The 72089-nt window shown below is 39.6% G+C and overlaps 2 protein-coding genes across 3 annotated transcripts in view; both read left to right on the top strand.

Annotated features, from left to right (window-relative positions):
- Positions 1–2583: 2583 nt before the first annotated feature.
- On the top strand, positions 2584–31395 carry zgc:110329 (uncharacterized protein LOC550500 homolog). The gene is made up of 8 exons (XM_054773670.1): positions 2584–2889; positions 11881–12066; positions 13798–13872; positions 17465–17560; positions 18259–18375; positions 24532–24588; positions 28329–28445; positions 29528–31395. Exons 1-8 carry the CDS (start codon positions 2803–2805, stop codon positions 29861–29863), a joined length of 1071 nt encoding a protein of 356 aa, XP_054629645.1. The 5' UTR covers positions 2584–2802; the 3' UTR covers positions 29864–31395.
- Positions 31396–40776: 9381 nt separating this feature from the next.
- Positions 40777–72089, top strand: part of slc4a5a (solute carrier family 4 member 5a) — a 73310-nt gene continuing 41997 nt past the window's right edge. For both annotated transcript variants that reach the window (XM_054773504.1, XM_054773505.1), the window contains exons 1-10: positions 40777–40932; positions 49342–49400; positions 51165–51377; positions 59546–59675; positions 60714–60874; positions 61444–61596; positions 61978–62088; positions 64204–64259; positions 71511–71668; positions 71758–71845. In XM_054773504.1, coding sequence (XP_054629479.1) covers positions 49343–49400; positions 51165–51377; positions 59546–59675; positions 60714–60874; positions 61444–61596; positions 61978–62088; positions 64204–64259; positions 71511–71668; positions 71758–71845 — 1128 coding nt within the window. In that variant the 5' untranslated portion in view covers positions 40777–40932; position 49342. The remainder of the gene's footprint in view (positions 40933–49341; positions 49401–51164; positions 51378–59545; positions 59676–60713; positions 60875–61443; positions 61597–61977; positions 62089–64203; positions 64260–71510; positions 71669–71757; positions 71846–72089) is intronic.

Genomic DNA, 72089 nt, shown 5'->3' on the forward strand with positions numbered 1-72089 from the left:
TAAAAATGTCTCTTTTTCACACACTTGACTAAAAACCCTCTTGCTATATCGACGTTGACAATGACATTTGCAATAAAAGTGACTGTTGTCATTATTAGGTTAGATTGAGCTCGAGAACCCTCCCCTTCTCTTTTCAATATGCCCCACACACTTATTAAACACAAAAGTATGAAATGTATAGGTACTCACCACTAATGAACGATAATGTAAGATGATCCACGAACAGATGGAAACGGAGTCACGGTGTAGACGTTATACAGTAACCCCTCGCCACTTCGCACTTCAAATTTCATGGCTTCACGCGACTCTAAATTGCCCATAGGTATGAATGTGAGTGTGAATGGTTGTTTGTCTATATGTGCCCTGCGATTGGCTGGCGACCAGTCCAGGGTGTACCCCGCCTGTCGCCCGAAGTCAGCTGGGATAGGCTCCAGCATGCCCCCGCGACGCTAATGAGGATGAAGCGGTATATAAAATGGATGGATGGATATTAATCAAATATTTTTGGGGTTGAATATGGCCTATTATTAGTCAGAAATATGCATTTAAGTAAACGGTCCATATTTGTTGCTTAAATTAAGCACGTTCAAGCATAAAAATGGCTAAATGAACTAAAACATAAATATAAGGCATTCAAAAGACACATTCAAAGACATTGATGATATGTAGTATCCTACGCTAGTCATTAGGGGTCAGTAATGTTACTGTAATGTTGGTACCAGACTTGATCGCCAGAACAACAGGCTTTTATTGCAGGTTTGAATTATCTCATAATAGGCACAATACAGTAATCCCTAACGTGGGCTACTGTTGTGGCCGTTCAAGGACTGCCGAACAAAGTGCAAAATCTTACAGTTTGATGAAAAAACATTATGAGTGAAGAATCGAGACAAAAACATGTAAAAAAAATTATGGCCTTTTGTAAAAGAAATACATATATGCTGTACATTTTACCTATATTTTCACGTATTTATAAATGATTAGCAAATTATGATGGATGAGATGTTTTCTGCAGAAAAAGATGGCCTATTTTTGGAGACATTTTTTTTTAGCAAAGATCTGCAAATATGCTGGGCCGTGAATGCTGAATTGCAAATGTGCGTTTCCACTGTATGACAGTATGATATACTGTGCAGAAAGGTGACAGATGTAGCCAGTTCTGTGAGATCAATAACTATGCTAACAGTGCAGGGTTAGATCTTAATGGAACAAAGACTGATTATTCACTTTTTGCCCTCCTTTCCAATAATTGACAATGTCTCTTGTTTGTGTGTGGACATAGAGGTGAGAGTCTACAGCAGGACAAAGGCTTCATGGAGACTTAATAATTGATAATAGATGATGTTCTCACAAGGATGGAAAACACGGACTTGGGTGAAGGACTCGTGCAATTGATTCAGTATAACCTAATCAGTGACATACAGCCAGCTCCACCACATGCTCGTTTGTCACACACCTGGACACCACACATCACTTGAAGTGTGAAATAATACCACAAATGTAAATATACCTCTAACCCGCACGGCTTGAAAAGGATGAAAAATGAGAAAAGCACAGACCTCAAGATTAAATAAATCTAAAAAGAAAAACAACCAGGTGCTGTTAATCACTTGGGGGTAAACTCGACACATGGCCAGCTTAGTGACAGTGTAAACCCATTTGTAAACATGTCAACCATGAGCATGCCAAATATATCCAACAAGTGGTGGCAACAACTGATGCAACCTGAAGCAAGCGCGAGGGATTAGTTCTGCACAGTGGGAGGTAGTGCATTGCCTTTACAATGAGGGAAGATAACTTTATACATTGAAACATTTTTGAATGTATGCATACTTTCCTTAATGGGCCATTCCACCAAATCGGTGCCATTTGCACCCCCAGGAAATAAAATGTAGAATGCATTATTGTGCCTCTTGTCAGATAATTCAAACCTGTAATAAAAACCTGTTGTTCCGCCAATCAAGTCTGGTGTTTGTGTGTCAGTAACAGTAACTGACACTTAGTAACCAGTGTAGAATACTACTTATCATTCACATTGTATTTGTATTTTACTTCATTTAGCCATTTCTATGCTTGAAAATGATTAATTTAGAAAAAAAAAATGCAACATTTGCTTCAATATACATTTACTAATTTACTAATATGACAATAACATAACATGGTTTAATAATTAATATACTTTTGAAAAACTGTGATAGAGTGAAGGGACCAATGTATTTGTTTATTTTTAAAATGCAGCATTTGTTGTCATGCTATTATCATAAATGCCATGTGGCTATGTATTTGCAAATTCTTTGCTTAAAAACTCACAAAACAAAAATAAAGTTGCCTGAGAAACATTTTGGGTAGTTCAGTATGTGGATTATTTAAAAAAAAAAACAGTATAGTGTAAGTTTATTTTAATACAGTGAGCTATCATATTCTAGTATGTCCTATAATATCACGGCGTTTTTTAATTTCGAAAAGAAATGCTAAAAATGTATCTTGCAAATAAACTTCGACTACAAATACTGTACCACAAAAGTTTAGTCGAATCCAAAGTGATTTTTTTGTGTGCACTGTCTCTTTAAGAATGTAGTCAAAACAAAGCGTAGCCGAGCCGGCTGCACGGAAGTGGTGTTGTTACCACGGTGTGAAATGAGCCGCTATAGTCTGAAAAAAATATATATATCCCCCGCTCGAAAATGCGGTTAATCTTGTAATTATTACTTCATTGTTTTTTCTTATCAGTATCTTGCAATTGCTTGAACTCATCGAAGGGATAAGCGGGCTACCTTGCTAGCTTCACCAACACAGGCGGCCATGCCTCCCTACTCTGAATTGAGGAAAAGCAATCACTTCTACTACTTCATCAAATTTACCCTAAATGTCTATTCGATGCTTTTTTCGGTAAGTGTTCTCTATTTTATTTTGGATTGACATGCAATTGGTGAAATAATGACTTGCGATATAGATCTTCATTGTCAACGCCAACCACCCAAAGACAACACCAGACTACAATTGGGAATACGGTTTTTAAACCATGGTCTTCTACAGGCATACATATGAGTTTTACAAGACGCACTTGTGCATAATAAGAATCATGATTGGTCATCATATTATTCGGCATAACCCAACAAGTCCTAATACCTCACATTTTAACCCACGTTTAAATTGTATGTCCTATTCTTATGAAATCACAGAGCCCACGATTAGGCAGCACTGCTGTGTGATATGATCTATATCAGATTCTATATTGATATTAAATACTTGGTCCTGGATAACGCAGATGACCATGTTTATTATCGTATGTATCCCAATGCTTTAACCCATTTCATCCTCATGTGTCTTGACGCTTTGTTAGTATCAACTTAAATCGCCATGTTTGCTAACGGGATTTTGTATGAACATCTCCGGCGGTCTAGCTAGCTACTGAATGATCAGCGCTCTATGTAAATGTGGACTCTACAAATCTCATGGTGGTCTAAACTTTCAACATGTTATATTTGTTGATGGATAATGTGCAGTATAAAGATCAGACTAAGCTATTGTTCGTAGCATCACACAGCGCCCACTGGCTAATCAACAGCACGGTGGTGCAGGGCGTTGGACCTCTTAAAGGGAAGACGACACTCTTTTTGTGGTGCCGACACAAAATAAAAGCTGCCAGAAAGATGCCTTTTTTTTGTTTCTACCAATATAAACTGTCATAGATCATATAAATAATCTTCTTTTGTGTCTTTAGTTAGATGACCATAAATTCCCGCAATTAAACATGAATATTTTCAGAATTCTAATTTCAGCTATGGTTTATTTGCAACAAGGTGCATTTAAGGAACATCATGTTTAGACTTGCCCAATTCAACATGTTCGAAAAGGAGTACGAAGAAAAATAACTTATTAAATCTACCCCCTCTCCAAGTATTTTACTGTTACTTCATTCACACCATATCTTTTACGTGCTGACGCTTATAATAATTCATGTCTTTAATATTTTGAGATGGATGTTTGTGGACGTTCTGTGTTTACGTATCAAAATTTACTAATAAGATTGTGTAGCAATAGATTGATATCTTATGCAGCAATGAAGGAAAGGAAAGAAAGAAGGGTACGGTATTGAATACTTTTAAAATAAAACCGAAAATAATCAAATCGGAGCAGAAAAACAAGACAGGTTATAGCTTGTGTGTTGATAAAGGAAAAGAAAAGAAGAATAAAAGGTAGTAAAAATAAAGGTATAAAATAAAACTTATGTAAATAATAAGGTTAAATAAAAAGTTTGTATTGATAATAGGGCTGTAAAAAATAACAGTAGTAATAATAATAATGGTAACTAATTTATTTAATTAACTAGATGATTGCAACGTCTGGAGACATTGCGTGTGAATGCCCAAGCCTGATGAGGTGGGGGGGAAAAACAAAAAATGGGTGAATAAAAGGAATAAAAATTCTATAAGCGATAAATCGATTAATCGAATGATTTAAAAAAAAAAAACAACAACAAAAAAAACAGGTTGATAATTATGGTGCACTTCATCTGCTCGTCTCTCTGTGCCACACAGGCTGGATGACAAGAGGGTTCACTCTGCATCTGTCTGTGCGCATTGGTTCTTTCGTAGAATGAACACAGAGAGTGGGCTCGCATCTCATTTAGCCTCTTTATGGAGGCGGGGCTACTAGTGAGTAGATACAGAGGGTTTAGCAGTGAGCTTTGTGAGGCAGCAAACGCTAACATAAAGAAGGCGCAGCCGACAGCCACAACGTGCGGACATTTCTGTTTTAAACAGAATGAACACGGTGAGCGCATGAACACAGACGGCCAACACGGACAGTTTTCTCAACTGGGGAAGAAACTACCAATGTAGGTGCCTGGGGCAGCGAAGCCTTCGTCCCGGCAGTAACGCTTACTGAGGTGTTTGGTCGGCAAATATAAACAAAATAGTGCAAAACGGTGCGCTCTAACAACCAGTGTCGCTGGCTACAATGCAAAAACATAAGTACAGGCAACTTCTGTGTCAAGATAATGTCTCACACAGGTACACCGTACACTACACTTGAGTACCATCTAGTGGTTCAAATGTGTAGTACACCTCTCATGACAATTATTGAAAAAAATGATCTAAAAAAATGTTTTCAATAACATCGATTATCAAGGATAATTTGTAGCACAATTATCAACCAGCAAAATGTGTTATCGTGACAGGCCTAGTGATGTATAGTACAAAAATGCAGAAACTTTAAATTACATAACACTTTTCTGCGTAATTAATGCCTGCGCATCGTTGCACCTCTTTGCTGTGATGGCAGACGGAGGCACACAGTGTGGCGTCCCCACAGATTTAGAGTCTAACACTCTTTTATAACTTTATTCTGACCTGAACACATCAACAGCAGTGCAATTCCAACACCATATACTGTATGTACTGTGGTGTGAAAAAGCGTTTGCACCCTTCCTGATTTCTTAGTTTTTTTGCATGTTTGCCACACTTAAATGTTTCAGCTCATCAAACTAATTTAAATATGAGTCAATGACAACACAACTGAACACAAAAAAAAAAAATCACATGATCGGCATATGCCAATAAATGCCTTTCAGTGTCGATCACAAAAGCCTAGTGGCTAGTACTCTTGCAGCTCACGGCGATCCCTGCAGTGTCTTACCCTAACTAGTCTTCGGTAGCAGCCTCCTCCCACTTTCCTTCACAGTGCGCAGGCGTGCCAGAACAAAAACAGTCACGTCTGCCGTGTGGAACTTAACTGCCAACACATGCCACAAAAACGATCGTGCGGGGGTGGCACGTTAAAAAAACTTTAATTTAATACGGCATTTGAAGAATAAACACTTGACGGAGTATGGTGAGTTTTCGAGGCTCAGGATGTGATCATCCAACAGCAGGCTAAGCAAATAACCCGAAAAATTATTGAGTTCATCGGACGAGATGGCCGACCTTTCTCAGCGGCGGAGGACATCCGGTTCGCCGAGTGCTCTCTCATTTGCTTGGAAGTCCTGCTAGAGCGCCACCAATGTACTCTCGCATCCAAAGTCTCCTTAAAAAAGGCGTCACATCCTCTGTAAGTTTCACAAGTGATATATGTTCTCTTTGATAAAGTAAGAAAATGTTTTTGTCTAAATGAAGGTACTTTTATGGTTCCTTTTTTCATATCATGTAGCCAGTAGCAGGGGTGCAGCCAGAAATTCAGGGCCCATGGAAAAAAAAATCACGTTGACCCCCCTTCCCAATTTTTTGGGCCCCCTGGCAGTCAAGGGACCTTGAAATTCCCCTTTATATGGCACCCCTGGCCAATAGCACTTATCATAAATACATTGAAAAATGTATAATTAATCCATGTGATTGGTATCGGACGATTTCAGTCCTGGATGATGGGTATCGGAATCGGCAGCATAAAACCCTGTTCGGGGCATCCCTGTATATTACATATTTGTATGTATTAAAAGCTTCAAATTGACTGAAAATTAAAGTCAAGCTAAACACGTCTGAAAATCTGTTTCTAGTGTTTCTTTCATAGTAGCTGAACTTTTGAATCCCATTTAAACCGTGTTATTATGAGCAATGAGCTGTTGCGTTCAAACACACCACGTCATTTCAGTTGAATTCACAGGTGTTTAGTTTATTTTCTGGGATTTCCGAGCATACCTAAATGCAGCAAATTGTACTTCTGCATTAAGCGTTACAAAGTGAGTGATAAGAAATATCAACTTATTGTTTTGCTTTGTATTTTTGTTTATATAGACCACACATACGCGCACAATAAAGAAAGTTGGAGTGAGTTGGAGATTCCAACATCATATACTGTATGTATTACACTGCTGTTGATGTGTTCAGGTCAGAATAAAGTTATAAAGGGGAGCCAGACTCGGACTCTGTGGGGACGCCACACTGTGCCTCCGTCTGTTGTCATAACAGAGAGGTGCGCATGCGTTAATTACGCTAAAAACATTTACGTACTTAATGAAATAAATTAGTTACCGCTGTTAATGTGCTATTTTTGACAGCCCTACTTATTTCTCAACAGAACATGACATTATTGATTTACTAGTGTTTGTTTTTTTTCATGCAGTGGTAGACCTTATAACACACACAGGCGATGAGGGAAAATAAACATTCATGATGTTTTCTGGGCTGATTTTTAAATATAAAGCACACTGGGGCTGCAACTAACAATTATCTTCCAAGTCGATTAACCTGAGGCTTGTTTTGATGTATTCGTAATCTGTTAGGCCCTGGATGGACCAAATCAATAAGAACCAAACACAAACAGGTAGTGGTTTGATCCGTAACATATCAGAAACAAGACAAAAATGATGATGACTGTTTTCCAAAGTTAAAGCTGATGTGTGTGAATAGCTTGTTTTACCTAAAACACAATATTAGGTCTGCTTCTATCGATGACTAAGGAAATAAAAAAATATTCACATTTGAGAGGCTGAAATCAGAGGAGATTTACATTTTTAAATCAAACAACGATTAATCAAACACCAAAATAGTTGTCAATTAATTGGATTATCGATTGGTCAATAAATTGTTGCAGCTCTAATGTGCAGGTCATTTTACATCTAATATATCACGATACTGATGGAACAGATGCGTAATTGCGTGACCGAGTCAGCTGTGGTCGCTGTAGGCTTCTAATAAGAAGCAGAGTTACAATACCATCTACTGTACAAAATTGTAACAGCAAGCTACACAAACAGTCCCATTACAATTTGTTTATGAGTGAGGGCAAACCAAATCTTAAAAAAAAATAAAATAAAAAGTAGAACCAAATCTATTGGTGGCCACAGCTTTCACAATAATCAGCAGAATACAAGGGATGGGGCAAACAAAACTGTCCGAATCACGAATGCTCATTGTGAATAGGGTACAAATGGCCTAGTGTGCGTATGTGCTTATTACAACATAAGAGACACCCATCTCTGGCTTTTTGAGTTTAATGTTTTGTTGTTCAATTTGAGATTTAACAGTGTGTTGGAACAGACTATTTTGGACTGGGATATTGCCCATGAATACTACAAATCCGGATTTTTTTGGTGCAGTTTCAGTAGAAGAAACATTTCCAAATCCTTCATTTCAATCAGTCTTGTGATGAGACGTTGGCCTGTGCCTTCCATTTCATTATTAACCGGCACAGTGTGCTGTTTTTAGGAATCCATGCTGTCAGTCAGTTTAACCCACAAGGCAATCTTCTACAACTCAACCTTGATGATTGATGCTTTGTTCGAAGGTCCCACTTGAGTTGTGCCCCGTTCTGGAATCGATTGGATCAATCGCCGTGGAGTCTGTTAGTCTTTTTTAATGTACAGTACTGCAGTGTCTGTAAGAGTTTATGGAGGAATGTGAGCAGTAAATGAAGGTGAAGTAGATGAAGTGAAGTCGAAAGGCATTTTGCTTGTGCGCTCAATTGAAAATCAATAACAGGAGAGAAAACTGTTTGTTGCTTTTCTTTTTGCTGCACTTTCATGTGGGTTATTCAAGGTCTTTTTAAAATTCATATTTAATAAATACTGCAGGGGACTAGCGTAAAGTTTGGCCATTGTGTAATTTGCACAGTTGGCCATGATGACATCTCATGTTTTTAAACCTTATCTAACAATCAAACATAAAGTTATTGGTGTCTGGTATTGTGTTCATGTCACGCATGGGTAGACACACATGCATGCACCTCATAACAAGCACAGGCGATTTAAAAAAAAACAAAAAAAACCCTTCATGATGTTTCCTGTGCATGTAAGTAAGTGTAGCTGATTTTAAAGATAAATATGATGAACAGAGGCATTAGGTCCGTCCAGGGCCGAACTGATTACTCGATTAACGGAAACAACAAGCTTCACATTAATTGACAACGAAAATAATCATTAGTTACAGCCCTCGTCTCACTATATTGATGAACAGATGCATTATAATGCAGGACCAAGTCAGTTGTGTTGTGCTAGATTTGCCACTAGTTGCTTTTTGAGTCACAAAGCCGGTAACACTGAATTATTTCCTGCTACATCTTCTTCTCTGGCAGACCAGGTAAGTATACACCTCATACGTTAAGAAGCAGTGCTATGATGCCATCTACTATATGAAGTTGTAACTTCAAGAAACACAGACAGTACCATTATAATGCGGTTATTTATGAATGAGGGTGAACAGGTAACGCCAAATGTAAAAAATATATCGATTTTTGGAAGAAATTAACTAATTTAATACATCTCTGACAGCTTCATCCTGAAAAGATACTCGAATATGCTCTAGAAAAGGGGTGTCCAAAGTGCGCCATTTGTGTGCCATTTTTACATTTTTTTTAATTGGCCTGCAGCACATTCTAAAAATAGAATTTAACAAGAAAACTAAAAAACAACAAATTGGAAAAATCTGCAGTAATTTTGCAGGATTAAACTCAAACTATTGAGAGAAAAAGTGAAATTAAAAAAAAGTAGCAATTTTACAAGAATACGTTTGTAATATTAATAGGAAAAATAATGTCATTTTAGTAGCATAAAGTAGAAATGTTAAAGAAAAAATACATTATTTTTTAAAGTTGTAATATGAGAAGATATGGGGAAAAAAACAGCTGTAATTTTACGAGAATAAATGTGTGTGTAAAATGTGAAGAGAAAAAAGTCGTATTCTAACAATAAAAAAAGTCACAATTTTACAAGAATAAACTTGAAATATTCTGGGGAAAAATATAATTTTAGTAGCATGTAGTTGAAGTATTAAAGAAAAAAAAATTTTAGAAGTCGGAATATTATGAGAAACAAACAACAAAAAGTTTGCAAACTTTGGCAAATTAGGTTGGTGGAAAACAGTTATATGAATAAAGCCAAAATATTGGGGAATAATGGTATAATATTACGGGAAGAAAAATTACAAAGATTATTTTGGGAGAAAAATGGGGAAAAAGAGCAAGGTCATACTAATATGTCTTTTCACCTATACTGTATCACAAAGATGAGATTCTTTTTTTAGATTCTTTTTTTTATATAACTTCTGAGCATATCTACATGCATTGGTTTACAAAATATAAAAGTTGCTCTTGCATCCTTTCATTTTTCAGTATGTGGCCCTAGATGGAAAAACTTTGGACACCCCTGCTCTAGAATGAACCTATAATCTCCACACACACACACACACGCGTTTTGTTTAATTCAAGTAAGAAGATATCGTAACAGATCATTCAGAATAAGCAACACTCCTACTTAAAAGTACCACCGATACATTGGATTTGTATTTGTTTTGGGTTTTTTTTAGCGCAGAACACAAGCCGCAGCTTAATTTGGAACATGTTTACGTTAAGTGCCTTGAGATGTCAACATGGTATCTCATTCTCTTTTCAATAATTTATGACATGATTACGCCTGAAGGGTAAACTATAATTTATCCACCCCCTTCCTTGTTAGCGGGGGGTCTCTTGTGTTTCAACATTTGCATATTGCATATTGCAATGCATAAGAAGATGGAAAATATCATGGTCTTCAGCAGCCATGCATATCCATGTCTTTGTGTTTATTTAGTCTGGAATATATTTTGGTCTTTTTCAACCAGTTCTATTTATGATTTAGTCTGGATTCCCTCGTAAGTATAAAATTATGTATTGTCCATTAGTCACATTTCACAGAAAACATAGATAGTTCTGACTTTTTTTTCTTTTAATGTCTAAATATGCTAAATGCATGAATGTACCTTTTTATAGAGGTGGTGCGTCATTTCAGACTTGCACGTTTTTACACAATTTTACTATGAAAATACATGTACAAAACAAAATGCAAAAGCATTGAATGAATCAGGAATATTTTATGTATGAAACCCTAGCTTTCACATAGTATTTCTTGAAATATTTAATTGGCTCTCATTAAATACAGCAATTCCTCGTTTATCATGGTCAATTGGGACCAGACCCTATGGTGATAAGTGAATTTCAAAGTAGGATTGCTTATTTATAAATGGAATATTTTTGTAGTTGGAGCATAGAAAACCTGTTTATGACCTTCAAAATACAGTTTTCAACATTATTTGAGCCCTCTAGACATGAAATAACACCCCTATAGTCACCACTACACTCATATTACCCAGTGTAGTAGACATAATAAAAAAAAATAAATAAACGATTTCAGACATAAATGAAACTTGTGCTCTTGTGTGGTGCTGTAAATGTGTTCTGGTACTAAGAGAGCTGATGGGGGGCAGACAGGAAGTGACATTGGGGTTCAGAGTTGAGTTTCAACTTGGCGTGGCTTACAGCCGCAATAGTAGCCCATATTAGGGATTATTGTGCCTGATCATTCACGCCTGCAATAAAAGCCTGTTGTGGCAATCAAGTCTGGTGCTTGTGTTGTCTCACCGAACATTACAGTAACATTACTGACACCTTGTGACCAGTGTAGAATACTACATATCATCACAACATCTTTGAATGCTTCTCCTGAGTGCCTTATATTTGTATTTTTTTATGCTTGAAAATGCTTAGTTTAGACAAAAAAGAAAACGTACAATTTGCTTAAATATGCATTTTTTTAAAACTAATAATAGGATGTATTTAACCACGAAACAGCATGATTTATTTCTTAATATATTTTTGAAAAGCCGTGATAGAGTCAAGCTGTGATGAGGGATTACTGTATAGAGCAACAAAAGTCATTCTTATTTATTTTTTTAAAACATGTTTTAAAATGCGTTTTGCACAGTCAACACTGGTGACCTAAATTATATTATTATTATTATTAAACTATAATTATTATATTATTTATGTTGTACTGTATTGCAATTAATTTTATATATAATGCAATTAATTTGATATAATATAATATAAAATACTGGTAATATAATATAATTATATATATAAATACTTATTATAGTAAAAAAAACAAAAACTTTTTGTTGTGTTTTTATCCAGCTGGTGGGTCTGTGTGTGCTCTGCGTGGGGGTGTATGCCGAGGTGGAAAGGCAGAAAAATCGAACTCTGGAGGGTCTCTTCCTGGCTCCTGCTGTGGTGCTAATCCTGCTGGGCCTGGTAATGTTCACAGTCTCACTTGTGGGCATGGTCGGCTCCCTCAGGGACAACAAAACACTGCTGCACATGGTAAGGATGGTCAAGAGAGTGCGTGTGTCTTTATGCAATCGTAGTCAGCCATGAATGTCATATTAAACTTGCAGCAATCATCATTTTTTTAAATGCCAAAATGTAGTGTGCGTAACATTGTATTTGTTGTTGTAACATGTTATATTACAACTACCCAATAGTGTGCAATCTATGTAATCTACACCACTGCAGACTCTAACCACAACATATTGTTAATTTAATGCCTCTCTGATAGCGTCATTCAAAACGGAGCATGATTATTTGTTGCTCTTGTAGTGGCTCTCATGAGATTCAGGGCTCCAGACTAACTTTTTTTACGAGGAGCACAGTGACCCATAAGTTCAAATTTTAGGAGCACAAGCCGAAAATGTATAGGTGCACACTGAAATCGACTTGCAAAGTAAATATTCACATTTCCTGTCATTTTCACTGTATTACGGTTAAATACTTGAACAATAAATAGCAACTGTCTTCTCTCACCACCCAGTTTCTGGAAGGCCTCTTTGGTAGCATCATATACGCCTTAAAATGAAATCACATCCTGTGATTTCAACATTCATATCATGTCACGTTATGACTGTTATTTATTTATTATTATTTATTACTCCTTCAATATTTACTGTAGACCAGAAACAATTATGTAATTATTATTATTATTATTATTATTATCATCATATGTTGACTTCAAACATAATTTGATTTAAAACAGGGGTCCCCAACCACTGGGCCACGGCCCAGTACTGGTCCATGGGCGAGGCTGAATCAGGCCGTAGAGAACTTTCAGAAGTAATGATAAAAAAAAAGAGCTGTCCTGCTTAAATAGTACAAAATAAATTGAGTGTCCCGGTTTATGAGCACAGGTGTATCCAACCTCCAGCACTATTTAGGCTGCTTTGACACAAAGAAAGCAGAGGTAAGCTATTTGTGTTTTATGCGACTGGCAACATTTAAATTGTACTTTTACTTACAAAGCAAATCTCCACTAAAACAGTGTGCTCATATGTCATTAAATACTTTAAATTACTGCTAGCTCACAAGCGACCTGTTGGAGACCCCTGTGATAGCGTCACTATCTCAAGGTTGGGTTATAAAAATATATAAAGACAAGACATAATTGTTATAATAATAATGAGAGCAAGAGTGTCAAGCGGCACTTTAAAAAGTTAGCTCGTACCCCAACATGATAGCCACTTGTAGCTTCCCCCAGGACAAAAACAGGCTCTGAACTAACCGTATTGATCGTATGTTTTAAAGACAAAATTTCACTGTGGTAAAGTCACATTTGCAATCCAAAGGCCAGAGGCTAAGCGGAAAACTAGCTTTGCTAGCTAGCTGCCGCCAGTGAGGCAGAGTGATTGCCAGGCCAAGTGTGTAAACAAAGATGGCTGAAAAGTCGAACAGCAATGAGATTGAAAGGTGAGCGATCACGCATGCTGGCATCTATAGGTGTAGCCTGTGACAAGCTGTCGTTTTCATTCTCACGGTCGTAAGGGTCAAAGTGCGTCTCTTGTCAACTCAATGCGTACTTTCATGATGTTGCACATACGCAAGTAGATGAAAACTCGCAATGTGTCAAATTTTAGTCACAAAATGCAACCATTTTGTCGCAGTCAGGAGCCCTGAACAGGTGTATCTAAATTTGTGGTTAATCTGTTCGGAAGTGTGTATAAAAATGCAAAGTGGTGTTCCATAAAATAATATTCCGTTCTTTTTTTTTCTGTCCCTATACAGTTCCTTTGCGTTCTCTGTGTTTTGCTACTTCTTCAAGCTATCGCCCTCATCATAGCTCTCATCTTTGAGAAGAAGGTAAGCAGGTTTTCTTATGGAGGAAGTATGCTCACGCAGGGCGCACATGTACATACTGTACATACGTATTGGAATAGCGAAGTCAATTCCTTTATCTTTGCTGTAGACTGAAAACGTGCGTTTGACATCAAAAAACGAATGAGACCAGAGAGCAACATTTCAGCATTTATTTCCAGGTATTTACGTCTGGATTGGATGCACAACTTGGAAGATAGCACCTTTTTGTTTGAACTCACTCATTTTTCATGTGAGCAAAATGATGTGACTGACAGGTGTCTTTTGTTGCCCAGGTGTGTCCGATTACATTGCTTATTCTACCAATAAATAGTACTGAATGTCTATGCTCGCTTTCAGATTGGGTAGGTTAGGTTATGCCTGTGTAGACTGCATTTACTGAAACTGAAAACAACATGAAAACAAGCAATTGTGAAACTGAGAGATTATGGAAAACTAATCAGAACCATTGCACAAACATTGGTCATAGTCAGAAACATGAGAGCTGTAAAGAAAGACCCTGAAACAACTGTTAGTGACATCAGTAACAACCTGCAGAGTGCAGGAGTCTATCACTGTCTATTGTTCATAGCAGATTTCATGAACAAAAGTACAGTGGCTACACCACAAGGGGCAAGAATTGGAAGGTCAGAGATGACCCTCAAAATGTCTGAGACAAAAGATGTATGGACTGATGAGTTTTTGGGTCTTACTTTAGAGCCCTCACTGTCGAGTTGTTTTGGACTTAGGTCAGCCTGTACTTAAAAAAGGCAGAGAAGATAGGAGAGGACGCTTATCAACTCAACTCCAGTAGATTTTCTTGAGTTTTATTTCACACTTCAGCTATTTACAGGAGCTAAGGTTAGGTTGGTAACCTTTGAATCAAAGAGGAATCGCATCAAATTACAACTCAAGACTAAACACCATTGTAACTTGGGAACAATAATGGTTGTTACATACCAGTGGTCTCTCCGATGCCATCTTGTTAAAATCATATGAAAAGTTGTGACAATGACATTTGAATAGTGTTTGCAATGATCTCCAAGTTGTATTTTCCGGACTATAAGTCGCTCCAGAGTTGCACCAGCCAAAAATGAACAATGCAGAGGAAAAAAACATAAAAGTTGTTATAGTAATAACAATAAAATGGAGAACAACAGGTTAAATAGGGGTCTGTTAACGTAACGTGAAACGGTGGTATGTTAGCATAACCTATGAAAACAACCCGCAAATTCATGTATATCCATCGCCTTGGCACCTACCTGGGCATGGAGACATAACTGCACTGTTGACAAGCGTCTCGGTAGCATGTTGTCCAAGCACCCATTTGTGAACTTGTTCCTCTAGCTGTGGCCATCTAGCTTTTTGCCCACGATTAGCTTTGTTTCCTTCATTGGAGTTATAGTATCCTCCACTTTTTTGCTAGACAAGTTTCTCATTCACAACAAACTTTCTTTCTGCTGGTGAATTACCGTTTTCGGCTGCATATTTTACTACTTGCATCTTGTAATCTGCAGAATGATTTTGTTTTGGGGGGGAATTTGTGGTCCTTCTTTCTCACTTGTCTTTATAAGCGCCATGTGGCGCTGTGAACAAGCACGCAGAGGAGAACCACGTGACACTCCAAACCATAGAAGAGGAAAGAAGGGATGGGGTGGCTTCATTTCAGAGCGGTTGGCAACATCTTGTCTCAAGCATAGCGACAGGACAACTGGCAGCTCCTCCATACAACAGACATACTCCACAGATGCCACATTACTGCCATCTAGGGGCATTGAAGTGTAACAACATGACACATACACTATATAACAGTAGCACACAAGCCTAGAGTGTTCTCTCGTGACTCTGAGTGTGAAATAAACATATATAATTTGCTCCAGAATGCAAGTCGCAGGGCCAGCCCAACCATGAATAAAGTGCAACATATAGTCCGTAAAATACAGTATTTACTTTGTACAACCACCTATAATGCATGCTATAGTTATGTCACATACACTAGGCGTCAAAGCAAGTCAATTTGCCATCATAATTTCTATCAAGGATTTGAAACACATGCACTTTTAGCATCATACTCGTCATAAGAATTGTCATACTCTTTGATGAATACACGTACAGTCACGTGATGCTTATTTTTAACATCATATTCTCAAATAAGCCAAATTCAACAGAAACAATTTATCTCTTGTCACTTGCTGATGTTTTCCTTGGTTGATGTCTGTTACTTAGTACACCAGTGGTTTCTTTCTCTTCAGGACATTCCAAATGGTTGTACTGGCTATGACCAATGTTTGTGCAATGGTTCTGATGGATTTTTGATTCACAATTGCTTGTTTTTCACCCATAGACAGCTCTCTGGTTTTCATGTTGTTTGCACCTCTAAATGCCGTTTACACAGGCAGAACCTATCCTACCTAATCTGAAACTGAGTGTAGATATTCAGTGCTGTTTATTGATTGAATACGTAATGTAATAGAACACACCTGGGTAAAAAACATACATGTATGATGTAGCGACGTAGCGTCAGTGTAAGATGGTGGCACCGTGTGTGAATGGAGGCAGCCCCACAACATACAGAAGCATGGTTTTAGCTCTAGCCTGACAATAACCGACTCCAATTCCCTCTGTTCATTATCATTCATTAGTGGTGAGTACAGAGACATTTTATACTTTAAAATACATTTAAGTATATGAGGCATATTATAGGGCTGGATTATGCTTGTACGCATTGAGCTTGTTGGCTTCCTTCACCCCGTTATTGGAGTTGAATCCATACCTGTCAACCCTCCTGTTTTTAATTGGGGAAACTGCTGGATTTTGCCTTACTTTCCCAGCGTCCTTCTGTTTTAAATAGTATTTTTCCTGTATTTTAACTTTCTTGAAAAAAACATTCTTTCCGGTTGTGCTGGAGCTGCACAGCTTCCGGTCCGCTCCGCGACATCAGCGTAACACATCCAGTAGCACAGGGGTGTCCAAACTTTTTCCATCGAGGGCGGCATACTGAAAAATCAAAGGATGCAGCGGTCACTTTTACAGTTTTTAAACCAATCCATGTAGATATGCAAAGGAAAACACAGCCTGCATCTCAGCTTTGTGTTATCAGTGACAAAGCTTATTATTAGTATGAACTTTTTTTTTTACATTACACTTTTTTGCTCATTCTTTTTTTTTTTTTTTTTTTTTAGCAAATAACTCAAAATTCGACTTTCTTCTCATACCTTTTACCTTGTAATGTTATGTTACTTATTCGGAAATATTCTGACTTTATTATTGTTTTTCTAGAATTAAAACTTATTCTTTGTTTTTTTTGTATGTCATAACATTGCGAAATTACATATTTTAGTCTTTATGCTATTTTTGTTTTTGTCTTTATTGTTGTGAAATTGTTGTGTTTTCCATTTTTGCTGTTGTTTTTTTTTAGACTTGTTTAATTGATTTGTAGAATGTGCCAAAAGCCAATAAAAAAACAAAAAACAAACAGTCCCCCGCCAACAGCGGGGATCTACTCTATCATATCATTGTCACCTTTCCTCACTGTGAACTCCCTCCATGTTTGTTGCAAGTAACACCATTGTCCACCAACTTTTTCCACTCGTTCCAGACGTCTGCCTTGTTTCAAAGCAGTATACGAGAGGGAATCAAACACTATTACGATGATCTGGACTTCAAAAACATCTTGGATTACGTGCAACAGAAGGTATTTGTTTTTTAATATGTATTCAGTGTTTTTTTATAGAAATGTATAACGCTGTAAAAATGATGCAGGTTTTCTGGCTCAGAGTAATTAATGTCTGTTATACTGTATTGTAATTAGCAAATAAACCCTATAAAATACAGTTTATAAATATAAATTATGCTGTAAATATTAGGATATTACTACATGAAAAGACGGGTTTTTTTGTTAAATTTGTGTCAGTGAAGCACAGTTGTTTTTGTAAAGGCTATTTTTTATAACTCTGGATTGTGTTGAAGGTCATTAAATTCACACAGGAATATTTTCACTGCGTATGGCATGTGTGTGACTTTAGCCACAATGATGATGTGTTATAATTCAGTAACCTGGTTATGGTCTGTAGCAGATGCAGAAGAAAATTTGATCAGTCATGGCTGACCCCATAGCTGCTCAATTAATAGATGTGGGGCACTGCCTGGCTACGGTGCATTTTCTATTAAAGCAATACAAATTGCAACGGCACGGATGCCATTAATATGTGGCCAGCTAGTGACGCCTGACAGCGCAAGTTAGAAAGAAAGTGAGTTGTCCTTCAATATTTCGGAAAGGTCTTACCACATCGGCTGTACCATTGAAATATAATTTGTTATCAAATGTCGACTGTTTATAAGTGATCACAGAACGGTCATTTTTCATGTCTACTTTTTTTTTTTTTGCTCCAGTTTTCATGTTGTGGAGGGGATGAGTATAAGGATTGGGCAGTCAATCAATACCATTTCTGCAACGGTACCGGTCCACTTGCATGTGGTGTTCCATATACCTGCTGCGTCCGCCGTAAGGTGAGTGCTACCAGCGAACACGGCGCCACTGACAACCACACCAGCCACATATTAAAGTGGAACCACCAAATCAGATGCCCTAAAGATAATGCAATGTGGAAGTCAAACAATATCTTGAGTGTAAATGTGGCTGTAAAGTCACACTAAAATTCTCTCTTAAGCTTCCACTTAGACTGATGTATGTACTACATTAGATTATTTATTATTATAAGTATTTTCCCCCAAAATAGACAGTTTTCCACAGAAAAACACATTCACCATAAGTCGGTAAAAATGTATAAATACGTGATAATACAGGTAAAATATATGAAATATACAGCATATGCATACATGTTCCACTGTTGGAAAACCCACAATTTGTATGTCTTTATGCTTCACTGCTAATATTTATTCTTCATGTGTTTTTGCACTTTGTTTGACCGTTTGGCTACAGAAGCATCAGCTAGCGCTAGCCTGATTACTAGATTGATTCCGATTCTATGTAGCCCGATGACCAGATTGATTCCGATTCTATCTGTTCATAGATCATCTTATATGATATACATTTTAAACATGCGCTTAATAAGTGTGTGAGGCATATTCAGCCCGTAAAATTTGATTGGGTCACGAGGTAGCAATAGCAATTGAAGAGAGAAGGGGAGGGTGAATCTAATCTAATAATTACGGCAGTCGTTCTTATTGCAAATGTTGATTCAAAATCGGAGAACGGCAAGCTAGCAGGAAGGTTTGAAGGGGGTGTTACAGTACATGAATATATCAATTACTTGTGGATTTGGTGAACTTTGGTAAGTGTCATTAATCTGTTTCAGAAGGGCCAACTTTAACTAAGTCAGTGACTTTCATAAGAAATCATGTAAATCCAATGACCCCGGGGGTTGGGGATCACTGACTTAAATGACCCAGCAACTAAGCGGAACTAGGTTCCTCGTCACGGATCTCCGACCAGAACTGGAGTCAGGGGACCAACTGGGGGCGGAAGTCACTATTGCTGTAGTACACTGCTGATGGGGATGTCATAGAAGTTCATGTCAAAAAATCCGAACTACCCCTTTAAAGTAAACTTAAATGTTCATTTATCCCTTATATAAAAATGTTGGGTTAACATTTTTGAGACTTGTGGCGTAAATGTGTTAATAAGCAAAGAACTACAAGTCAACCTCTGATGACATCATAGACAGGTGACGGAGCTGAATTTTGTGTATTAGCAAGCTGCTATTAAGGACATATTGTGATTTAAAAAAAAAAAAAAAAATTAAGAACACAGTTGGACTCACACAGTGTATTAATAACACGACAAGACGTATGCCATATTGTACACTAACAGAAAAATGTACGCAAACTGAGGCAAAATTTAGGTGGAAATGTTTGACATTAACTGAAAAACACGCTAACCGGGGTGTGCTCTAACCAAGGTTCTACTGTATATGAAATATAAGCACGTGTCCGATCTTAGTAGAATGTGCTGTGGTCGCGTGTGGGGTTGCACAAATGGACGTTGCTTGAGTGAATGCAATTACAGGCTCACATGCGGGAGATTCGAGCTTCTCTCTGCATCATAAAAGTGTCATCAATATGTGTTAGTGAATGTATACCAGTGCCATGTTAGTAATGAAAGATGAGTTTGCTTTGTTTATATAGTATAAGCATGAATAAACAACACATTACAAGCTAAGCAATCGATCACAGTAATAATTGGTAGCAAATCAACACATAAACACACATTAGGAAACTAAACAGTTCTTAATGTCTTAAAGGGGCCGTATCCTATATTTCCAACTTTTCAGACTTACATTTAAAATGTTGTACTCTTGTTCTACATGATGTGGAAGTGTCGTGTCATGAGGTTGGTATGTTGTGAAGGACGGGTACGAGAACTCCAAAAGATTTCCACAGGATTTTGTGGAAATCACAGCTTTAGGAAGTTCATGTGTAACAACTTGCCAGGTGTCCAGCGGTAACCGCTGCTTAGTATTGCACTTTTTCGCTTTTTTTAAAATGGCAGCCAGAAAGTGTATTTTGGTATGTAAGAATTGTGTATCTTTCCAAAGCAGCAACACGAAATTTGGGGTTTCCGGGAAGCTAAAGACCTACCTCACAGTTACTGCTCCTAGGCAGAATTTGGCTATAAATACAGGAAGAAATGGACCAGGAGCCCATTTGGAATAGCCATTGAGTGCAGACCTCAGTTATATCAAATTTGCTCAAAGTTACAGTAACACTGTACTACCATAGATGCTGAGAGACTTGCTATGATTGGTGCACTAGTCCAGCAGCAGAATCAGAACCTCCTCAGATTGCAACAAGCTGTTGACAGAAGGAGAAGAGAGAGAAGAAGGAGAGACAGAGTTGTGTGGGTCAGACAGTGAATACTGAGAAGGCGTGAACGTGGACTGTATGACAAGCTGATGGTGGAGCTGATGAATGAGGATCCACGAGCCTTCCAGCACTTCATGAGGATGCCACCAGCCCGCATGCGCAGAACGCCGCTCTATCAACGCTCGCGTCACCACCAAACCAACGTTCGCTACTGTTAAACCAACACTAAAGCAACGCCGGCTTCAGCGGTGCACCGCAAGGACCACGCCCGTGTTTTTGATTTTTTTTTTTCCCATTTTATGCACGGTTACGAGCGGTGATGAATTTTTTTCACCGCTCCAGGAACGCTACAGCAAAGTTCGGGCGGTGTGACCGGGCCTTTACCAACAGCATCATATTATTAGGATTGTCAAATCAAGTAGTTACAGTGACAAGAAATCTTACTAAATTTGAAACTTGAGGACTATTTTTTTCTACTATTTATCACATTGTTACATTATCTCGTTAATTTCCGATGTATTCAACTAGAAGAGAGTGTATTTGGAATACAGGAAATGAACAAAAGTATTGCAATTCATGTAAAACACATGGGGGTTAGGATGAAATAAGCTTTGCTTCTTCCTACTTCTTTTGGACATGTGAAACTATGAATTGTAATATGTGATGCATTCCAATGTAACTTGTATGCATGTTCAAATAAATGAAAGCATTGCCATTACCATGATTCTTGACGTGACTGAAAACAGGAAAGTGGTGGTGGTTGATCTTGCTGTATCTGTGGGAACAGTTAGGTCTTCAATGAAGGTAAAAATAACCTTTAAAAAGTTTATTTATTCCTTTCATTCATCATTTATACGCATTTAAAATTGTTCTCGCATGTAAAACTATAATCGTAAAACTATAAAAATGTGTTTTTTGCTTACTGGAACAAATTAATTGGATTTACATTATTTCTTATAAGATTGATTTTGTTCGAGTCGACCGTCTGGAACAGATTAATAATGGTTGACAAACGATTGTCTGGAAGAATCTGTTAGGAAAAGCAAGGGTGATCTTTGTTTCTTAAGCCGAGTTTAGCAATTTGCAATTTTAAACAAAAGTAGGATGTTTTGTTTGAGAAATTAATGGGCTATTTCCACATCAGGCATTTGTTTTGCTGTAAAGACACTTCAGCTTAATGATGGGCCTATTGCATTTCAGGGCACTTGTGGATAAAAAGCCTCTAGGCCTAAATAGAATGCTGGCATGATAATCATTTGCAGATTTACCATCCATTACTTTATTAATACTTTGTCGTTTTGGAAAATATGTGTTTAACATTCAATTGTGTCCATCTGTGATGGTTTAGTGGTTGAATCGTCCCACTCAATGACTGTGTGAATGGTGGTCTCTGTATTTGCCCCGTGGTTGATTGTCGATGAGTTCAAGGGCTTTTGCCCAAAGTTAGCTGGGTTAGGCACCAGCTCCCTGTGAACCTGAACAAGATAAGGGATAGAAGATGGATGGATGGATGGATGGATTCTGCCATGTGCTAAATGAACTTCAGTCGCTGTCTATCCATCTATCCATAGTCATTGGCACGCCTTAAATAAAACTTGTGAAGTATAAGGGCCAAGTAATCTGTCAGGTTCCATTTTTTTCAACTGTAGCAGGTGTGAACATGCAAGTGGAAGCTTCCATTTAGAGAGGTGTAGCAATTTGTGTGCACAGTAATTATCAAGGTTATCAAGTCCAGGGGCATAATTTACAGTATTGGCACCGGGCTTCTGTGGGGGAAATAAGTAAAGGGTTCCCTGCTGATTTTGTAAGTTTACGCCGTTACAAAGACATGAACATTCCAGAGAGAGAATGTATAAAAAAAAAAAAAAGATCCAGAAGGTTATGAATCGCTGATTGGGGGGAAGTAAGTATTTGATCCCCAAGCAAAACGTGACTTAGTGGTGAAAGCCTTGCTGCTAAGTAAAGAGGTCAGATGTGTTTTGTAACTGATCACTAGAGGTGCACACATCTCAGGAGGGATTTTGGTCTACCCCTCTTTCCAAATACGCTCCAAATCCTGAAAGTCACTGCAACTCCAAGTTTCAGCTCCCTCCACAGATTTTCCGTGGTATTAAATCCAGAGACTGGCTTGGCCACTCTAGGGTCTTAGGCTACGTTTACACTGCAGGTCAGTTACAATTATTTTTGCTCATATGTGACTTGTGTCTGACTTTTTTTCACGTCAGTGTGAACAGTACAATTCTGCTTTTTCAAATGCCACTCAGGTCTCGTTCGTATGTAGATATAAATCCGATATGTATCCGATCCACCGCAGTCTGAACAATCAGGTCGCATATATTCGACCTATACATCACTGAAAGGTGTGGTTTACCTTGCGAGATATAGGCAAAAGTTCTTCTTGTCAGTTGAAAATGATTTTTAAAATGTGTCAGTGAAGCGGCTCCCGCCACCCACACGCTCCTTGGAACAGACAAGGCAGCAAGTTCTACACAAACTGCCATAGCCCAAATTCTTCTTAAGAAAAGAATGACTCCCGTTGCACCAAATCCTTGAAATTGCCAAAAACACATTACGGAGAGCACACGCAGCAATCTTTACTTCCATAAAGACACGGAAATGCGAGTGACATTGGGGTTTTGCGCTTTGCTTTCACATTAACAAGTCGCATTGTTTTGGTAGTGTGAACGACTACATTATATCCTGCAGAGTGAACATAGCCTTAACGCGCTTCTTTTTGAGTCACTCCTTTGTTGCCTTGGCTTGGCTGGCAGGCTGGTAGACCAGCCACGATCCATCTTTAGGGTTCTCATCCAAGATTTCTATAGTAGATGGCCCCGTTCTTTAGCCCCTTAATGCAGTGAAGTCTTCCTGTATTCTTAGCAGAGAAACAGCCCCAAATCCACCTCCATGTGTGACAGGGATGGTGTTTTTGGGGTCATACAGTACTATTTTATGCCAATACGTAGTCCGTGAGGCATGCTGGGAAGCCCACACTCATTCTTTCCCAACAAGTTACCCAGCAGGCCAACCCTGCAGCTTATTAATTAGTATAAAAGAGTATTGTTTTGCATGTATATTAGTGTGTCAGCATTTATTTTGATATTTGCATAGTCGGTGTGGCACAGTTATATCGTGTTCCACATGTTACTTGTGTTTTTTCACACTATACTATAAATGTAATGATCCAAAAAAGTGTAATGACCTACAGTCACTTTTTACGCATTATGTATTTGCAAAATCAATACCTTGTATTGTCTTAACATGTGCAGATATCATTATTTTGATTGGATTTATATTGGTTAGGAGATGTTTTTTTGGTGTTTTTAACGCCTTTCCCTTTGGTGTCCACAGTAACAAATGTCTTCTATTTTATCGTTGCAGAAAGAGACTGTTATTATGTCTTAGTGGCTATCCTGCAGACAGAGATGTTCTGGTATATAGACTTCATTTCTCTCTAAATGAAATGGCGGTCCCAGGGGACAGCTCTGTGCTCTCAATGTCATCCTTGTTCCTCAAAGCACTGATACGGTCTCTGGAAGCGGTGTACAACTGCTGGAGAAATAAGGAACATTTGCCCATTGCTGACACACACACACACACACACACACACACACACACACACACACACACACATATAGTGATAGAAGAGTGTATTAGATTATGTTGCCGCTATTATTGGTTCCTGTTTCTCACAGTTGCTGCCGTTTTCTAGCATGCTGGTTCACACTCTGGCTGGCGGGGCACACATACACCCTTTCCTTTGAAGGAATGTCACTTTTACACGATGTTCCCATGGTTTTGTGTCTGGTCTCATTCTCTCATTGTGCGTTCTTTCCACAGGTAGGAGAGGTCATTAACACCCTGTGTGGGTCCAAGGCTCTGGCTCTCGATAAACAGGTACGTGGAATAACTGGTAATTGAAGCTATTTGTTTGTGTTCTTCATGTGTGCAAGAGCACTATTAGATCACGTGTGGCTTCCATAAATGGATGGGTGTGTGAAACAGATAATGAAGGACATTAAATCACAATAGTAGAAGGAACTAGTAATGTGCAATTTCGGGCGAAATTGCATGTGAATGCTGGCGATGCTGACGCCGAACTGCAGTGCTGCACTCGCTGTCAAATCCACCGGACTGAAATGCTGTAGCTGGCATGCTAACACATAGCTCTGACGAGCTGGTGCCAGCTGCCAATTTTAACATGTTAGTAATGCTAACATGCTTGCTTCTAACATGCTAACACCGAACATGAAAACACTGTCTATATAAACCTTATAACTTTGAAAACAACAAAAAAGCTAACATGTTCATTTTAACATGCTAGCTGTTAAAATTAGCTGTTAGCATGCTAGCTGTTAGCAGCATGCTAACACCAGGCATAATAACATTAAGTTTATACATCAGAAAATGGCTTAAATGGTAACATGCTACCATGAGCATACTAGCAATGCTAACAATGAACATGAAAACACTGTTTATGTCAGCTTATACTATTCAATATAGTAACAATGCTAACATGTTACGAGTTAGCATGATAACACCCAACATGAGAACACTATATAGAAGTTTATATCTTTTGAAAAAACAAAAAAGCTAACATGCTAACACCTAGCATGCTAGTGCTTAGTCTTTATATAGGTTTACACCTATAAAAAGGCTTATATGCTAATTTTTTTTTTGGTAGCACTTCTTTCCCGAATGAGCCGGATGTTTTGATGTGTGATTCACACATTGGATACACATACTTGATCATATTTAGGGCTGAACAGGGGGAAAAATATTAATTTTAATAAATGATTAAAATTTGTCAAAAACTCAATTTGCATAGTATTCTTTCAGCTTTGTCTCGAGATGGCCCCCACATTGTATATGGGTTGATAGTGATACCAATACCAAACATATTTTCTCCTTTCTTATGTACAATAATCCCTCGTTTACGTAGTTAATTGGTTCCAGACCTGACTGTGATAAGTGAATTTCCACTGAGTATGAGTCTTTATTTATAAATGGAATATTTTCATAGAGCATAAAAAACCTGTTTACAACCTTCCAAAGACATTTTTTTTGCTATTATCAGAGCCATCTAGACATGAAATAACTGAAGCTAGCTCTTGGGACATGGAATGTCACCACTCTGGTAGGGAAAGAGCCTGAGCTGGTGCACAAGGTTGAGAAGTTCTGGCTAGATATAGTCGGACTCACCTCAACGCACAGCAATGGCTCTGGAACCAGTCCTCTCGAGAGGGGATGGACTTTGTTCCACGCTGGCGTTGCCAGCAATGAGAGACGACGGGCAGGGGTGGCAATTCTTGTCAACCGATCACCACCTGGTGGTTCCCTGTCAGAAGGAGTTTCAACTCCTCCGAGATAGGTTCGACCATGTCCCGAGGGAGGTGGCGGACATTGAGTCTGAATGGGCCATGTTCTGTGCCTCCATTGTTGTGGCAGCTGATCAAAGCTGTCACCGTAAGGTGGTTGGTGCCTGTCGTGGCACCAGAACCCGTTGGTGGACACCAGTGGTGAGGGATGCCATCAAGCTGACAAAGCAGCTGACAGGTATCAGGAGGCCAGAGGTCGATGAGGCAAAAACTCGGACATGGGAGGAATTTGGAGAAGCCATGGAGAACGCCTTCCGGGCGGCTTCAAAGAGATTCTGGACCATCATTCAGCGTCTCAGGAGGGGAGTTCCTTAAGGTCCTGGATGTTGTCGGCGTGTCTTAGTTGACACAACTCTGCAGCATTGTGTGGACATCGGGGGCAGTACCTCTGGATTGGCAGACCGGGGTGGTGGTCCCCCTTTTCAAGAAGGGGGACTGGAAGGTGTCTTCCGACTATCGTGGAATCACACTTCTCAGCCTCCCTGGTAATGTCTATTCAGGGGTTCTGGAGAGGAGATAGTTGAATCTCGGATTCAGGAGGAGCGGTGTGGTTTTCGTCCTGGTCGTGGAACTGTGGACCAGCTCTACACTCTCAGCAGAGTCCTTGAGGGTGCATGGGAGTTTGCCCCAGCAGTCTACATGTGTTTTGTGGACTTGGAGAAGGCATTCGACCGTGTTTCTTGAGGAATTCTGTGGGAAGTACTCCAAGAGTATGAGGTGTTGGACCAGCTAATTCAGGCTTTTCATTCCCCGTATGACCTGTGTCAGAGTTTGGTTCGCATTGCCAGCAATAAGTCGGACCCGTTTCCAGTGAGGCTTGGACTCCGCCAGGGCTGTCCTTTGTCACTGATTCAGTTCATTAGTTTTATGGACAGAATTTCTAGGCGCAACCAGAGCGTTGAGGGGTTCCGGTTTGGTGGCTGCAGGATTGAATCTCTGCTTTTTGCAGATGATGTCGTCCTGCTGGCTTCATCGAGCCGTGAACTTCAACTTTCACTGGATCGGTTTGCAGCCAAGTGTGAAGCGGCCGGGATGACAATCAGCACCTCCAAGTCCGAGTCCATGGTTCTCCCCCGGAAAAGGGTGGAGTGCCATCTCCGGGTCGGGGATGAGATCCTGCCACATGTGGAGGCGTTTAGATACCTCGGGGTCTTGTTCACGAGTGAGGGAAGGATGGAACGCGAGATCGACAAGCGAATTGGTGCGGCGTCCGCAGTGATGCTGACTCTACATCGATCTTTTGTGGTGAAGAGAAAGGCAAAGCTCTTAATTTACCGGTCAACGTTCCTACCCTCACCTATGGTCTTCACCTTTGTAGTGACAGAACGGACAAGATCGCGGGTACAAGCAGCCAAAATGAGTTTTCTCCGTAGGGTGGCTGGGCTCTCTCTTAGAGATAAGATAAGATGAGAAGCACTGTCATCTGGGAGAGACTCAGAGTAGAACCGCTACTCCTCCGCATTGACAGCAGCCAGATGAGGTGGCTTGGGCCTCTGGTCAGGATGCCTCCCGGACGCCTCCCTGGGGAGGTGTTCAGGGCAAGTCCGACCGTTAGAAGGCCTCGGGGAAGACCCAGGACACGTTGGTGAGACTTTGTCTCCCAACTGGCCTGGGAACGCCTCAGGATCCGCCGGGAGGAGCTTGATGAAGTGGTCGGGGAGAGGAAAATCTGGGCCTCCCTGCTTAGGCTGCTGCCCCTGTGACCCGATCTCAAATAAGCAGTAGAAGATGGATGGATGGATGGATGGAAGTCAAAATATTATGGGAATAAAGTCATAACATTATGAGAAGAAAATTAACAAAGATTATTTAAGAAGAAAAATTATTTATAAAAAAAATGGGGGCGAAAGGGCAAAGATCAAAGTTGATACTAAAACTGAGATGCAGTTTTTTCTTGAAATATATATAACTTAGCATATCGACATGTTTTGGTTTACAAAATATCAAAGTGGCCCTGTCATGCTTTCATTTTTCAGTATGTAGCCCTCGCTGGAAAAAGCTTCGACATCCATGATTTGCGTGGTAGTTTGGGCTTCGGATTGGATATTTTTCCCCCGATATCTGGTCCAACAAATTTGGCCAGTATCAGACCGATACCAATATTAAGTATCACCTCGGCCCCTAGTTTTGTCGCAAAGCAATCTGAAAATGAATGCGAGTGGATGTGCATGCAATACTTTCACAAATGCTTTTTTCCTTTTTGGCATCCATAGTTTGAAATTCAAAGTGTGCTCTTGCTGTCTTTTCCTCGTGCATCAGCGTGAAACCCTGCAGGAGGTGATCCACGTGCGAGGCTGCATCCATGCAGTCAACCTTTGGATGAGTGACAACATTGGGATAACTATTGCACTGTGCTGTGCCATCGGGCTGCCGCAGGTAATTTTAAAGTCAAGGGACACACTCACCGTAGCCGTACAGTTTGAAGCCCTCTTTCTCATGAGGCCTTCATTGTTCCAGGGAGTCTTTTCTTTTGATATTATTCCAGCTGCTTGAGAGGCAGCATAGAATAATACACTAGTGATACACTTCAGTGCAGTGCAGTGCAGACTTAGCTACAATGGGAGGTTGCTTTTCATCATTGGATCTGTTGCAAAAGGACAGACGAAAACTGAAATACACGAACACTAAGTACATTTTTTCCATAACAAATAATGTACAGTACAGGCCAAAAGTTTGGACACACACAATACAACCCCATGGTCCCAACCCCATTAATAAGGCAAGAAATTCCACCAAGTAACCCTGACAAGGCACACCTGTCAAGTGAAAACCATTTCAAGTGACTACCTCATGAAGCCCATTGAGAGAACACCAAGGGTTTGCAGCGCTATCAAATAAAATATATAAGACGTAAAATATATGTCTAAAGTACGTATAAGATTCAAGATTCAAGAGGGTGAAACACAGACATCTGCCACAGAGGGCGCCATCTTGGTTATAAGATATATTAAGAGTTATTTCACACATTTTTGTCGGGATGTCTGATATTGTCTCTCAATTTCCTATTCCGATATCAACCGACCCAAATGTGTAGCATCACATATCTTTTTCTTGAGTTAATTTGTTGTAAAGTAACAATACTCCTAAATTGCCTATTATGTTATTTTTGGAAATATTTAATTTCTTGTTAGCTAAAGGGGTATCGTTTTAAAATACATTTATTTGCTGATTATTGTTTTGATTGATCACTTCCATGTTCTTCTTTTATATTCTTATTATATGGCATTAAAACTACATATATATATATATATATATATATATATATATATATATATATATATATGCACTGTGAACGCACCGCAACCTATGTGCAAACAACACATCTGGCGCGCCCCACTATTAGAGAAGGACTGATTGGATGTGCTACATGTCCTCCGCTGCACGAACATGACTGGCTCTCTGTACGTTTGTGTGAAGAGCACAACAAAAAACATCAAATGCAACATTTGTCCTTGCAGCTGTTGGGCATCATCCTGAGCTGCGTCTTCTGGAACCTGCTGGTGGAAATGAGCCAGTCTACCGACATGGTGGACTTCAAGCTCAAGAAGCTGGAGTTCAAGTACAGCGAGCTGGACCTGGCCGGTGCCGGATGGTGTATGTGCCTGCCGAGGGACGGCGGCTACTTGCCCATTCCAGCCTCCGAGCCCGAACTGGACCCCATTGACATTCACCTGGAGAAGCTGAAGAAGCAGCCGCCTCGCACTCATTCTCAGCTCCGAGAACTTCAACAGTCCCGATCGACCACCGGGCTGGACGAGGTAGACGTGGGCCGTAAGCTGAAAAGGGAACACTGATTGGTCTCGTTGCCCTTTCATTGTAAACTTTTTATTTGTTTGATTTGTGTTGCACTACTTATGGGTTAAATTTCTGATGTTGGATTTAGGGAATTTGGTCCGCCAAACGGATCCAAAATACTTTGTCACTTTGCTGATGATTGTGTTTACTAAGAATTCCAGGAACAAACAAAATAGAGCAGGGGTGTCCAAAGTGCGGCCAGGGAATTTTCGAGACATAAAATTATAGCTGCAACAATTAATCAATGATTAATCGCTTATGCAGTTAATCGACAACACTTTTGGTATACGATTTTATGTTTTTCGATTTAAAAATGTAAATATCCTTTGATTTCAGCCTCTTAAATATTTTTTGATTTCCTTAGTCAGCCACGAAAGAAGACCTACTACAACATGTTTCCAAGTTTAGCGTCACGTGCACCTCCCAAATAATCCTCGAGCTGCAGCTGTGATTGGTCGGCCTGTAGTACATTAATTCCTGTATGTTTTGGATTCGTTCAGTGGGTGGACAGCCCACCTTCGCAAACGCCTTCTCCTCTGATTTTGGATCAACATTCGCAATAAAAATGACTTGCAACGCATTGATGCTGCAATAACACTCCCTATGTGTTTTTAATTGCCATTGTTCACTCATGATGAAGGAAGCTAACGGGCTAAATAGTCAACGAGAATTGTGGTTGCTCACAGAGCTGACGTCACATCACACGCTCAACTATGACGAAGATCTGCAAAATAATAGCATGGCAGTATTAACCGGGATGCCCCTATTTTTTTCTCTCGATTGTTATCCACCAGACCTACGTTGGAGTAGTTTTAGAGCGTTTATTTAAAAAATAAATCAAATAAAGTAAATGTCAAAGTGGCCCCACGCATCCTTCGTGCCCCGCTGCAGAAAAAGTTTGGACACCCCTGACATGAGGCATCGACTTCATTATTTATTAATTTCTTTTCTTGTTTTTGGCATTTTAGCACATTTAATTTCATTTGAGCCTTCGAAACTCATCCGCTAAAGCTTACCTCAGGCTGTTTCCAAAATAGCCCGATAGTCAAGAGGACGAAAACTACTGTATCTTGTGTACAAATTAATTGTAGAGTCATGGAAGTTTTTCAGTGTGTGACAAATAGGACTAGCCACGTATGTCATGCTTGTAACATCTGTGATGGATGTGTACAGGTTGTGTGTTTTTTTTAATTAGGAGTTTGATTTGTGCAGTCTGTGTTTTGTAAAACTGATAGTTGTGGAATAACACGAATGCATGTTTTGTACTGTGTATGACCATAAGCGGGTTTATGATACTTGGTTTACATTTGGAGCTCTCGAAGGAGGCTTGATTTTTACAGTTTGTTTGTTTTTTTAACCATATGGGTTTTTATTATTTCCTTCTTTCAAAGGGGCAACTAAAAGGGATAATGCAGGCTACAACTCAGTTCTTTGACTGTGTTTTCACACACCGCTGTTTTGAGCTTCCCTCCAGCTCTTGCCTTGTACCAACACTACTGCTCCTCTTAATAAACCTGAATTTGTCTCCTGAGTAGTGTGACAGACGCCGTGTGTGCATGCGTATGCAATGCATCCCCACACATTCACAATTCGGAATCCCCGGCCCTGCAAATTTGAAGATTTTTGGTCGATTTATTTATTTATTTATTTTATTTAAGAGTTGTTTATTTAAGAATGACATGCGGTGAGGTTCATGGCTGATGAGGCGCAGACTCCTTTGGAATTTTTTTATGTTCATGGTACATGTTGCTCATTAGGAGGATAACAAGAAAAAGAAGAGAATGATTGCCTTTCGTTAAAAAAATGTTGGTTTTAAATACTTCAAATTTCACGGCTTCACTCTTTTGCGTTTTTTTTCAAAATATATTAGTAAATCATGCTGTTTCGTGGTATTTTTATTTTTTTTTAAAGCATATATCAGTAAGTTTGACTTTTTTTGGCCTAAATTAAGCATTTTCAAGCATAAAAAGGACTAAATGAACAAAAATAATATAAGTCATTAAAAAGACACATTCAAAGACACGTGATATGTAGTATTCCACATGGGTCGCTAGGTGTCAGTAATGTTACATTGATGAGACAATAGCCACCACAAGAAGTATGAAACCGGAAGTAAAGGAAGAACAAGAACAAACTCTCCCAACGTGTAAGCCTATATTATGTCTTATTTTCTCTTATGTATACTACTGTATATTGGGTAATGAGTGTAAAGGTGACTGTAGGGGTGTTATTTAATGTCTAGAGGGCTCCAAAAAAACACAGAAGGTCATAAACAGGTTTTCTAGGCTCTACCTACGAAAATATTCCATTTATAAATAAGGAATCCTACTTTGTGGAAGTTCACCTGTCAAGGTTCGGTCTGGAACCACTTAACTGTGATAAACGAGGGATTACTGTTACTAGGGTGTCACGGGACACTTGTTCGTGAGACGGGACAATAAATGAGATTGGGTCGACGACAACGAGACAAGATTTTAACACAAGTACAATGAAAAAATATATGACCATAAACAGACCCTTTCCAAAAAATTTGAATGTCATGGAAAAGTTGTTTGATTTCCATAATTCCATTCAAAAAGTTAAACTTTCATAAATTATAGATTCAGGGCCCACAATTTAAACGATTTCAAGTGTTTATTTCTTTATTTTTACGTAATTTGGGCTTCCAGCTCATTAAACCCACGAAAACAGGAATTCAAAAAATTAGAATACTGTGAAGAAATCACCATTTACTTCTCAGTTTTTGCAGGACAAAAAAGAAATTAGGATCACATCAAATCAATCAAAATATGGTACTTTCAAAACGATATGTCAATCTTCAATACTTGGTTGGGAATCCCTTTGCCTTAATCACTGCCTCGATGCCACGTGGCATTGAAGCAAGCAGCCTGTGGCATTGCTTGGGAGTTATGGAAGCCCAGATTTCCTTGATGCTTGCTGTCAGCTCTTCTTTGTTGTTGGGTCTGGTGCCCCTCATTTTCCTCTTGAGAATACCCCATAGATTCTCAATGGGGTTTAGGTCCGGTGAGTTGGCTGGCCAGTCAAGCACTGTGATGGCATGGGCATCAAACCAGGTTTTGGTGCTTCTGGTGGTATGGGCAGGGGCCAGGTCCTGCTGGAAGATGAAATCTGCATCTCCATACAGATCCTCAGCAGAAGGAATCATGAAGTCCTCTAAAACATTCTGGTAGACTGTTGCAGTGACCTTGGATTTAAGAAAGCAGAGTTTACCAACACCTGCACCGGACATTGCACCCCAAATCATGACGGACTGTGGCTATTTCACACTGGACCTCAGGCAGCTTGGGTTCTGTTCCTCACCCGTCTTCCTCCAAACCCTTGGACCTTGATTCCCAGATGAAAGGCACGCTTTACTTTCATCGGAAAAGAGGACCTTGGAACACTGGCCAACAGTCCAGTCCTTCTCCTTGGCCCAGTGGAGACGCTTCCTACGTTGGCTCAAGTTCAGAAGTGGCTTGACCCGAGGAACCCGACAGTGGTAGCCCATCTCCCGGATGCGTCTGAATGTGGTGGTTTTTGAAGCTGTGACTCCCGCCTCATTCCACTCTTTCTGGATCTCTGCCAGATTCTTGAATCTTCCCTGTTTGATAATCCGCTGAAGCCCACGGTCATCTCTTTTGCTGGTGCATCTTCTCCTGCCACATTTTGCCCTTCCTCTAGACTTTCCATTGATATGCTTGGACACAGCACTCTGTGAACAACCAGCCTCCTTAGCTATGAACTTTTGTGGCTTACCCATCCTATGGAGGGTATCAATGATGGTCTTCTGGCCAGTTGTCATGTCTGCAGTCTTCCCCATATTGAACCCAACTGAGACAATTGAACCAAACTGAAGCAATTTAAAGACACCTGGGGAAGCCTGTGCAGGTGATTTGACTTTAGTAGATGATTAGTGTGTGACACTCAGTTTAAAACATTCATGCCCTGCAAAATTTGGGCTGATTTCTTCACAGTATTCTAATTTTTTGAATTCCTGTTTTCGTGGGTTTAATAAGCTGGAGGCCCAAATTATGTAAAAATAAACAAATAAACACTTGAAATTGTTTAAATTGTGGGCCCTGAATCTATAATCTATGAAAGTTTAACCTTTTGAATGGAATTATGGAAATTAAACAACTTTTCCATGACATTCAAATTTTTTGGAACCGGTCTGTATTGCAATCGACTAATTAAAATTCTACTATGTTACATGCTTCTGCACTCTGTGTGTATGCTAGCGGCCCCACCTCCACTCACCAAGACAAAGAGACTGTATGACTGACAAAAAGGCTCACTCCTTTCATGCCGTTGTTTTATCGAACAAGTGTGCCAAAGTTCTGAAACCAATGCACAGAGTGAACTCTCTTCCTGCCTGTTTGGAGATGAAGAAAACAGATACGCATGCACAAAGCAATATATTAAGGCTGGTCAAATTATCAAGTCAATTTTCATTGATTGTGTGATTAATTGATGAATTAATTATTGTCCCAGACCTGGTGCCCATGAGCCTTTTTTTTTCTGAATGAGAAACCTTGTCCCATTTTAATTTTGCAAGATCTTGTGACACGAGATCTTGTAACACCCCAACTTTATACTGTGTGTTTTTTAACTGAAAAACATTTGTGTTCATAGCTACATGAAGTGCACCCTACGCACCCTATCATTCCCCAGGAAAAGTTTCGATACTTTGTTGTAAAAGTCCGGTCATTTTCTGTTGAGCTTGGCTATATAATCCTCCACATTCATTCATTCATTCAGCTGAGCTTAAAAATACCTTTAATGGGTTTCATTTGTTGCTCAACAGCTGCTCTAGCTGGTGATGCTGTCAAAAAAGACGCTGGCTTTTTCTCTCTATGGAAACAAACGGCAGCAACAAGCACCATCCAACTCACGCACACCCCTGACCCTTCTGAGGGAGGTAGTATTGCCGCGCCTCAGGGTATGACATTTTTATCACTGTATTAGCAAGAATAATGCTGTCACACTTACATTAAAGGGCATTACACAGGCTGTAGAAAGTCATGGTGTATAATAAATCGATGATTCATATTTATTTATATGCTCAGCCATCTACAGGCGGGATACCGGCACCCCCAGATAAACCTCACCGAGTCTCAAACATACAGCAAGAGTCCCTGACATATTGTGGTGAGCTTGAGTCACACAGGAAATGGTCAGAGGCAAACTGACAATTTGTCTTTGGGCAATTGTATGCCTCCGACTTTATGGAACTGTTTGATGATGGCCCTTTTCTGTTCCAGCATGAGCGTGTAAAAAGCAGGTTCCATAAATGCCCAACGTCAGCAACCAAATCTTGTCGTGATTCTTATTTCTTACCAGAAGAGTGGAAGCTGTTTCACAGCATTTTCTTGCCTTTTACCTTCCTGTTCTTAGATATTATTATTATTACACCTTTAGATTCAGTGCATTGTCAGTTTAATAGCTTCTCATAGAAGGCCTTCTTGACACACACACACTCGCATAGCACAATCAGAGTTGCACAACACTTAGATATGACTCATTGGAAAAAATACTGGAGCAAGAGGCAAGCACATAACAGGTGCATTGTTCTATCTCTCTCACACACATAAGCTTAACTTTCACTTTCTAGAGGAGTTGTTGGCATTTTTTCCATCTTCCTTGACGACGTTGAGTCCAGCGTTGTAATCAAAACCTTTAAAATTGTCTGTTCATTCTGCACTTCTCCGATAGCAACGCGGTCCAAAGAACCAAGAATAAAAGCCGAAGCAGCACGGGGGCGATTTGCGGCCGGTGGCTGGTTTGGACTGTGGCACATTCTTAAAATATAATTGAGTAAGGAAATAATAACAATAATAATTGAATAATTTAAGAAAACTAAATAAAAACTGCAACGCCAAAAAAAATCAGCAGTAATTTTACAAGAATAAAGTCAAAATTTTAAGAAAAAAACATTGTAATCTAACCAAAAAAAAGTCATAATTCTATGAGAATACACACAATAAAGTTTTAATTGTTGGAAAATTAGGTTGCGGAAAAAGTTAATAATAATATGCATGATGGGAAAAAATTATAAAATAATAACATTATGGGAATAAATGGGAATAAAGTCATAATCACAAGAAAAAAATTGCAAGAATACAGTTGAAATGGTTGGACAATAAAAAAAAAAAACCCAGCAGGAATGAAAAAAACAAATGAGATGAGAAAAAAAGGCGCAATTTTATGAGAAAAATATTATAGGGAAAAGTAATGTCATTAATGCAATGTAACTGCACGGAAGTCATGTTGTCAAGTTACCAATACTACAAGGCAAGACGATAAACGTTTTCTTTGTTTTGTATGTTCGTCTAGTCTAGACTGCAGCTGTGTATCAGCAAAACATCAGGAGGAAACCCAGTAGTGGCTGACTCTCCACCTGCAGGTCATCCATCCTCATTCGCTTCTCACATCTCTTTCTCCCTCATGATGACGTTCCAGGGAGAGCGGGCTGAATAATTACGGGAAATAGATGATTTACGACAACGGCAGTTAAGTCTGTGTGTGTGTGTCCAGACAAGCTGTGTGCATCAACACACAGCGCCAGACCCACCCTGTGAAGATGACAGCCACTAGTTTCAAGCCATAAGAACCCCTAAAATTATACACCTTTGTGCTTGACTCATGAAGTCCCTGGTTGTCATGTGACAGGATATGAACAGTTCGGACTCACTGATCTAAAAAAAAGACTGGATCGAGCAACCTATTGTTTTCACGCGCCAAAATTTGAAGCCAGATTTTTTCGATCGCCGCCATCTTGGTGAGACCACCTTACGCGCAATATAATGGTTTACCGTAGGAAAATAATTAGACAAAGATAGACTTTAAATTCCGTACGTAAACAATGTTTGCAGGCTGCCACACAGCCAATTTTTCGTCCGTCTCGAAGCTAAAATACATCTTACTAGCTTGATAAATGACACAAAAGCGTATAAATCTGAGTAGTTATAACCTTTAGCAGGTGATTTTGGTGGCTATACGATCAATCGAAGTTTTACCAGTGCGTTGCCATACTGTTGTCTCACAGCAAAGTGGTCTCACCAAGATGGCCGCCGCAAATTTCCATTGGCTTCAAAAATAAAACAATAGAAGCTCGATCCAGTCTTTTTTTTAGATCAGTGTTCGGACTCTTGGTTTGGCTTTTCTCCATTATTTCCTGCTTTGTTTGCATAACTTTTATTCTTGTCAGAGGTAGCTGGGAGCGCACCTGGTTCTGATTTCTAATTAGAGTGCTATTTAGTGCAGCGAGGACTAAATGGGTGCCCTGTGTCAATGTCCTGGTGGCTGTGGTCTGATGCTGTCCTGGTGCAGGCTGCTCCTGTGATGGTGTTTCCTCACATGGATCCTCTGTGCTTAGCCATATTTTAATTCTATGGGTAAATGTGCTTGTGTATTTGTCTGCGTGTGGTGGGAGGGGGTTACCGGGACATTGTTTTTAACTTTCAGTTGCATTTTATAGGACTGAAAAGTGCTTTATAAATAAATTTGGATTCGATTTGCGAGATCGTGTCAGACAGCAAACTCACTCAACAGCAAATCAGTGCTCGGCGTACTCACGAAATGAAGCGCATTCCGGTGCCCTTTTAATGCCGTTTTAAGTCTCCACGTTTACGTTTATCAATGCATATTTGACCAATTATTTTATTAAATATAAAGGGGAAGTTCAGCTTCCCTTGAAGTCAATGAGCAATTACCACTTCTGTGTTGGATGCATTTTGTCGTATTTTCACTGTTTTCTTGTTCCTCGGCAGTATTCTACTGCTCAGGCGCATTCCCGTTTCCACCTCCCATGGTGAGTTTTTGTTAGCCTGAGCTGTGCCTCGCAACCTTGTTATTTTGGTACTTTGCCCTTTTTGTGTGCCAGTTCACTCTGTGTGAGCTGGACTTTTGTTGATAAAAGACTTTATTGATTACACCAGCCACCATGTCTCCGCATCGTGGGGTAACGCTACATGCAAGCTCAGCACAACATGACGCACTGTTTCAATTGTTTTCATTGAATATACCGTGGAACCTTGGTTAGTGTCATTAATTCGTATAAGGACTATTTTAGTCTTTTAGCCAGCATGGCCTCTTTATTGGTGCCAAGGCAACAGACATCTTGCGCACAAAAGTTACACACATCATTTGCATCTCCGGCTCCTCATACCTCATATATTCTCGTGCATCCATGGTCCTTCATGGCTGCACAGTCGTGCTGTCATAGTCTTGCTCCATTAGCTCTTAATAGATAACTCTCGCTGTATGACGTTCTACCGTTTTATGCTGAGCTAGCATCATGTTTTATAACAATATTGGCCTGCTGAGCATTCATGAAATGTGTCATTTTGAAACTGTATTATGAATCACCTATCATCCATGTACTTCTGTCTTGATGTGGCGTACGTAACCTGCTTTTCGGGGGGCGTGCAAGTCCACCCACCCTGGACTCTTTACAACTGTGGATCTTTCTGGCATCCGTTCCGTGGGGGGGGGATACTGTCATGTTCCGCAGGACAGGAGTGAGTACTTCCTGTCCTGCGCTCTTATTTTGGTGCGCTGCACTTCCTGCTGGGGGGAAGCTGCAGCCGCTTCATCCCAGTGGTATGTTGCACAGCTGGCCACAATTACAGTTAGTAGGGTTTAAAAGCCCGGCGTCGTCTCATGTACGGCGCTGGTTCATTGTTCCTCTGCTCTTCACCCGTGCTGTCACATAGACATTCCTCCGCCCTGCCTATACTACCTTTGACTTCAAGTATATGTTTTGTCACAGAGCCTTTTTCACCTCTGTCGCTTCCTGTTGCTTAATGAAAAGACTTTTATTTTTTCCACCGCTGCCTGTCTCTGCGTACTGGGGGTCAAGCACTCGACAGCTCCACAGCCAGATCATGACAGATTAAACGCTAACAACAAACATGTAACTTTAATTGTCCGCAGAGCATGCTGGGTACTCCAGCGGCAACTCCCTCGACGGTACAATATACAGTAATCTCTCATTTATCGTGGTGAATTGGTTCCAGATCCGACCTTGATAAGTGAATTTTCGCAAAGTAGGATTCCTTATTTATATCGCGGTTTGAATTTTGCGACTTCACTCTATCATAGTTTTTCAAAAATATTGTGGTACCTTGGTTAACGTCCACCAAAATTTGTGCTAAAATCTTGTTTTGTGATTGAATACGCCCTATTTTTAAATGAAATTATTAAATTAAGCATTTTCAAGCACAGAAATGGCTAAATTAACTGAAATACAAATATAATCCCTTCAGAAGATGCATGGAAATACGTAATGCGATATGTAGTATTCACTCGTTGTCAGTAATGTTACTGAACAAGCACCAGACTTGATTGCCAGAACAACAGGCTTTTATTGCGGGTTTGAATTTACTCACAACAGGCACAATTATAATAATATATAATTGATAACATTTTTTAATAAAATAATAACATTGGCTACTGTTGGGACTGTAATCCACTTCAAGCTAAAACTCAACTCTGAACCTCTGACGTCACTTCCAGTCCTCCACACGTTCAGAACAATTTTTTTGACACACATGAGCACGAGTCTTATTAATGTCTTAAATGGCTTATTTTCTCTTATTAGGTCTACAATATTGGGTAATGTGAGTGTAAAGGTGAATATAGGGGTGTTAGTTCATGTATAGAGGTCTCTAAAAAATGTTACAAAATTGTATTTAGAAAGTCGTACACAGGTTTTCTATGCTCTGACTACAAAAATATTTTATTTATAAATAAGGAATTCTACTTCACAGAAATGAACTTATCACGGTCAGGTCTGGAATCAGCTAACTGCGATAAAAAAACGTATTCCTGGTAAAGACTCAAAATAATCCAAAAGTCTAAACCATCGGTGTGGACTCGAGTCACGCGACTTGGACTCAGATCAGATTTTTGATGACTTTGGACTCGACTTGTCAATGTCATCAAAGACTTGCAACTCCACTTGGACTTTAACATGAATGACTCAGGACTTGACTTTAATCTGATGACTTAAAAATACTTGAGATTTTCAGTGAGTGTTTTGAGTCAAATGTGTCCCCATTCAAAGTATTCATCCAACGTGCTGTTATTATGTCATTTCTAGCAAGACGCCCAATTTTTCCACAGAATGTACCTCACTGAATGCATCTATTCATGTCCAATCAAGTTTAAGAGCAATTGTGTGGCTTACATTTCTGTGAGCACCAGACTACTGGAGAGTGGCAGTGATTAACATCGGGATGTGTCAAGGAGAGTTTAATTTGCATTCGCAAATGACAAGGTCATGGAATTTTATTTAACGGCGCGTATCTCTTGTAAGTGCTCAAAAATGTCAAGCACATGACTTCGGACTTCACTCGACCTGTCTTGTCTTGACTTGAGACTTGCAAAACTGACTTTCTCCCACCTCTGGCCAAAAAAACCCACAGAACGCTTGTTCACCTGCAACAAAGACGTGTCATTTGATGAATGTCAATCTCTCCTCTGGCAAGTAAGTAATGACAGCCGCCACTTTGCACAACAAGTGATGAAAAGGAGCATGTAACTGATGATTTAACCTCCATCTGACCTACACTACCTCTTGCGTCACTGAAGTCCTGTATCTGGCCTTAACTAGAGAAATACACGTTGCTAAATGAATTATATGTCATTGTTGTTTTTGTAAGGGCAGAAATAACTACATCACCATCACTGGAGATTGGATCATTACCTAATCATTGATGTATATGGTACACTATTGATAGCTTATTGAGCTGCTGGTGCAGTATACAGTACGGAGAGATTTCCAAGCTGGTGTCAAGCATATTTGTTTGACATAACTTCCTGCCTGAAGGCCTTTGCCAGTTCTAGTTTTCCTATTATCGAACCAATGATGAGACAGAGAGAGAGAGACAGAAAGTTAGGCAGTTTGACAGACACAAACAATTACGATGGAGCGTTTTCCTCTTTGCTGTGTTTGTTTTATTTGCAAGTTTGGTGGCGCTTCATCGGCATGTTTTTACTGATGTGACCAAACAAGCTACAAATCGTCGTTTCTTTCCTTGTTTCATCTGGCTTACAATTGAACCAGGTAGGTGGATTTTTAGAAGTGGTCTGGAGCTTTTTGGTATTGTTGCTTTGTTTTCAGTTTCAGTTTCATATACATTTTGTTTGATTCCACTATAAGCCAATGTTATTGAATGTTAATGCTATCATCAAATAGAACAACAGTCTCCAGTTTATAAAGACATTTAAAAAAAAAAAAAAAAACAAAGGCTGCAGGGGACAATTTTGTATTTCTGATTTTTTTTCCTGATTTTTAAAGACCAATCCAGTGTTGATATGGTAAGAAAAAACAGCCTGCATCTCAGCTTTTCGTTATTTGTTAGAAAGAATATTATTAGTTATTATTATTATATTAGTAACAACATTTAAACTTTTTCTCCTTACATTTTTTGCTATTTTTTTTCCATATTTTTGCTGCTTTGTTTTTTTTGTTTTGTTTAATTGTAATGTTTTGTAATTTTGAAATGTGTTTATGTTTCCTTTTTTCTCCATTTTTTTTCATTATTTATTATTAATGGCACATAACATATCTAATAAACATATATATTATTTATTTATTCAAATTTATACATTTTTTAAAATTCTAAATAAAGTTTTTAGAATGTTCCGCGGGCCAAAATAATAAATAAAATGACTCCCGGACCACACTTTGGACACCCCTGCTATGCTGTAGCGTCATCTGTGAATGATGAATATCTCAATGTTATGATTTTTGTACTGCAGACACACAATTCCAATTACGTTTAAAGATATGATGGATATCACAGCATGTGATTAAAAACTCTACAAGTTTATATATACTTTATATACTGTATATATATATATATATATATATATATATATATATATATAAGTAAGCAGCTCCACATTTAAGAGGCACATTTATTATCTCAACCAAATATTTTAAACTCAAGCTGAACCAAAGCAAACCATATATACTGTATGTACAGTATGTGAAACATAGCTTTTTAAAATTATTATTAATGGTCATTGTTTGTTGCAGTATATATTCAAGATCTGTGAGTGGCACGTGCGCCGGCAGGCATAATAGCAGCGCACATGAGCACACTATCCCATGTGCACGTGAGCTTGTGTGGGGTTTTGGTGACAGTGTGTGCCCATTGATCCCTGTTGTTTACTGGGTGTGAAGGACACTGATGTGACAGCACTAATTACCGAGGCAGGGAACCACGGCTGCAAACGTCCCTAACTTGATTTTGTGAGGCTACCCCGCCCTCCACCAGGCACTTGACCCCTTGAACACCATGCAATGTGACATGTTATGAAGAGCATTGTCTCAAAATGAAGTACTGAAAACAAATCAATGGGATAATGGATCCAAATTAGGTAACAAAAGGTAACACTTTAAGAAGACACGTAACACCTTTCACATCCATATGAGGGCTGAGGCTCAAATTCAGCTTGAATGACTTTTTCGGCTCATCACACAAAGTCACTTTATGTGTCAAAATATGACTTGGCAGCCTTTGACGCTGTGGTTTACTGTCTCTTAAAGCGTGTCTTCCGAAAAGGTGGCTTGACATCATATCGGTTTATGTATGACTTTTTGGGTTGCCACAGCAACAACAGTAAAGTGAGTCGGTACAGTCATTGGAAGAGAATTCATACACCCTATGGTAAGTTTCCCACCCCATACATACTTGTATATACAGACATGTCTGTACAGGTGGTCTGTACCTGAATTATACCTACATTAACTTCACTAAGTTAATGTACACATGACATATGACAGACATATAACATACAGTAATACAAAAAATTCAATACAACAATGAAAAGTGAACAATTTCCCTAATTTAATGCCTGTGGCTGTCTTGCACACTGAAAGGGACGTTGCAAGGGAGGGAGAGACAGGCTTATTGTGAGGAGGAAGTCTCACTAATGAGACACTGCATAGGTGCACATCCTTTCACATGCTCAAGGATACCATCTTTATCCCTGACGATGTCCGTGGTGTTGGAGCGACCTGGCGTGTGGTCAATGTTTATCGCCATTTCTCCACTTTCTAAGCATTTTCCAATGTCTACTTTCATTTCACTTTTCTTTCCTTTGCCATCAGAGAGAGTCTGCCGCATGCGTGGGAGACATAGTGAAGGGAAAAAAGTGAACTAAAAAGAACAAGAGTGGCGCTGTCTTTCCTCTGTGTAGCGAAGCATGGCTGTGTATTCTTTCACCGCATACATGTAACTACTTCTCGTTTTCTTTTTGTACAGTATTAACCATTTATGGGTGTGCGTATGTAACCACGTCGGACCAACTTTATCCAGTATATGCTTTCATGTCGGAGGTTGTGCAAAAAGATAGCATTTTATGCAAAGTATCTCTATTTACGAGCCCTCAAACATACTTGGAGACGTGACGCGTGGGTGGTTATTTAGCCCAGTGCAGTCCATTGCCTTATTACTTTAAGACAAATGAAGCTGATAAAAGTCTGGAGTTTATATCAGGTATCGATCCGTATTTGGCAGCTGTTTAACCGGACGTAACGATATAAGGTCCAAGGAGATCTCAATACGCTGGAAGGAGGCCAGCCCCGGGTTGAAAAGCAAAAGACAGCACTAAGGTGTGGCTATACAAACACTTCGTTAACCCAAGCGGATGCTAACAGGATTCTTTCCAAGGGGAAAAAAAAAAGACAAGAATACTCTAACAATAATTAATAGCTGCTAGTTCACATGCAATAAGGCAGAAAGTCAGAATTCAACTGCAGTCAGACACACGGGAATTAATATTAATCATATTAATGTTGGGCAGTTCATGGTTTATTTGAGCTGTTTATTTCCTTCTTTCCAGGGTGGAATGACACAATGTGCATCCTCAATGATTTTGAAAAAGAACTGAGTGCACAAGTTGGAATTCTATTTGTAATTTAGGATCAAAATTATGCATATGCATATACTGTAGTCACCTAAATGGTTTACAGTTGTGCCGAAGGTTCTAGAATGTCTTTTAACTTGACAAGGCCAAGTCCAATTACTACTCCTTAGTGATCATGATGAGTAGTTTCTCTTGTCAGAATAAAATCATGTTTGACAGCACCCACTGGATGTCTTAAGTCAGCAGATGTGCATGTTTGTCACACTTAAATGTTTCAGATCATCAAACAAATGTAAATATTAGTCAATGACAACACAACTGAACACAAAATGCAGATTTTAAATGAGACTTTTAACCAAAAAATCCAAACATACATGGCCCTGTGTGGAAAGACTGATTGCCCCCTAAACCTAATAACTGGTTGGGCCACCCTTAGCAGCAACAACTGCAATCAAGCGTTTACGCTAACTTGCAATGAGTCTCTTACAGCGCTGTGGAGGAATTCTGGTCCACTCATCTTTGCAGAATTGTTGTAATTCAGCCACATTGGAGGGTTTTCTAGCATTTTTAAGGTCATGACACAGCATCTCAATAGGATTCAGGTCAGGACTTTGACTAGACCACTCCAAAGTCTTAATTTTGTTGTTTCTTCAGCCATTCCGAGGTGGACTAGCTGGTGTGTTTTGGATCATTGTCCTGCTGCAGAACCCAAGTTTGGTTTCAGCTTGATATCACAAACAGATGGCCGGATATTTTCCTACAGGATTTTTTGGTAGACAGCAGAATTCATGGTTCCAAGTCTTCCAGTTCCTGAAGCAGCAAAACAGCCCCAGACCATCACACTACCACCACTATATTTTACTGTTGCTATGATGTTCTTTTTCTGAAATGCGGCATTACTTTTACACCAGATGTAATGGGACACACAACTTCCAAAAAGTTCAACTTTTGTCTCATCAGACCACAGAGTATTTTCCCAAAGGTCTTGGGGATCATCAAAATGTTTTCTAGCAAAATTGAGACGAGTCTTCATGTTGTTCAGCAGTGGTTTTCGTCTTGGAACTCTGCTATGCAGGCAGTTTTTACCCAGTGTCTTTCTTATGGTGGACACTGCAAAAACAAAACTTCTAGAAAGTAAAAAGTGAGAAAAATAATCTTATATTACAAAAGTATAGCTAGGCAAGTCTTATGAAGATATTTTTTTTGCCAGAAATTAGTTCTTTTTTCAAGCCAAACACGCTAAAAACCTCATTTTGATTATTCTTCAACAACAGCTTAAGAATATTTGTTTTAAATTAACAGTAAAACTGGTTTATAAACGGACTCACACACAGAAAATCCATCTAAAGAGTTGTTGATTTCAAACCAATGTGGAGGCTGCACAGCAAATTTCATAGAGCGTACCAAAATTTATTATATTGAATCTAGACATTAAATCTGTGTAAATGTGCAAAATTATTAAACTTGATTCAAGAAAATATTACTCTCTTTTTGTCTAGTTTGTACATCAAAAAACATGTGAATTTACATGCAAATCATGCCAAAAAAGAATTTGGATAGTGTTTATGACAAAAGGTTTTCCTAAATTAAGTGAATATTAGATACAATCACACTTTTTTCTTTTTAAATAAAAAAGTTCCATCATTTCCATCATTCCATCATTTGCTTCATGTTTGTTGAAAAGCTCGGACCGGTGAAGAAGTGACCAACATAACTAACATGCTGACAAGAGGTGTTGGCTGCACGATGACCGAGCGGTTAGCATGTTGACCCCGCAATGAGGCAACCTGGGTTCAAATCTGTGTTGGAACATCTCTGTGTGGAACTTGCATGTTCTCCCTGTGGGTATTGTCTGTGCACTCGGGCTTCCTTTCACGATCCAACAATATGCATGATAGGTTAATTGGAGTTGGTCCATCGGTATGAATGGTTGCAAATCTCTCTTCAAGAATAATACTCCAACATCTAGAATATATAAAAACACTTTGCTTAAATCTAGCCTCCATCCATCCATTTTCTTTACCGCTTATCCTCGTTAGGGTCGCGGGGGTATGCTGGAGCCTATCCCAGCTGACTTCGGGCGACAGGCGGGGTACACCCTGGACTAATCGCCAGCCAATGGCAGGGCACATATAGACAAACAACCATTCACACTCACATTCATACCTATGGACAATTTAGAGTCGCCAATTAACCTAACATGCATGTTTTTGGAATGTGGGAGGAAACTGGAGTACCCGGAGAAAACCCACACACATGGGGAGAACATGCAAACTCCACACAGAAATGCCCAAGGGAGATTCGAACCCAGGTCTTCCCAATCTCTTGACTGTGTGGCCAACATGCTAACCACTAGCCCAACGTGCGGCTAAATTTAGGAATCGTATAAGAGCATTTGGCGTACTTCTTACCTTGTAATAAGAACATTTTACTTAAATCTAGCTGTGTGATTAATAACAAGTTGCTTATTTTAGGACTCATTATATTCATAAAAATATTGTAGTTATAAGAATTCTAGCCAAGCAAATTTTGCTTACCCCATTGGCAGATATTCTTTGCTTGAAATAAGAAAGGTTGTCTCATTGTAAGATAATTTGGGCTTACTTTCAAGTATGGCTGTTTTTGCAGTGGAGTCATGAACCCTGACCTTTACTGAGGCACTCCTAGGAAAACTCCTGTTTCATGTTTTTGCAGATAATGGCTCTTACTGTGGTTCGCTGGAGTCCCAAAGCTTTAAAAATGGCTTTATAACCTTTTCCAGACTCATAGACCTCAATTAATCTCAGTTAAGTTACATTTTAACGGGGGGGGGGCGATCACTTTTTCACACAGGGCCATGTAGGTTTGGATTTTTTTTTTCTCCCTTAATGATTAAAAGTTTCATTTAAAAACTGCATTTTGTGTTCAGTTGTGTTGTCACTGACTAATATTTAAATTTGTTTGATGATCTGAAACGTCTAAGTGTGACAAACGTGCAAAAAATAAGAACTCGGGAAGGGGGCAAACACTTTTTCACACCCTGTATATCAGAACATTAGGAAAGCCCAAGGAACTACCAGCAGTGCATTCACCCACATACATACATATGCACACATTCGCTTGGTGTCAGAAGTGGGATGGCTAGTTGGACAAAGAGTGCTCACCATCCAAAGAGCACAGGACTGCACCTTCAGGGACAATTTCAAACTGAAGAAAGAGCAGCTTCAGGTGCAGCATGAGAGACGTACATCAGATAAGTAGGCATTTCGGCTTGTACCGTTGGAAGTTTGGAGGTTGTGTGTGAGCGTGCGTATGTACTGTATGTACAGTATGTGGGCTGATGTACTGCCGGTAGCCTACGATGGACATGCTGTCTCACAAACTCTGAACGCCTTCTAGACAAAACGAGACAAAGATCAAGCTATTTTTCCGCAAGGGACAAAAATGGAGTAGTCTTCCCAAAGCCTTGATTTTACCCTATTGAACATTTGTGGACAATGCATAAAAATCAACTCTGTGCCAGGAAAGCAACCAATTTAAATGTACTCCCTCCATTCTGCCAAGAAGAGTGCTCAAAGAGGAAGAACCCTGCCAGAGCCCTACTAATTGCCCTCCAGTCGGGCCACTGCATGGTTCTGTCCAAACTGTCAGAAACAAACTCAGTGGGGTTAGCATGTGAGCACAACATCCACGAGTGGGGCCTGTGCTCACAACTAGGCGCTGTGCGAATCAACCGTGAACACCAGAACTAGGCAAATTTGCCATTGGCATGCTGCTCTGCTCACAGATATGCTGTGGAGAGCATTCTGGTGACGGCAACGTGCTCTTGTCTGACCGGTTTGGCAGTGGCTCAATGATGGTCTAGGAAAGCAAATACTTGGAAGACCTCGATATACGAGCCAGACGTACCCTGATTGCTGATTGGTACCAGATGACATCATCAAACCCATTGATGGACCATATGGGGGACCCTTTTTCAGGCCCCCACAAAGATGTTTTGGTTGGTGGCGGTCATGGTTTTCGACCAATCTTGCTCAGATTTTGTCAGTCCCATATCCCATGGGGTCAAACATTAATGGCGGGTAACACAGTAGGGGTGCATGTTTTTCCCAATTTTCATTCCAGCTCAGCCCAGGTCTGAGATGAGATCTCCCAGGAGACCAACGTGCTTGATGTTGCAGGGTGTGCATACAGGCAGATTGAAGCCGTACGCCCTACCGAGCCACATATCGTGTTGCCTTGAGATTGGATTTTTCTACTTTGATTTTTGAGTCCCGATTGGCTTTCCAATGATCATTTTTAGTTATTTTGTTGTCAACAATTACACCATGTAATCAACAGTCCGGAATGTTTTCTTTATCTGGAATGTTTGATGTACAGTAAGTGATCCCTTTATTTTTTCGGAGCAGTGTATCATACCGATCAGTCAATGTAGTTAAATTGCGTTCAGCAGAAACACGGTGGCCTTAAACTTTGCCGGTTGCATTCAGTGCAGGAGTTTGATGCTCTCATGCACTAAGTTACCCTCACTTCTTGCACATTTCCATTGACTTGGCCCGGCTTTTAATTATTTTCCCATTGATCTCCATGTGTAAGCCAACAAACAGGTCAGTGCACAAGATCCACCGTCAGTGCTGCTTGTATCCTAGACTCAAAGTGCTGACACACGTGCAGCACAAGCCCAGTTTGTGTATGGATACACTAACACAGATGGAGACACTCAGTACACCCAGTTCCAACATGCACACACACTATCATGACCAACAACATGTTGTTATTTGTATTTGTAGTGTTTTTATATGTTTGTTACCCTAAGGGAAACAACATTTTTACTGTTTAACCAGTTTACATACCATACACTGGCATGCAGGCAATAAGAGATGTTGTTTTGGCAATTTTCTCATAATGAAGATTATCCACAAAACCAATTGTCTTTGATCTATCTATAAGCCTCCAGATCAAGCAGAGAGAACATTCAATGTCGCTGTCTACCGGAGAGTGCCCCAAGACAAAGCAGACACACAGGCTTATATCATGAAGACATATACGCACATACACTGAGGCTTTTCATACAAAACAGACACTTCTTCTTCCAAGATAAGGAACAATAAATCATACAAACCGCCAGGCAGCACGAGGACACCTGTGGCTGGCTGAGGTCACCACCTGACCCTGTCCGCTGCACAGCAGAAACACTAGAAGAAATATATGAGGGCTGTTAGACTGTTTCAACTAAATTTGAAGGTTTGCACAAGATCACCTTGGCAGTGCTCTGGAAGCAATTAGACACAATTTTAAAAAACTCCAAAATGGCAGAAAACATTAACGAAAGGGTCGATTTTTGGGATTTTTTTCAGGCGCACGACTGTCGCAAAATCTGTTGGGGTTTTTTTTTCACGCGTCTTCATCTGTCCTTTTAGAGTACAGGAAGTGGGGGAAACCTCCCAAACTTTCATTGGGGGTTCTGGCAGGATCCAAAAATAGCAGAAAATGCCACTTTTCAGAGGCGTCAATTTGCAGCATTTTTTTTTTGTTCAGGCTGTCTCGAAATGTGATTTTGGTGAAATGAGTAATTCCTAACCTTTAACTCAGTCACCTTTTTTGTCTAAATGACCAGGATGGACCATGGAGACCGAGGGATGGGTGCCTCTCACCTTCGCTATGAGGAGGAGGAGGGTAAGTAGGAGATCCTGACTTTTATAGAGTAGCCTTCTAGACTATAAAAACAGGTTTTACTCTGTAATGTATGCAGAGGAAAATTGTTGGAATGAATAAGGGAAAATGGCGTGACATGAGTGCGTGCTGTTTTGTTTCAATGTACACATACATGCACTTAAATTTGCATGTGGAATACCAAAGCCGTGATATAAATATGCATATGATCATCAAGATTTACTCTGTAAAACATGGAATATGCGTGCAAAATTCTGAATACATGATTTGTGACTGGTGATCATTTATAATGCTTTATTGCATTTTATCCAGGTTGAAGTGGGTGAACTTTAAGAAAAATCGAATTTACCATTGTAACAGGGTAAGCCAACTCCGGTACATTCCCGCTGTTTGTGGGGGTTGTTCTCTGAGACGACCAACAAAGACGACTTGCGAAAATCCGCCATAAATTGAGATGCCCATAATAACATCTATTTTGACACCCCTTCAGAACCCTGCTGCTAGCTTGATGTTGACGTTCTCCTCTGGTTTTGGATCAACATTTGCAATAAAAGTGACTGATGGAATTCCAGTTCCAGAAGCCACCCCTTCACTCGTGACACAATCTAAGTTTAAGCCCTACGTAAATATGCCTCACACACTTCGAGAGTACAAAATACTTAGGTACTCACCACTAATGAACGATCACGGTGTAGATGTTATACATACCTGAAAGTTTCAGTGTTATGTCTCACAACAACCATGGTGCCTTCAACGACCGCCGAGCAAAATGCAAACTCTCAACACTTACCAGTGAAGCATAAAGACACAAACATGTATGAATTGTGGGCTTTGCATGCATTTCACCTGTGTTGTCATGTATTTATAAATGATTACTGACTTCGAGATGTGTTTTCTATAAGGAAAAAACAGCCTATGTTCTGAGAAAAAATAAAAACTGTATTGATATTGACTGCAATCTCATTAAATGTTGTTGAACAGATGTTTACCACAGAAAGCCATATTGAAATTTGGTTTAAATTAGATCAATAACATCACTGCAGTGAGATACTGAGGCAGTGGCAGCTCTGCATTACGGCAGAGGGTGAGTGCCGCACCTCTGTTATGTTTTTTGCCCTTTCCAACATTTAGTATATACATAATTTATCACAGAACAGTGATTCAGTTGCACAATTAGTCTAGCTAACCTTGCAAGGTTAGCGCAGCAAATAGAAATATACACTAATGAAGGAAAATGATGTCAACAAACTGTCGTATGTTAAAAATCCTTCATTATTGTCCATTTTCCTTTGGGCAAAGTCACAAGTAGACACAAACAATAACAAGTTTGGTTTTTGCGTCTGTGTAGGCTCTCAGTCGTACAGGAGTTGTCCATCGAGGGAAAGGCTTCTTGAGACGTCATCTGTACTTCTGTGAAGAAAGTGTCGGACGTTTCGCTCCTCAGAATGAGGTTTTTGCTTCTGTCGACAACCTCTTAGGTCAATCAGCCAGGCAGAGGGGCGTCAACATAAGCAGGTTCCACTGTAACTTGGACCCTGGAAGAGCAATTGGAATTTGGAGCAAAGGTTCATGTCTCCAAACCATCCTAGGCACAGTCAAGCCTCAGTTTTCAAACGCCCCAGTTTTTGTATGATAAGGTTTTTGTCGGTAATTTTCATCAAAATGTTTCCCCGTTTTTTGTCAACAATTCATGCCAAAAACTGAGGTTCCGCTGTGGTCGTTGCCAATCACAATTTTTTTCATCTAAAAATTCCCATTTGCCAACAGACCATCAGTCTATCTACATTGGCGTCCCGGTTCCTCAAGGATATCGGCGGAAGCGCAGGCGAAGGCGTTCTAGTAATGATGCCGCCAACACAGACAGAGACAGACGTTACAGTCATCACAGACACCACGAGCATGACCACTATCGAGACATCGATATGGAGGAAGGGCTCATGGATTCGCATGACCAGAGTCTCCAAGACATCAACTGCACAAGTAAGTTGACCACCAGAGAATCGAGGACCCGTGGTACGGTTGGAACTTGAATCATTTTGGCTGCAGGCTCCAGAACCTGCTGCGGTTCTTGACATCTGAGTAAACAGTTAATATGGACTACGCTACCCAGAGCTCAACCACTTCATTGATGTGGTGCCTGAATTTAAGCTGAAGAGACTATTTAAGGCACAGGTGTCAAACTCAAGGCTCGGGGGCCGGATTTGGCCCGCCATATCATTTAATGTGGCCCCGTGAAAGCCTTGAAATAATGCATGTCAAAAGAACGCTTATTTTAATATTATTGAAAAAAAAAAAATATATATATATATATATATATATATATATATATATATATATATATATATATTGTAATTTTGTTGTTAATATTAATTTTGTGTTATTGTAAAATTGACATTATTCTATTTTTATATGTATGCTGTAATTTAATATATTTTTTACTGGATATAAATATATTGAAGTAAATATTTTAATATATAAAACATATTTTTACAATAAAATAAAAACATGTAATATTTAAAACATATTTTTACAATAATTTGATTAACATTTATTGTTATGTTTAGTATAAATACACTAGGTCCCCAACTGACGAACACCCAACTCGCGAACACTCGTGGATACGAACACAAGCCGACTGGTCTATATTTTATTTTATTTTGCCTTGTAGTCGCTCAATCAGTAATTATACTGCTGCTGTACATGCTTGACCAGTAGAGGGCACTGTGACACTGCTAATGCAGCCTTAGAGCTAATGAGACCAACAGAGGAAGAGTTAGATGCTGAGGAGATAAAGTGTAAAGCTAAATGGAAAGCTAAATTATACAACCCGGACAGAGCGTGTGATTAAAGTTTATGAAGAGTTAATAGGCCTGCTTAATTCTACACCACCCACAGAACACTACCTCTTTTAGAAGAGTCTAACGACGACGACCATTTGTCCCTTTTTTTAATAACTCCTCCTCCAACTCCTCCACCATCAACGACGTATGCTCGACCACTCCTCTTCAAAGGTAAATAACATTTATCATTACGTATTATTATATCATTTTTATTATTGTTTTTTTCATTAATTATCCTCGTTTAATATTACTACTGCATCCAAACTCATATTTACATACATACACATATACTGTATATGTATACACGTACATGTAGTACCTATATCATTGGTAATATTACCTTTTCCCCTACTTAAGAACGATTCAACATAAGAATGGTCGTCTGGAACCAATTGTGTTCGTTAGTTGGGGACTTAGTGTATTGTAAAAATGTGGCCATTTTAGATTTTTAAAATATATTTTAGCCTCAGATGTGCTTGGTCGTCCACTTCTTCCTTGTCCAACACTGTCGCTATATACACTCCTGATCAAAACCACTGTTGGATGTTAAGGGGGTTCTAAGTAGAGCTTCAAAGAAATGAGAGTGAGACAATTGCTGTGAGACCATTTTTTGGAGTAAGCAAACAACCACGAAACTGAAATAGGCTATTCATTAACTGATCTAAAGTTGAAGACCCTAGCTCAAAAAACCTGAAACTACCCCTAAAATAGAAATAAAATGTTCAAAAGAGTGCTGAGTAATGAGTAGAGATTTAGATCAGGGGAACACGCAGGATGGTCCAAAAGAGTGAATTTATTCCTCAGGAAGAAGTCCTTTGTCAGGTGAGCATTGTGAACTGCAGCGTTGTCCTGTTGAAAAACCCAGTCATTACCAGACAGACGAGGGCCTTCATGAGGGATGCCCCCTGCAACATCTCCGTTTGACGCCCCTGCACAACCTAAAGCTCCATTGTTCCATTGAAGGAAAAAGCACCCCAGATCATGATGGCACCCCTCCACTGTGCTGTGTGGAAAACACCTCTGATGGGATCTCCTTGTCATGCCAGTAAGGTTGGAAGCCATCAGGACCGTCAAGGTTACACCTTTTCTCACCAGAGAATAACACATTCTTCCACCTAAGCTAACCTAAGCACCACCTAAACTTTTGATCAGCTGATGAACAACCGAGTTCAGTTCATTCAGTTAATTGGTTGTTGCGAAAAATTGCTTGCTCATTTTTTTTTTTGTCTCAGTCCCATTTATTCTTTTTGCATTTTAAAGCTCTTAGAACCTGCTTAAGATCCAACAGTGCAAAATGTGAATTTTTGCAATTTTTCAACTGGTCTTCTTATTTTTATCAGGAGTGCATCTCCAGAAATGTCTTGTGCCATGCATGAATTGGCGTGATGGTGGATGTCTTCCATACGTAATTGCTGGGTTGCATGGGACGCCACATCCGGTTGCATTTGTCATTGCATACAAGTGGGGGGGTAAACAAGTGCATTTGTAGCTTGACGACAAGTGAAGTCAGAGTAAAAATCTAGCATACTTAACGCTGTTATTGCAAAAATGGGGACTTTGGGACAGGTTATCACTAAGATAGTCCTTCATAAAGGGGAAAAAGTTCAAGAAACAACCAAAAAACAGAGAAAGATGGCTGCAGAACCTGTCCCCAAAATAAAAATACTGTTGGAACTCGAAAATTCTCAAAAAAGTGGGAAATGCAGAAAAAGAATTGCCTCACAACAGAAAACAATGGATTTGCTATAAAAGAAATATTTCTACAAGTAAATATGTGTTGTGGCAGAGTGACACAAGCTAGTAGCAAATATCGAGCGCCCATGTCAACTATAGGCTATTGGGAAGCAATTTAACAGACTCGCGATCGTGTTGTTCATACAATAATGGTCATACCCTACCCCCCCTTGGAAAAAAAGCAAAACAGCAAGAAGAAGGGCACATACAATACAAGAATGTATCCATGCAGACTGACTTGGGGTAAGAACACAGCTAGACATGATGGAAGTATTTTTTCCATCTGCTTACCTTCATTATGTCTGAACCAAAAGATGCGCTTTCTCTGCTGTTTGATTGCCTTGTTTTCAGTTATTTCATGCCTTTATGGAACACACCATGCACACTCACACGGTTGGATAATTAATGAATCATTTCAGTGACATGCACCAACATCCGCATTCATCTGCCAAACATTGTACAAAGATACTGAGTGTGTATGTAGTCATATTCACTGTTTGACCCCCATTGAATCACCGGAAGGGGGCTGCCTCTCGGTCACGTAGTATAGAGTCTGTAGTATAGAATCTGCGTATCTGATTTTGTTTCAACAAACCATGATACACACTGGGCCTTTTTCTTGAGGAGTAGTCATTTTTTAGGGGTTTATCAACTGGGTACATGAAATCCACAAACACAATGTGATTACAACGTGATAACTACTGAGTATGTAGAACAAATGTCATCAATTGCTTTTGTGCTACGTCTTTTTAAACGTTGTGGAGCTACAATAATAAACATATTGTTACATTCATACTTACAATGGATTATCATCTGAAAAGGCAGAAATGTTGTTTATTGGCTGTTTTTTGTGCACATTTTATATATATGCATACATATTGTTCATATACTGTGTATATATATCATTAATATAAGTTATATATTAAAATTATATATATATATATGTACATGTATATGCATATACAGTATATGTGTGTGTGTATATATATATATATATATATATATATATGTTATATATGTATATAAATGATGTTTGCTAAATATAAGGCAGAAGACTCTTGCATATTATATTTATTGTTCTGTCAGGCTTGTTTTTATTTGTTATTAATTATTTATTATTACACTGATTATTATATGGAATAATATTCCATGGAATTCAGGAAGTGAATAATATGTACTGCACAAGATGTGGAACGGATGGGGGGTAGGATTAAATAAGCTATGCTTCTTCCTACTCCTTTTGGACATGTGGAACTGTGAAATGATTCATGAGATGTATTCCATTGTGACCTTCATGCATGTTCAAATAAAACTAAACCAAACCAAACCATTTGGGAAAGGGAACTCTATGGATGAAACAGCATTTGGTGGAGAGGGAAGGATGGCTTACTCGGAAATTCGTGGCCTTGCATGTCAGTTGGGAGGATAGATGAGTCCGATAGTTGCGCTCTGGACGTCCCACTCCTCCTCCTCTCGTATAGTCTATTATTCAGCCTGATGCCTAAGGAGATAAGTTCCTCCAGCAACCCCGCATCGCTCCTAGCCGCCTTCTCCCACCACGCTCAGCTGCTAGTATATGGAAGAGAGCTACATAATTCAGGGCGAGTCTCACTAATGACGATGGCCCATGCTGCCGCCTTGCCTGATAGCAATCTGATTATAAGTCTATCTTTGACCTGTTGTGATAGTACATACTCAGTACATACTGAAGATCATTGGTGGATGAATTGTTTACAGGTTACCAGTTCCCCAGAGTGCCTGGTATGAGGTGGAATGTTGGGTTGACTATCGGAGGTGGTAGGATTAAGTGAGGCTACTTGGGAAATAGCCTCTTGTAAGGTTCCGAAGGGCTCTCACTCTTGTAGATAGACTGTTGATAACCCGCTTAACCTCCCTCAGGGACTTGTCCTGCCTCCTCTGTGAGGACGGGGCACGATAGAGCGACTTAGGCCCATACTTGGTCATATTGTTCTGCAGTACAGTAAAATGCCTGGTCTGGACTGCAATGCAACGAGTTGATAAAGAAGGTATGAATGGTTTATTCACACGTAGACCAAGTCCAAACCACGACAAAAATACAAGCCATAACGGTGATGTAATTATTGCCAACCGCTGTTGGTGTTGTGAGACATTTTTTATATTCAGAATTTGTAGTGCTAGTAAATCTAACATTTGGTCATAAATTACTGACAGAAAATAGCATCTCTCTGTTTGACAACATAATAAAACAATCAAAAACAAAACAGGGATATGGCGGTGACGTTTATAACCTTATTTGTTTCGTTCACAATTTTTTTCTTGTTCTTAAGCCATTCAGCCAAACAACATGTCAAATGGAATAAGCCCTGGGTGCTGTCACCGGTACACGTCAATATAATTGATCACTTATGACTAGGAAGCAGCCCATGTACAGTAATTACATCTGTCTATATGTTCACATACAGCATAGCTCGTTATCATACAGCACATGTCATTAAGTCATGCCTGCCACCACCCTTGCCGAATGGACTGTACTATCCATGCGTGTTTGTCACATTTAAAGGTTTCAGCTCATCAAACAAATTTAAATTTTAGTCAATGACAACACAACTGAACAAAAAATGAAACTTTTTATCATTAAGGGAGAAAAAAAAAGTCCAAACCTACATGACCCCATGTGAAAAAGTGATTGCCTGCTAAACCTCATAACTGGTTGGGCCACCATTAGCAGCGTTTGCGATAACTTGCAATGAATCTCCTACATCGCTCTGGAGGAATTTTGGCCCACTCATCTTTGAAGAATTGTTGTGATTCAGCCATGTTGGAGGGCAAGAGCCACCTTTTTAAGGTCATGCCACAGCATCTCAATAGGATTCAGGTCAGGACTTTGACTAGGCCACTCCAAAGTCTTCATTTTTCTTTAGCCATTCAGAGGTGGACTTGCTGATGTGTTTTGGATCATTGTCCAAAACACATATTCATTGTCCATTGCAGAACCAAGCTGGTTTCAGCTACAGATGGCCGGACATTCTTCTTCAGGATTTTTTGGTAGGAAGCAAAATTCATGGTTCCATTTATCGCAGCAAGTCGTCCAGGTCCTGAAGCAGCAAAACAGCCCCAGACCATCACACTACCACTACCATATTTTACTGTTGGTATGAAGTTCTTTTTCTGAAATGCAACGTTACTTTTACGCCAGATGTAATGGACACACACCTTCCAAAAAGTTCAACTTTTGTCTCGTCAGACCACAGAGTATTTTCCCAAAGGTCTTGGGGATCATCAAGATGTTTTCTGGAAAAACTGAGACGAGTCTTAATGTTCTTTTTGTTCAGCAGTGGTTTTCATCTGGGAACTCTATCATGCTGGCCTTTTTTGCCCAGTGTCTTTCTTATGGTGGAGTCATGAACGCTGACCTTAACAGCGGCAAGTGAGGCCTGCAGTTCTTTGGATGTTGTTGTGGTGGGAGTGGGAAGGTCCACCACTGTTCCATGTTTTCATTTTGTTTTTCATTTGTGGATAACGGCTCTCACTGTGGATTGGTAGGGTCCCAAAGCTTTAGAAATGGCTTTAGAACCTTAGGGTTAGGGTTTGGGGCCATGTAGGTTTGGACTTTTTTCTTCCTTATTTAATAATAAAAAGTTTCATTTAAAAACTGCGTTTTGTCTTCAGTGGTGTTGGTATTAACTATTATTTAAATTTGTTTGATGGTCTGAAACATTTAAGTGTGACAACCATGCAAAAAAATAAGAAATCAGGAGGGGAGCAACCACTTCTTCACACCACTTGTATGCAGTTTATATGGAGTCATCATGGCCATGAATGTCACATTAATTTGGGGTCCTTCATGATTTATTTGCACCACTCTCACTTGTGGAACTATTATACACCGCACATCTTCAATCATTCTCAAAAGCAAAAATTGGGTGCACAAATGTATTTCAATAAATGTTTTCATTATTCTTATTATTAAAAAGTTTAAAAAGAAGTTTACCACTGTTAATGTTAAAAATAAAACACTCACACTTTCAGTTAGTTTAATGAGGAGTTTAACAAATATTTGTGTCGCACATGCACCCATGCACGGTGACCGAGTGGTTAGCATGGCCTCACAGTCAGGAGATGGAGGGTTCGAATCTCTGGTTGGGCATCTCTGTGTGGAGTTTACCTGTTTTCTCCGTGTGTGTGTGTGTGTTGGTTTACTCTGGCTTCCACCCACATACCAAAACATATGTCATATTCACATACCATTTCACACTTCACATTCACATAACACATAACACATAACACATAACAGAATCACATAACATCCCAAACCATGTATCTTAGGCTCTATGGAGATTCTAAATTGTCTATAGGGTGAATAGTTGTTTGTCTCTATATACTCCGCTCCTTGCTTGAAGCTGGGATACACTCCAGCTCCAGAACTTTAGGAAGTTTATGTATGACAACTTGTCTGGTGCCGAGCATGTTCCACTTCTTCTTGAAAATGGCAGCCAGACTCATGTGTTTTTTTGGTTGTAAGAGTTGTCTATCTTTCCAAGGAAACTGGAGTGAGGCAGCAATGAAAGCAAGAAAGACCTACTGTACCTCACGGTCACTGCTCCTCTGCTCTCGGCACTACATAGACAGCTGTTTCGTGAGCAAAGCACAGCTCAACATCGGGTTCTCCAATATTCATCCAACTACAGTAATCCCTCGTTTACCGTGGTTAACTGGCTCCAGACCTGACCGTTGTGTGAATTTTCATGAATTTCCATGAAGTTGGAGTCCCTATTTAGAAAACAAATAATTTTGTAGGTAGAGTATAAAAAACCTGGTTACGACCTTCTAAATATGGATTTTAACATTATTGGAGCCCTCTAGGCATGAAATAACACCTTTATAGTCACTTTTGCACTTGCATTACCCAATATAGTAGACATAATAAGAGAAAATTAGACATTTTAGACATAAATAAGACTCATGCTCATGTGTGTTACTATAATGTAAATAAAATGTAAATGTTGCTATAAATGTGGGATTGAGTGCGGACGGACAGAAAGTGATGTTGCAGGTTCAGAGTTGAGTTTTAGCTTGGCGTGGGTTACGGCCACAACAGTAGCCCGTTTTAGTGATCCGGAATTTTGCCTGTTATGAGATCATTCAAACCTGCAATAAAAGCCTGTGGTTCTTGCGATCAAGTCTGGTGCTTGTGTGTCTGACATTACGGTAACATTTCTGACACCTAGTGACCAGTGTAGAATACTACATATCATCACAACACCTTTGGATGCGTCTTCTGAATGCCTTATATTTGTATTTTGCTTCATTTAGCCTTGTTATGCTTGAAAATACTTAATTTAAAAATTAAACTATGAAAAATATGTAACATTTGCTTAATATTAATTAATTATGCATATATTCACTAACAATAGGCCGTACTCCACCAAAAAACAGCATTATTTATTCATTAATATACTCTTGAAAAAAAGTGATAGAGTGAAGCCGCAAAACTCAGCACCTCTTGACGAGAATACATCATTCATTGTAAATACAAAATTGTAAGAAAACAATGGACATCACTCACTCCTTTCTGTCTTACCCTTCTACCAGTGTCACCAGCAGCAGAGCGGCTACGTTACATACTGAGTGAGGACGATGACATGCCGACGCCAACGCTCTTCACTGAGATGGACACTCTACAGCGAGAAGGGGATGAGCTGGAGTGGAAGGAGTCTGCAAGGTGAATGCTCACGCTCACCAAACCCACTTAGTCAGTGTGCATCCATCCGCACACAGTCAGACAAAGCCCTTGTCCTCAGAGATACCGTATGCCGGTGGTCCTCCGCTTATAAACGAGTTCTATTCCTAGAAACTAGGAACTTATACCTAAATTGACTCCTGAGTCACTCACAGTGGACACAGAACACATAAAATACTGCTTTTTATGATGTTCATTTTCACTTCCATGGTGCTGTCTTTGCTATTCTTTTTTTAGCCAAAAACAATGTTATTCTTCCTCACTGTATTCATCCGCCCAGCGCGAGGCACACACCGCAATCTTGTGCGTATTCTTCCACCAGTGCGCGCTGTAAGTAGTTCTCAAGCAAATCTTGTGCTGGTAGACCAATGTTTAAAAAGTTTTCAGTTAATTTATGGTAGCGCGTTAGTAACTGCACAACGTAGTAACACGGAAAGTCATAAAGCGAGGACCACCTGCACTTGTTGTGCTAGCATGTTAGGATAGCATAGCCAGCATGAATGAATGTTTGAACATGTTTAACTCTTATTGGCTATTTTCCCAAATGAAGATTTGAACCCAGGTCTTCCCGATCTCCTGTTTCACTCATCATACTGGTAAATGTAAAACCAGAAATACTTAATACTAGTTATTGCTCCAGTGTCGTGACATATAGTAATGAGGTGCTTTAATGAGGATATACATTTTTAATGGCTGTAACATAAAAGTCACAATGAACCCGGATGCTCCTGTGAAGCTGGAAAAGTAATCTTTAACAGCAGTGCACCTTTTTCATATTGCTTATTTTATTATTTTATTACATATTGTCAGCTTTGACTCAAACATCACTGGAAAAATAAGCTGTTCAGTGATGATAAGACAACCTTTAAAAGAGACACAGAAGATTCTTACAGTCTTTGAGTCTGGAAAGGTATTCTGCTTCATATTCACCCAGAGTCCCAGTCAAACAGCACTGCCAACTGGCTTAATTCCTGTGTGATATTTTGTGATGCATTTGGTGTTTTTGCTGTCTTTCTGCAGGTGGGTGAAATTTGAGGAGAAAGTAGAAGAAGGAAGCGAGAGGTGGAGCAAGCCGCACGTTTCCACGCTGTCCTTGCACAGCCTGTTTGAGCTCAGGACATGTCTTCAGACAGGAACCATTCTACTGGACCTGGACGGCTATTCTCTGCCTCAAATAGTTGGTGAGCCTTTCATTAGGGTTGGGTAATAATGCAAATTTTGGCATTGATCCAATACAAAGGAAAAACGGGGCCGGTATTGCCGATACTGATACGTTTGACTTCAACTTTTTCAAGATCCTTGAATGATTGGCGATTTTGCCTTTAATTTGTTGATCATGATCGTAACCACAATAAAATACAGGACAAAGATTTTAGGCACAAAAAAAAAATATACAGTAGAGCCTCGCTTTTCGCAGGGGATACATTCCGAGACCACACACGAATGGTAGATTCCCGGTTAGTATACGCCCTGGTTAGCATGTTTTGCGATTAACGTTGACAATTTACATCAGAACGTTGCCTCGGTTTGTGTACATTTTCAGTTAGCGTACAATATGATGCACATTTTGTCGTGTTATTAATACACATGAGTTTTTATCACAAATTGTCCACTGGCATCCACTGCCTAGAATTGATGTCCATTTTTGATACTACTGGTTGTGTAGTTGGTCGCATATACAGTGTCTCAGTATCAGTATTACCTTAACGCTTTACAGTCAGTGTTTTTTCTGTGAATATGTGTTTTATAGATGACATTATCGAGAGACAAATCGAGGAGGGCATGATAGCTCCGGAGCTCAGAGAGAAGATCAGTTTTGTTCTGCTGAGGAAACATCGACACCAAACCAAGAAGCCTATTCATCGCTCTCTAGCTGACATTGGAAAGTCCAGCTCCTCCACCTGTAAGTACCTTTATCACTATATAATATATATAATATATATATATATATAATGAAATAAAATTAACATTCACACACTCACAGCAACCCAAAAGCCGATTTCCATGTTGGACAAGCCACCAATCCGTGGCTTGTTATGTGATTTGAATAACTTGACACCTTCTGATGGTGTTATTATTCAAATGTGTCTCAATCTGTGAATGGATGACTGCACAGGAGTCAAAAAGGCACGTCCACAGCGGATGTATTGTTTGATGAGTTCATTATCACTGTTGCATTTCCACAAGCTAGCCACTGTGAATGCTGATTGATGCACCCTAATGCATCAACTTCAACCACTCTGTTTGTTTTTTGCATCTGTCATTTGTGTCCCCTGCCTGCTAGCTCGAGCTGCGGGGCAGAGAGGGGCGCCAGGCGCAGCGCCCGTGGCCAATTATAACAGATCCACAGAGGACCTCAGAATCAAACAGCAGTCTGGCAGCTATGGACGCCTACGTGAGTATCTAATTGTAGATTCACGTGGTGTGCTACATTTTTGAGAGTACGGTGGAACATGTTTAAGTTGATCCCATCTGTCCTCTTATTACTAAAATGGGCCCGACATACATGGTCTGTTTATGTCGTACATATTTATGTCGTACATATACTACATGTGCTGTAGTATTGTTAACTTCATCACTAAGCAGTGTGAAACAACAACATAACTACTGTCTAGTTACACAGCACAACAAATGGAGGGAAACTATGTCATTCTCATGCTATTCTCCTGATGTCTCTCATCACATGTAAATTTAACCAAATCAATATTTTTTGCATTAATTAAGCATTTTCAAGCATAAAAATGATTAAATAAACTAAAATACAAATATAAGATATTCAGAAGACACATTCAGAGATGTTGTGATGACATGTAGTATTCCACACTGGTCACTACGTGGCAGTAATGTTATGTTTAGTGAGACACACTTGATTGCCACACTTGATTTTTCCAGTTTGAATGATCTTACAACAGGCACAATAATCGCTAAAATAAGCTACTGTTGTGGCCATAACCCACGGCAAGATATACCTCAACTCTAAACCCCCGACGTCACTTCCTGTCCAACACCAGAACATATTCACAGCAACACACACAAGTACGAGTCTAATTTATGTCTTAAATGTTTTATTTTCTCTGATTATATCTACCATATTGAGTCATACTCATGTAAAGGTGACTGTAGGAGTGTTACTTCATGTCTCGAGGGCTCTAACAATCTTTAAAACCATATTTAAAAGGTCATAAACAGGTTTTCTATGCTCTAACTACGAAAATATTCCATTTATAAATAAAGAATCCTACTTTGCAACAATGCACTTGTCATGGTCGGGTCTGGAACCAATTAACCGTGATAAACGAGGGATTACTGTATATTATTATTACTGAAGTTAATTCATTTGGCATGTTTTTTGTCTAGGCAATATAAAGTGTCCTGACCCAAACAAGTAAAAAATTGTCAGCAAATAAAAATAAATATAAGTTTCAAGTCGGACAAGAGCTCATTTTTAGCCTTTTTCTGGGTTTTTTTGTACACAACTTCAAAAAGCATGTACCACTAAACAAATGATTAATGTACTGTTTTATGGCTTGCATTACAAAATCTATAACACTGCCAAGGCGCTACCAGTCTTGCAGTGGATCGGCACTAATTGTATACACTAATCCCTTGTTATCGTGGTTAATTGGTTCCAGATCCAACCATGATAAGTGAATTATAAGTGAAGTAGGATTCCTCATTTAGAAATAGAAGATTGTTTTAGTTAGAGTGCAGAAAATCTGTTCAGGAACTTTTAAATGCAGCTTTTTAAGGATGAAATGACAGCCATATGAGCTTCTTTTCCACCGAAAGTTCAGGAAGCTACTGATAACTCCTGGTATATTTCTATACTGATGCAATGTAAATAAACAGTGACGATTAGGTCAAATTTTTTTTCCTAATTAAATTGTCAGTAAATAAAATATAAAGCAAAAAGATACAAAACAAGAAAACAAAGTGTTCTGTGTTTTACAAGAAGTCAATGAAGGGTTAGAACTGTGTCTTTTGTCGTGGCTGTGTTGTGTGTGTCTGACACAGTCAGAAAGATGTCCGCTCAGCGAATGATGATGTCATGAGGGCCAATAAATATATACAATTTGCTTAAATATGCATATTTTTGATCAATAATAGGCCGTATTCAACCACAAAACAGCATGATTTCTTCTTAACACCAAAAGCACTGCACATTTGACAAGTGTGAGTACACTGATTTGAGCCCTGGAATGGCACAATTCCCCTCTTTTGGCACGATTGGAAGAACCTGGAAATAATCCACAAATCTAGGGAAATTTTTGTAAAACAGCAGAATAAGAAGTGTGCCCAAGTCCAGTAAGGGACAAACGGCCCCATGTACCTGGTTAAGCACGGCTGTTGAGTATGGCTTGATTTCACTCACATCCACACTGCCCAACACAAGATAAATGTACAGTGCCACTAAAGTTGCCCTCAAAAATGCTCAACTCAATACCCCCACGCTCTGCCACTGTTAAGTCAGAATTAATTTGAAATATTTTGTGCTGTTGTCACACTCCAGGTCACGCACAGAGTCGGAGTATGAATGACATTGCAGATACTCCCAGCACAGACCAAGTAAGTCTTCTTTTTCCAAACCATCCATCTTCTCTACCCTTTATCCTGTTCATTTGTGGGAAGCTACAGCCTATAAAGACTACATTATAGCGGATCCCCACACATTTGCGAGTCCGCAAATCGGCAGGTTTTTCCACAGAATACACATCTCATTCACCCTAAATCGGTAATAATTTATAAATACGTGATAATACAGGTAAACTGTATAGCAGGGGTCACCAACACAGTGCCCGCGGGCACCAGGTAGCCCCCCACGACCACATGAGGCGCCCGCAGGCCTGCTTTTCATTCAGGTTTTCAGTTAATATGTGAGAACGCTAGAAAGAAAAGTATTCTGAAACATAAAATGTGACCCCTGCTGTATAGCATACATGTACCACTGTTAGAAAGCCCACAATGTTTACGTGTTTATTTCTTTATTCTTTCAGTGATAATGTTTTTTCATCAAGTGTTGAGATTTTGCACTTTGTTCGGCAGTCCTGAAACGCACCAAACGTTTTGGTTGAAAAAAGGGATGAGCGAGTACACCACTGTGTGTATGTGTATCTGTATATGTTCACTCATCTAAATTATCTGTATCCGTATCTGTACTCGGAATGGGCGGGGCATAAACCGGAAGTGGGTGAGGTTTAACCGGAAATGGGGGTGGCTTAAATCTGTACATTATTGTAAGTCTGAAATTGACATGGATTGATCAGGAGTTGCTATATTTATTGTTTATTATTCAGCTATATGTGTACTGTATGTGTGTGTTTTTCGTCTTTATGAGGACTTGTATTTGTTTTATGCTCGTACTCGTCAAAAATGCATTATCCGTAACGGATACTCAGAAACGAATATCTGGCTCATCCCTCGTTGAAAGGTTCCGCCAAAATTTTGCCCGTGGTTGGGTACATTTTCTAGTTAGCATACAATATGGTGCATGTCTTGTGTTATTAATACACTGTGTGAGTCCAACTGTGTTCTTAATGTGTTTTTATCACAAAATGTCCTTGGAAACAGGAAGTGGAAATCATCTCAGTTGGCTGTCTATGATGTCATCAGCATTTGACTGTAGGTGGTAAAAAGCTGCTGATGTTATTGATTAAATATGGCTGTTAAAGTTCTGGTCTGAGTCTATTATTACCCCTAGATTTCTAACGTGATGATTAGGTTTTAGAGAAAAAGACTCAGGGTGGTTAATAACACATTATCTTTGTTTCTGTGGGCCAAAGACAATGATTTTAGTTTTGTCTGAGTTTAGCAGGAGAACGTTGTTTTACATCCACACACTGATCTGCTTCATGCAGTTACAAAGTAAATCTGCAGCGTCATCTGCATAATTCTGGTAGGACACTTTGCAGCTGCGTATTAGTTGGCCTAAAGGAAGAATGTACAGATTGAACAGTGGCGGAGCTACGGGGTGGCCAGGGGTGGGGGACAATTTGGACGAACGCGACTCTGTGATGCAGAACATTAGTTCAGCCTAACCGCCGTTTCACTGCAGCACACAACAGTGGCGGAGCTACGGGGTGGCCATTGGTGGGCGTGGCCACCTCGGTCACTCTCCGGCCATCTAGACAATTCAGATATCAACTTATTGCCACCCCTATGTGAGTAATGGTCTCACCTTGGCCACCCCAATGAAAAGTTTCTGAGATTGAACAATAGGGATCCCAGGATTGACCCCTGGGGAAGCCCCACAGGTCATAGCCATTTGGTCTGAGACACAGTTACCAATTCCAACAAAGTAATTCCTGTCCTTCAAATAGGACTTGAACCAGTTTAGAGCAGTATCAGAGATTCCCACCCAGGTTTCTAACCTCTGTAATAACGTCACATGGTCAACTGTGTCAAAGGCAGCGCTCAGGTCTAGCAGAACAAAGAGTGAGACTTTGCCTGCATCTGTGTTCAGACGGATATCATTTGCTACCTTGATCAGAGCTGTCTCTGTGTCTCTGTGGGGCCTAAAGCCTGATTGGATAGTAAAACACATTGTTAGAGAGGAAAAAGTCAGTAAGCTGTTGGTATACAACCTTTTCTATGACTTTTCCCAAGAATGGCAGGTTTGATATAGGCCGATAGTTGTTTACTGCTCTTCTTCAGAAGAGGCGTAATGACAGCAGTTTTTAGGGCCTTAGAAAATGTTCCAGTATGAGGTGAGATGTTATCTAGATGAGTGAGTTGTGGTAGCACACTGCTCAGCACAAACTTTAGAAATCTAGTGGGTAAACTCATCAAGGTAGCACGATGATGGACACAGACTGCAGATGATCCCTTCGCCTGTTTTGTCAATGACAGGTGTGAAATGTGTCAGCTCGAGGTGTCTAGCTGGCTGCAGAACAGTTATTTGTGTTGTGGAGATGATTGCATTTTGTATGCCTTGAACTTTGTCATGAAATAATATTACAAAGTCATTGCACTTCGATGTAGAAATGAGTTGTACTGGCAGTGAAACTGGAGGGTTTGTTAATCTGTTAACTGTAGCAAACAGTACACGAGAGTTGTTGCTACAGCTGGTGATGGTTTCAGGAAAACAACTCTCCCTTGTTCTACGCAAGGTTTGATTGAAAACATGTACAGAGGTTTTCTTTGTAAATCTTATAATGAACCTGGGGCTTTGACTTGCTCCATTTCCGACACTCCCTTTTCCGTGCCATGACAGACTCTTCTTTTCTCCATGGTGTTTTTTGCCTACTTTTAACCATTCTAACCTTGACAGAAGCAATGGTATCCTAAACATTTACAACACTTGATGTACAAGAGCTCAACAGCTCATCAACGTTAAAACATGGGGTGTTTTCAAACCTAATCCTGTGTCCTTGTGCTGTCATTAAAGAGTCTTCCCTGAACAACTGCAGACCCAACTGCTGGTTTGGATGTAACAGAAAGAGAAAAACAAAACACAAAAGTGGTCAGATAAAGCAACATCCACAACGTTAACCCTTAGTAATGATCAAATCGAGAGTGTGTACTATGAATGGGTTCAGTCACATGCTGAGTTAGACCAAACATTTCAGGGGCAGCAGTGAGTTCTTTAGCATGCCTGTCATTAGCTACATCCACATGCACATTCAAGTCCACTCTGATGACCAAACAGTCAAAATCAGTGCACACAAGTCAAAGTAATTCAGTACAATAGTCAATAAAACCAAACTGTGGTGGGTTGTAAATGATAATGTATTTATGGAAGTCTCTTTTAACACCGTTTTGAATTAAACATACTCCAAAGAAGAAAAACGCCTATGCGACCATTTTATGGTGAGTATATTGTCCCTGAATAAGGCACAAACACCTCCACCCCTCTGGTTTTGTTGTGTTTCAGATATAAAGTTGAAATGAGGAGGACTAGACTCAATCAGGCCAGCATTAGCTATGTTTTTGTCGAGCCATGTCTCAGTTAAAAACATAAAGTCAAGACTGTAAAAGGAAGCAAAATTATTAATTAAAAGTGATTTGTTACTTAATGATCTGACATTAAATACAGCATGTTTAAGATTAGCTAGAGTTTAACTGGACGCTGTGTTCTTGCAAGGTATGTGGATTAGATTGCATTGAACAAACAGTCTAACTGTCTTTCTCTTAGCTAATCTATGTGGTTTGACAGCAGTTATTGTTTTAGGTGAGGTGACCTCTGGTTGATATGAGGTTTACCAACGTTTAGACTGAGGTTTAGTGTTCTAGACCTGGGGTGCTCACACTTTTTCAGCCTGCGAGCTACTTTTCAAATGACCAAGATCTACCTTCTACTATAAATATAGAAAATATATATTTAACGTCTTGATAAATATTGAAGTATACATTGTATCTGTATATCGGGTTGCATGCACTTTTTCAGCATGCAAGATATAAGTCAGCATGATCTATCTCTTACTATAAAGCATATATATAAAAAAACATAATATTTGATAATATATAAAAAATTAAATATGAAAATAATATAAAAAATATTAATATAAAATCTAACCGGTAAACTTTTAAGCTACTATACTAAATACTAATGATTAGTATTTCAAAGTTTACGGGTAATCAAAGTAGCTGATATCATTCACAAATAATTCCCAATGCAATTCAATATGGCAATAAAGATAATTACATGTAATTCCTCAATAGTTGTGTACATAACCTGAGAACAGGGAATATGTCAGTCAAAATAGCTAAGTAGCGTTCACTAGACACACAGTTCACGTGTTACAAGCATTACCGATATACAGCAAATGAAAATGATTATGCAAAAGACAATATAACGGATGTCAAGGCAGCATATTAAAAAGGTTTCAACAACAGGCATTTTTCCAATTCATCATGAAATCATAGTTTAAGAAACGGAAGTGCAGAAAAATGCTCGAGATCAACGTAATGGGCACCCCTGTCCTAGCTACAGCTACGGGGTGCCGATGGTTGAGGCTGAGCTAGGAGAGCTTTGTTTGGTGGAGTGGGCTTTCTTTTGTCAGGATAGAATACTTGATCTTGCCATGTCTGGAGTGAGGGGAACCATTTTAATCTCTGATTTGGATTCTGGAGGAGCGGCTGTGGTTGCTGTGGATGAATCCTTTAGGGTACTTGGGTGGTGAGGCAGGAGTTCTTCTCTCGCTCTTCTTCTCATCTCTCGGTGGCAGCACAGGGTCTGGTCCAGGCCTATTGAGATACCTCAAAGCATGGAGGAGGTTATCTGCCAGTTGTCTCACTCCACCTCTGTTCAGGTGTGGGCTTTTTGCTTTAAACAGATCCTCTCTTTGGTCCATTGATGAACGTTTGCCTCTTTATCAAGACTCTCAAATAGTTAATTAAAGTCTTTCTTTAACGATTCAGACTGTTGCTTTCTAACATCCACTGCACCAGCATGAACAATCAGATGTCTCACCCCTTGGTGTTTTGTCAGTTCCTCAGGTATCAGTTTTGTGATGTCAGACAGTGGCACTCGGATAGCTGGATGTAGCCATTCTCTTTAAGTTAATGTTAGATATGGCGCTTTCTCCAAGCGCCAGTGTCTTTGACCATGACACTTGGCACAGTTTTTCTGTCTGTCTGCCGCTTTGTGGTGACTTCACAGTGATAGTTTTTTCTCTGTTTGTTATAAACAGTCACATTTGGCTCTGACGGTGGTAAAAAATTGTTTGTTGGCTTTATTTCGGGTGCTGTTACATCTCCATAGATACAACATTTCGACTTGGCTTCAGCTTAGCATGAAGTCTACTATTAGTGTCTTTACACAGTCTTGGAAAAGACGCAGTATCGTTTAGGTTGTACGGAACAGTTTTTTACCCTTTCTTTTGGAAGTAAATGTGGACATCTTATCACTGGATTCCACTGGGAGTGTTTCATGAAGCCCACAGCTTTCACAAGGAGACTTTTTGGATTACTCCTCTGGGCATGTTGAGAAAGTTGTAGTTGCTGGCTCGTCATATGTGTTGGAAAAACGAAAAAATGATTCAGAAAGTCTCGGTTCACTTAAAGAAAAATAAATTAAATCATCTTGTAGACTTGGTGAAAAAGTAGAATGATTTTAAAGTAAAAAAACAAGTAAGTGTCAGAAGCAAGCTGGAGCAAGCAGGGGCACCTTCCTTTGGCTCCATTTTTGCTTATTTTAAGAAAAACTGAGATTTGAGGTGAGAAACACTATTTCAATTCAAGAAGTAACACATGGCAAAACATGAAAGTGGTGTCCGTGTTGATCTCGCTGCCACATCATATCTTTGACAACAAAACAGTAACCTTGAATGTTCATTTACCTCTTTACTCATCATTTAAATGCATTTAGAATTGTTTTCTAAAACTATAATTGTAAAACTATATATTTAATCAAGGTTCCACTGTACTGTATATAGCTTTCTCAAATGCTAATAAATCCACCAAAAATAAAACATAGACATTTTTATGAGCGTATCAATTACTCATTATTTGCCGTTTGTTGGTCGTGGAACGGAACCACAATGAAAACTATTTGCTATTTGACTGTAAAGAAAGCCAGCTGAGGATTGAGGTCTTGGCTCAGAAGTGTGGACTATCGATTCGTCCAACAGAACAAAATTTGCGGTTAACTTGAAACTCTGAATTGCCCATAGGTGTAAATGTGAGTGGGAATGATTGCCGATATGAATGACTGGCGACCAGTCCAGCGTGCGCTGACCCCTTTACTTTGTACAATCCAACATTCCAACATTTGTTGTAACATCCCCCTGATGGCTCGATTTTTATGTCCACTTTCATATCTTTTATGACGTCAAAATAGCTATTTTCTGCCTGGCGGTATATCACTGTGCTGTATTCATTTTACACTTTGACACTTTGAATTATTGTTCAGATTATCGTATAGCTCACTGAGGGGTTGAATTGATGTTTCACTGGGGGTAGTGCGAGGCACTGCTGCCCTTAGTGATAGGAGAAGTGTGCACATACATAACAGACTCATTCAATGCATCTTAAGCCTACTGATACATGCTTAGACCGATGCACGGATGTGGTGGTGTTTCAATTAAGCTCATGCAGGAATAGGTTTCATTCTTCATGTGCTAAAAGTAAATGGAAATATGTGTTTGGAATGATTGAATGTGCTGGGATGGTATTTACAGACCTATAGTAGGTCACGTGTGACAGTGGAAAAAGGATAGTTTGCTGCATTGTCTGTATCAATATTGAGCTGGCAAAAAATGGATCTCATTGTTCAGGCCGCGTGCTTGGCCCTCACATGGCTCTATAGAGTCAGGCTGTGGGTTACTGGGAAGGCCCAAGTAATTGACAATGGTGTGAAAGTGTTTGCCCGCTTCCTGATTTCTTATTTTTTTGCAACACTTAATGTTTCAGATCCATCCATTTTCTATGCTGCTTGTCCTCACTTGGGTCTTGGGGGTATGCTGGAGTCTATCCTAGCTGACTTTGGGCAAAATGCGGGGTACACCCTGGACTGGTCGCCGGCCAATCGCAGGGCACATATAGACAAACAACCATTCACACTCACATTCATACCTATGGACTATTTAGAGTCGCCAATTAACCTAACATGCATGTTTTTGGAATGTGGGAGGAAACCGGAGTACCCAGAAGATTCAAACCCAGATCTTCCTGATCCCCTGACTGTGTGGCCAACAGGCTAACCACGAGGCCACCATGCAGACTTTTTTCTATACATTCCTTCACATGTCAGTCATGGAGAGTATTTCTAAATTCAAAAGTATTTAAGGTGTTAAAAGTGTTTTGAGTATGAATTGCTGGTGAATGAGTGGTCTTTATTTTATGTGACAATATCTTTCACCGTGTCTCTCCCTTCATTAGCTGAAAAACAAATTCATGAAGAAGATCCCCCGAGATGCTGAGGCGTCAAACGTGCTGGTGGGAGAAGTGGATTTTCTCAACAAACCCTTTGTTGCCTTTGTCCGCCTGTCCCAAGCGACAACACTCGGAGGTCTGACTGAGGTGCCTGTGCCCACCAGGTGAAATATATCACACATTGTGTGACATTGTATGAAGTATCAAATATTTGCCTCTCCACATCCCTCTTACTACTTCCATCATTGCACAGATTCCTCTTTATTCTCTTGGGACCGCAAGGAAAGGCCAAGTCGTATCACGAGATAGGCCGAGCCATAGCAACCCTGATGGTGGATGATGTAAGTTGTGGCGTGCACTGTGGAATGTCTGTGATGCATTGTTGCTGTGCATTGATTACAACTGGAAGTTACGCTTTGGTCAGGCATCTGTTATGAGCAGAGATTCATGAATAATGAGTCAACTGCACTCTGTAAAGGTCATGCCTTCCTTTTAGTTAATCATCGAAAGAAAGAATAATTAAAACACTGTGGGTGGTGAAGAAATGAGTTTTATTAGTCACAAAAACGATGTCAAGAAGGTTAG

Source organism: Dunckerocampus dactyliophorus, chromosome 4 (assembly GCF_027744805.1).
Source record: "Dunckerocampus dactyliophorus isolate RoL2022-P2 chromosome 4, RoL_Ddac_1.1, whole genome shotgun sequence".
Classification (NCBI taxonomy): Eukaryota; Metazoa; Chordata; class Actinopteri; order Syngnathiformes; family Syngnathidae; genus Dunckerocampus; species Dunckerocampus dactyliophorus.

What these genes read in the sequence shown, in the direction of transcription:
- zgc:110329 (XM_054773670.1), top strand. Translation starts at nt 2,803, where the DNA reads ATGCCTCCCTACTCTGAATTGAGGAAAAGCAATCACTTCTACTACTTC. An exon ending in CTCTGGCTCTCGATAAACAG is followed by an intron (nt 24,589 to 28,328) that starts GTACGTGGAATA and finishes CTCGTGCATCAG; the next exon opens with CGTGAAACCCTGCAGGAGGT. An exon ending in GTGCCATCGGGCTGCCGCAG is followed by an intron (nt 28,446 to 29,527) that starts GTAATTTTAAAG and finishes TTGTCCTTGCAG; the next exon opens with CTGTTGGGCATCATCCTGAG.